This window comes from Lotus japonicus, chromosome 2, assembly GCF_012489685.1.
Source record: "Lotus japonicus ecotype B-129 chromosome 2, LjGifu_v1.2".
Taxonomy (NCBI): domain Eukaryota; kingdom Viridiplantae; phylum Streptophyta; class Magnoliopsida; order Fabales; family Fabaceae; genus Lotus; species Lotus japonicus.
The window spans coordinates 76,512,507-76,584,356 of record NC_080042.1 but is presented as its reverse complement, the minus strand read 5'-3'; the positions used below and the strand labels follow the sequence as shown (position 1 = coordinate 76,584,356).

Below are 71,850 nucleotides of genomic sequence, written 5' to 3'. Positions count from 1 at the left end.
TTCAAAAAAAAATTATTATTATTATTATTTTGAGTTAATTTTGTGCTTATTTTTTATTTTTAGGATTTAACACGATTGTGCTCCGTGGTGGCACGGTCATAGTTGTGTCATTTAGCACAGTTGAGTCACTTGTCAACAGGGCATGTTATGTTTACTAATTAAGCGCAGTTGTACTTTTGGTTGGCACGATCGAGCTTGTGTCACATAGCACGATCTTGCTACTTGTTAGTTAGCATGACCATATTATTTTTATTAATTAAGCATGGCCGTGCTCCTTGTTGCACGATTGTGGTTGTGTTACAAAGCACATTTGTGCTACATGTCAGCACAATCGTGGTGGTTTGTGTTTTAGACAAGTGATCGCTTATTTATATGTTGAATTCAAGCTAACTACAACGGTTATAAAGTGGCCACATGGGCATCTCATGTCCGAATATCTCGCTCATAACCACATTGTGGTTTGTTGTCCCTTTTGCATCCTAGTCAGCTTGAAGACTTGACCTTCTCTTTGCATATCAGCAGGCTCCATTCTGAAAAAAATTCCCATTACTAATGAATAGAACCATTTCCAATTTCCACACTTTAAGACTTTGGGCTTTTATTTTTTGGGTTTACTTTTTTTTTGTTTACGGAAAACTTTTTTGGGCCAACATTTGTTAGCCCATCTACTTTTATGCTAAATTACAAATTTTACGGTATATACATTCAATAGACATGGTTTTCTTACTTGTATACACACTGCATCAAGTACCATTCTAGTTCAAACTACATGGTGAAGAACTGAAGATTACTTTCAGGCTTTCAGCTAATATAATTTCCAGAAAAGTAGGAATTCAAGTAGCATTCCATTAAATATAATGTGCAAGATGATATAAGCAAACAAGAACAAACCACAAAAAATCTCATACATGTACCACACTACCAGATTCATCTATAAATCAACTTAGCAGGGAATCAACTGAAGAAAGAAGGTTGCATATCACTTAGTATATAACCACGAAAAAAAGCAAAAGCAGAGGCTCAGGATCAGTTCCAAAATCAACTTCAAAAACAAATTTAAAGTTTAAAAAGTGATAACAGAAACAGAAAGAGGGAAAAAGAGAGAAATAGACATAGAATCGTAAACTGAATTTTCTATTATGATTTGCTAACCTTTACAATAGAGTGAGATTCTCTTATATAGAGAGTTGGTAAGCTGTAACAGAAAGCTAACCACACTAACAGAATCCTAACAGAATTCTAACTACTAACTATACAGCTGTCAATACAGCTGGATACAGCTGTTAATACAGCTGGCGATATTTCATATCCTAAGCTATCCTTATTACACTTATACACCCCCGCAAACTGGAGGGGGTTGGACAAACTTGTGTTTGTCAAACACACTCAGTTTGTCTCTTAGAAACTGAAACCTAGTAGGAGACAAAGCTTTGGTGAAGATGTCAGCCCTTTGGTGCTCTGAAGAAATATGTTGAACTGCAAGCTGCTTGGCCTGAACCTTTTCTCGAACAAAAAATATATCCAGTTCCATATGTTTAGTTCGAGTGTGGAGAATGGGATTATGAGTAAGCAACACAGTACTCATATTATCACACAAAACCAGAGGTGTTTGAAAAGGGATCTGCAACTCAGTAAGTAAGGATTGAACCCAAAGAAGTTCTGCTGTTGTATTAGCTAGGCTGCGGTATTCAGCTTCAGTGCTCGATCTGGCTACTAGAGTCTGTTTCTTGGCTGTCCATGAGATGAGATTAGGTCCAAGAAAAACACAAGATCCAGATGTAGACCTCCTATCATCTGGATCTGCTCCCCAATCTGCATCACAGAAGGCCAAGAGGGGAAGAGGTTTAGAAAGAGGGCAAGGCTGAAGCTGCACACCATAAGAAAGAGTCCCTTTGAGATATCTTAGTATCCTTTTCACTGCCTTCCAGTGCTCCTCTTGAGGTTGAGCCAGAAACTGGCAAACCTTGTTAACAACAAAAGCAATCTCTGGTCTAGTAATTGTAGCATACTGAAGTGCTCCTACAACACTTCTGTACAAGGTAGGATCATTCATAGTTATACCCCCATGCTTAGAGAGTTTTACTCCATGCTGCATTGGAGTAGAAATTCCTACTGCATCAACCATTCCTGCCTTAACCAGTAAATCAGAGATATACTTGGATTGATTGAGCAGGAGACTTCCATTTGAGAGATGAGAAACTTGAGCCCCAAGAAAATAGTCTAGTTTCCCTAGTTGTTTAAGAGCAAAAGTGGAATGAAGCTTGTCAATCAAAGCCTGAACATGGACCAGAGATGCTCCTGCGATGATAATATCATCCACATAAACAAGCATATAGATGCAGCCCTGAGGAGTGGTGTAGGTGAACAATGATGGATCACATTTACTAGCAACAAATCCAAATAGTAGAAGAGCCTCTTTGAGTCTTTGAAACCAAGCTCTTGGAGCTTGCTTGAGGCCATAAAGAGCCTTATGAAGCTTACACACCAAAGCCTTGTTGCTGTGCTCAAACCCTGGTGGTTGTGACATATAAACTTCCTCTTCTAGAACTCCATGTAAGAAAGCATTGTTCACATCCAGCTGTTGGATAGACCAGCCATGAGAAATAGCTAAAGAGAGAATTAGCCTAATGGTAATAGGTTTAACCACTGGTGAGAAGGTTTCTGAATAGTCAAAACCTTGAACCTGGCTATAACCCTTGGCTACAAGCCTTGCTTTGTACTTATTAATGGTGCCATCCTGATTTTCCTTGATCCTAAATATCCATTTACATCCAACAGCAGTCCTATGAGAAGGAAGAGGGACTAGAGACCATGTCTCATTCCTTATGAGAGCATCATATTCTTCTTTCATGGCCTGAAACCATTTCTCATCCTTTAGAGCTTGCTTCACGGTTGTAGGTTCTACTTGAGTAAGCAGGAGAGTTGGCTGTAGTCTAGGCTTCACAATGCCAGACTTAGCTCTAGTCTGCATGGCATGAGTATTGACTGGTGCAGCTGGAACATGATCCAGAACATCCTCTGAGGCAGGACCTGAGTCAGAAAGAGCAGGAGAAACCAGCTGCTGGGAAGGAACTGATTGGTCAGGACTCACTGGCAAAGGAGAAGGAGCAGAATGCTGTGATCCTGCTGCTGAAGAAGCCTGAGGCTGTGCTTGTTGTTGAACCACTGGTTGCTGCTCCATAGGGGATGATGTAGAAACCAGAGGAATTAGAGAGATAGGACTACTCATATCAGTAGAATCTGAGGGAGCACTTGAGGATTTAAAAATCTCCTCATAAGGGAACCTATGTTCATGAAAGAGCACATCTCTTGAAACATAAATTCTGCCTGTGGAGTCCAAACACTTGTAACCCTTGTGGCTGGAGGAATAACCAATGAAAACACATTCCCTTGAGTGTAGAGACAGCTTGTGGGAGTTGTAGGGCCTTAGATAGGGAAAACATGCTGAGCCAAAAATCTTGAGACTCTTGTAATCTGGAACAGTGCCATATAATTTGAGGAAAGGACTCTGGCCTTGAAGAGCTACAGTGGGCATTCTTTTGATCAAATAGGTTGCAGCCAAGAAGGCATGGTCCCAAAACTCAAGAGGAATTTTAGCATGAGACAATAGGGTTAGTCCAGTTTCTACAATGTGTCTATGCTTCCTCTCTACACTACCATTTTGATGGTGTGTATGAGGACAAGTCAATCTATGTACTATTCCCAAAGACTGAAAATGTGAAAGTAAAGGTTTAAATTCGCCCCCTCCATCAGTTTGCACACTCTTCAGTTTGTGACCAAACTGAAGTTCAATCATGGACTGAAAATTGATAAAAGTGGCACATGTATCTGACTTTCTTTTTAAAGGGAAAATCCAAGTAAAACGAGTGTAAGCATCAACACAGGTTAAAAAATATGAAAACCCACATGTAGATTCTATGGAAGAAGGACCCCATAGATCAGCAAACACTAACTCAAAAGGTTTAGAGTAAATGGTAGAGGAAAGTGTAGAAGGCAATCTATGAGATTTGCCAAGACAACAAGCCTTACAAAAAGAAAAGATGCTTTTATTACTTGGAACAGAAATATTACACAGATTTAAAGCTTGTTTGAGAACATCATGGTGGGGATGACCCAACCTATAATGCCACAAATCATATACAGAAACATGATTACTAATAGGACTAGTACAAGTAGGTCTACTCAGAGAGTGAGACTGAACATTAGAAGAAACAGTAGGTAAACTATTACAAGGAAGAACAGTGCTAGTAGTATAAATTGCTTTATTTGATTGAGGCTGAGAAACAATGGCAGCCTGATGACTCTGAAAGGAAGGAACTGAAGTGGACTGAGACTGAGACAAGGAAGCTTGAGTGAGTGGTCCATCAAAAGAGTAGAGGCCATCTTCACCCACACTCCCTTTGAGTAGAAGTTCAGAGGTGTCCTGGTTTCGAACACAACAGTAAGTAGCATGAAAAGAAAAATAGACATTGTTATCCCTAGCAAACCTACTAACAGATACTAAATTCTTAGTAATTGAAGGAACTAAAAGAAGCTTATTGAGAAGAAGAACTGCTTTAGGATTAAAAGTAGAGGGAATAGTAGCTGAACCTATAGATTGAATTGGCAAGCCCTGTCCATTACCCATGTAAAGCTGATCTGAAGAACTCACTGGTGTGTTGTCCACCATTACAGCTGAATTGTTGGTGACATGATGAGTGGCCCCAGAATCTGGGAACCACTGCACTGAAGGACTTGCAGCAGTAGGTGCAAACTGAGGTGGAACAGTTGCAAGCATAGCCTGAGGATGTGCTTGATTAGAAGCTTGTGCTGCCTGAGGATAGATTGGAGGAAAATTGGTTCTGAAACCTTGTGGTGCAACCTGCTGAGGTCTAGCAGAGAACTGAGAACCCCATGCACCATGCAAAGGTGGGGAAGGAACACACCAAGGAAGAAGAGAACCTGACATCCCAGGCCCAAAACTAGTATAGGGACCAAAACCCCCAATCTGAGCTCCAGAAAATCCCAAATTTGCACCAGGAAACCCTAAATTCGTATAGGGACCAAAACCCCCAAATTGAGTATTTGGAAACCCTAAATTCCCAAATTGAGCTCCAGAAAATCCCAAATTTGTACCTGAAGAAGAATTACCATTATTGGATTGGCCAATTGCTCCATTGGAAGTAGAATTGGGCTTCGACCAACACGAAGCAAGATCATGGCCATATTTGTTGCAGTATGAGCACTGAAGGTTGCTACGACCTCTCCCGCGGCCACGGCCACGACCAGAGCTTCCCCCATAGTTGTTGTTCCCCTGAGTCCCTGAGTCGCGATCTTGATCAGTACTGTGTATCGCTGATGGCGACTCCGACGGTGGCTGCCATGGCACCGACGACGGTGGACTAGGCTGTGGCGGTGGTTGCGACACCGGTGGGGGTGCTGGAGCGGGAATCGAAGGGGCCTGAGGCGAAGCCTGTGCAAGAAACACCGAGGCTGCAGAATCTGTGTGATTTTTCTTCTTGATGCGTTCTAATCGAGCCTCATGAGCAATCACCATTGCTTCGACTTCGGTAATAGTGAAGAATGTGTCACGACTGTAGATCACAGTCATCAACGCACTGAACTCCTCAGGAAGGCCATCAAAGATGGCTTCAAGATGATCGCGAAACTGAACTGGTTCTCCAATCGATGTCAGAGTGTTAACAATGGTCTTGATTCGTTTGAGGTACTCTGAAGCAGTCTTCGATCCTTTGGAGATGTTCTTCAACTCTGAGCGCAATTGCGTGGATTGAGCTTTTGAATGCGCATTGAAGAAAGTATGAATTTCCTCCCAGATTTGCCAAGAATGGCGACACTGCACCACAGTAGGAAGAAGAGATGCAGACAACGTTGAGAGTAACCACGTGAAGAGCGTGGAATCTTGTTGCTCCCACTCAGTGTATGCAGGATTTTCTGATTCAGCTACATGATCTTCTTCAGAAAGAAAACGATCTGGAATCTGAACTGGATCTTGGATGAACTTCTGCAATTTGTGTGCCCTAATTACTCCTTCAACCAATTGTTTCCAGGAGTAGAAATTTGTGTCATCAAGCTTGATGACAGCATGAGTCAAAGCCTTCTCATGCGAAGAAGAAGAGAGAAGTGAAGACGAAGAAGATAGCGAGGAAGAAGATGAAGATTCCGCCATGGATCTTGAACCTAAGCTCTGGATACCATGATAACAGAAACAGAAAGAGGGAAAAAGAGAGAAATAGACATAGAATCGTAAACTGAATTTTCTATTATGATTTGCTAACCTTTACAATAGAGTGAGATTCTCTTATATAGAGAGTTGGTAAGCTGTAACAGAAAGCTAACCACACTAACAGAATCCTAACAGAATTCTAACTACTAACTATACAGCTGTCAATACAGCTGGATACAGCTGTTAATACAGCTGGCGATATTTCATATCCTAAGCTATCCTTATTACACTTATAAAAAGAAAGTAGCACTAAATGCTGCTAGCACCGGATGATCCTCGTGCATCCAAAGGTGTGCCAGGTGCACTTTCAGTATCATTTAGCTGAACTAATCAATGAAAAAACACCTAGTTGATAAATAATTAGAAGCTAAAATAGGATATTGAATAACAATTTAAGCATCTTGCAGACAATAGCAATGCTATATAATAGTCTCATCATAGTAAATACCTTGTTTCAGTTTCTACTTTAACAAAGATGTTAAAAATTAAGATAATTACAAAGGTATCCTATCTTTTATATATATATATATATATATATATATATATATATATATATATATTTTTTGACAGGCTATCTTATATATATATATATAAGACTACACATAAAGGCATTTAGATAATTAAAACAGTATCCTACTTAAGATAATTATAACAGGTTCCTATCTCATACTCCATCCGTCCCCTATTATAAGTCACTTTTAACCAATTATCTAGGATTAAAAAAAAATTGTTAAAATTAGTTAAGAGCAATAAATTTGTAGCTTTTTTAAAAAAACTTTCCAAAATCACCCTCATATGATCTCTCTCTATATTAATATTTCACTACCTTTAAACTATAATGGGTCTTGGAAATCAAGCAAAATTTTGGGAACCATAAAAATTCTTTGAATGTGGAGTATTAAATATGAGGGTAAACATGAAAAAATATAATTAATGCTTCATAAATAATGTAAAGTTACTTATATTATGCGACAAGAAAAACTCAAAAAAAGTGACTTATAATAGGGGACGGAAAGACTACAATCTATATATATATATGCAAAGGAGACTTGAGTTTTTTGCACACCTTACATTAAATGCATTAAATAGTAAAACATTTCTTTTATATTAATACCTTTAATAATAAAATTAAAAATTGAATAAAATTCTTAAGTCATAATCTATTCAACTACATACTAAATTGTAAAAGTTACTTTGAACCTTTATATGAAATATATTAAATTAAAATATAAAAAATTGATAAAATTGTTTAAGTCATTGGCTATTCAACTACCTACTAAATGTAAAACTCACTTGAAAGTTTGTTACAAATACATCAAGAAATAAAAAAAATCATTTTGTATTATATACATTAAAATAAAAACAGATCAACAAAATTTACAACGCAATAAGTTAATCAACTACCAACTAATATTCGTGTTTGTTGTATAAGGTAGAATGGGACATAACACTTTAGTTCTTTAATAAAGTGTGAAACAAAAAGAATGAAACAGACACTAATAATCACACTGATATTTATCGACAAAAAAAGTACATTGATAAAAGTACTCATAATTTACATGTGAACAATTTTAATTAGTTAATAAAAAATAATTTATATAAATAAATATCTTAATATATAAAACATTAATTGATTTAAAAAAATATGTATGGATGCTTGATTTCCCTTAAACAATGTCTCAGATTCGAGTTTTGTGAATGAAAAAACTTCGTTGAAAGAGTTAACTCCACGATATTGTGAAAATTCTCGGCTCGAGCAGGATTGCCTATAAAGAAGGATTCCTCTGGAGGAGGATACATGTAAGCGCAAAAAAGAGTTAAAAAATATTTGTTTGTGGTAAGAAGTTTAATATGAGTTAATATAATGATTTAAATTTTTTTTATTTTAAAAAAATGAAAAAATATATTAGTCATAATATTTTTATTTTTTAATTTAATTGACGTAAAAAAATTCATTAAATACATTAAGAGGTAAAAGCGTCCTACATTTGTATTAAAATACATGAACCAATAGCAAAGATTTTAACTATCTTTTGATAATCTGATTTTAATTTTCTGGGTTTTGAAGAAAAGTGATGAAGATGTGGAAAGAAGAGATAAAGAGAATATTTTTCGGGGTTTTCTTATTTTTTTCCCCATAAACCTATAAGTTTTTGGACGGAATTCGATGGAAGACCAAAGTTGCTAACGGAGAACAACGTTGGGGTAATAAAATGCAATTAAATTTTGTTAGGGATCAAAATTGTGAGAAATGTAAAAGTGGAGGACCAAATATGCAATTAGACCCAATAAAATAAAAAACCGAAAAAAAACTCTATGTCAAAATCTTTCAACTACCTATATTAATTAATAACATTTATAAACTTAGAAATTGACTTAAATTTTGCATTAGTGAAAAAATATCAAGAATTAAACTTGATTTAGAATAAAATAATATCATCAAAAAATAATTTAGATAAAACATGTTAAATTTAAAAATGACACTATGAGGCATTTACTATTAACTATACTGTATGTGTGTCTTATTTGAAAGAACAATCTCCATATAATTTTTTGATTTTATTATATATTAGTAAAGACGATTTTGAGGAAGCTTAATAGAGAAAAAAATTTATCACAAAAGTTGAATAAATTTAAGTTATATCTTATTATAGTTGTAAAAGTTATAATTACTTTATTGTTCTCGATTATGACAAGTGTAAACCAGTTTGAGAAATTTTGGTTAACCCTCCTAAAATATGAGTTTCTCAGTAAAAGGTATAAAAATATGTTCAGACAAGTTATTGCTTAATTTTTTTTTGTTCAAATCGACTGAATTATTTTTCAAATTATTAAATAAAAATCATTATATTTTTAAAACTATTCAATTTTAATTAATAAATATTAATTATTAAAGTAGAGTAATATTAATTATTTATATAACTCTAATACTATTTACTGAAATATCTTTTTTTTTTAAATTATTGAAATGTCTAAACACAATTATTATTTTTGTATTAATTTAAGCGATAATCATTTTATACAATGTTAAAAATGTTGTAAATAAACCCATACAACGTGTTATATCTATTGTATAAAAATATTGTAAGTAAACTCGTGCAACGCACGGGTATTATATCTAGTTAGATAAGTAAAACAGAATGCTACTTAAGATAATTAAAAAGCATTTAGATAGTTGACACAGTATTTTAGTTTAACACTGCTATATAATAATTCAGTTTAGTATATCTACCCTCACCTACTTTCTCTTCAGCCACACCATGACTGGGAATATTAAGTGTCAAATATTTTCAGAATGCACTCTGCATTAAAGACCACAAAAGCTGCTATAAGTTAATAGCTTCCTACACAAGGAAAACAGAGCTAAGAACACCTAAGAAATCCACGTGCTAGAAGTTAAATGGCTTTCGTGATGTCCAAGCTTGTCCTTCCTATGGTATGATTAACTTATTGTGCACACACAAAGAATCAGTTACCAAAATTTTAAGATCTTTTGAAACACAATCAGGAAAGATCAATGACCCTGAAATAGGTGTAAAAGAAACAATAAGTTTTTTCTCCCTCACTATTAAGTCAAGTCAGATTAAAAGCTAGCATAAGTATTGAGGAAATGAAAATCACATACATGAAAGTCGCCTAGAGTTACGTTTCTGAATGTTTTAGAGGGAGCTGCTCCCATACTCATGCATGGCATGGCACTCTCCTAGAGTGCTCTGGCCCGAACACTACCAACGGTTTCAAAGGAGAGACTACAGATTCATCAACAATACCCATTGCTGCATCATCATTTGGAAACATGCTCAAGCTAAACTTAACTTACCACAATACCTATTGCTGCATCATTTACAAATGATCCATCCTTTCTTTTATGTGTTTCAATATATAACTGTGCAGGACTTGCAGCTTCCCAGTTTCCAAGAACTAAGATAGAAAAACTGAAGTTAAATAGTCATCGAAAAATTCGATAAATACTAAAAGTTTAGGTGTTACCATGTTAGTGTCATTACTATCTCATGTCTTCTTCTCGAATTAGCTTTAGAACCAATTGTATGTGGAATCACTTGCTTCCTTCGAATTTCTTTATTTCTTCTACAAAGTTCCTATGGAAAAAGAAATTATATAGACAATTTATCAGTCAAATATATTTCCTTTTACTTGTTTCCATATTTCATCCTTGCATGCACATTCAGGCAGGTCCAGAACTCTACACTGGGCATTGAAAGAAATTCAGCTAGAAAAATGAATATAAAATTTAATTCAAGGAGAAAGAAATCAGCTATAATATTAAGTAAATGTGCTTAATGATAAGACCAGTGACCAAATTAGAATTAATGTGGTTATTGAAATAAGTAGTGTGATTATCATCCTAAGAATTGTGAACCTGGTGAGTCCCTGAGACTGTTAGTCCCTAATCTTATCTTGAGAATTATGCCTGTTCTCCTACCTACTCTTATCCCTTCCCATTCCACACCACGATGCTCTCTTCTCTTTCCACTGAATCATCTTCAACCACCGGATTTTACCTCACCTCTCATCGCAACAGCAACCCGAAGATTTACTGAATTCACAGAAATTGATTCTAGTCAAAATAAACATTTCGTCATTCATAAATCTTAATTCATTACCCTGCTGAGATGACAGGAAGAAATCTACTTACAAAATATCACCAGACAAGATTAAGCTCACGAGAAACATGATCGAATGTGACTATCTAATCTCTGTCAACATGTCACGAATGTTGATCATCTTCTACCTAAAGCGGTAGCTATGAACGTTAGAGGCTGAAACCTTAGAATTATTTTCCATTTAAGGGCATTTTTTTTAAAAAAATATAGAGGGGTCTAAACTAAAGAACCCTGAATTTAATTAGATGGACTAAAGCCACTTTTTTAATAACTTATGTATAAGATAATTTTAACACTAAGCTTAAAACGGCTTATAGGTAGTCATAAGTTGTATATATATTAACTTTTAGGTTGTATATATATTAATTTATAGGTAGTCACTAGCTATTTACATAAGTTTTCTCAAACACTTGCTTGCATTACGGTTTATGTTACAAGATAAACTCTTCAAAGAGAGAATCTTAAGGGTTTTGAGCATGATATACATGAATATGATAAACATTCAATGATATGATTAGCATCTCTGTTTTTTTTTATTTAAATTTATGATTAGCTTAACTTTTACTGTATTAAAAAAAAAGAAGAAAAAGAAAAAAAAAGAAGGAAGATTTGATTGTCCATAAGAAAAGATGGACATGTCTCTCTTTCTTTCTCACCATCACACTCTCTGTCCCTATCTCTTCCCTCAGCCTCAGGCCTCTCTAGTCTTGTACTGCACAGCATCAGTGCTACTGCTGAGAATATACACATAGTGAACTTTGCAATCACAATTCAATTTGAATGATAACAAAGCTTGGGCCCTCCACCCAACAGTGATACTTACACTGACCCTTTTGGTTCCCCATGCATCATTTGTCTGCATCATTCTTTCAAAAGGCTACCTAGTTACTACATCATTTAACTCCTTGCTAGACTCCAACTGTAACCCATAAAGAGAATGCTAGATCATCAATAATTATTTATTCACACCTCAAAATGAGGTGGAATGAGGTGGAGGAAGAGAGAGATAGGAAGAAAAGAAAAAGTAAGAGTGAAAAAGTATAAGATGTGATAGATGATAAGAGGAGAGAGATAGAAATAAAAATAGGTGAAAATGAAGTGTATAAAAAAAGAGGTGTGTATATATCATTACCCCTAGATCATTTCCCCACCCAATTTTTCCAGAAATTGCATCCCCACTTTCTCAGTCTGCTAATAGGTAACTAACTCATTACCTATCCAAATCTATTTAATTTCACCTGGTAAAATAAAAAATCCAATTTTTTATTTTGACTTTTACATAGCTGTTCTGTAATTTAGGTGAATCAAAGGTGAGGATTGCTCTATTTTATGTTAGGACTTATTTAGTCATATCTAGTCAATGTGAGACCTTACGGGCAAGAAATTAGAGCTCAAGTATAAATGAGACTCTCTGCAGCTCCTGATGAAGGTACAAAACTAGTAAATATTTTTCTGCATGAACAAACAAGTTAGGAGATTGAGCAAGTGCATGAACTAAATTTTGTTTCTCACTAGTAAGATTTCTAGCTCTAGCATTTTCATTTTTTGTTTAGCTTAAAAAGCTGTGCCTGATATTTTGCACGCTTAATTTTGATGTTTGTCTGGATTCTGTCTCCAACACGTAGGAAATATAGTAGATTATTCAGGTTTCTATGACTTTCTATGTTTGATCACTTGATTGGACAGATATTTCATTACGCATATAAGCTCCTAATTATTGAGTTAGCTAGCTAAGATTGAAAACCATGAACTGTAGGAAGTCGTTACTTGTTCCTGCATTGCTTCTCTTGTCACTAGATCTTTCAATTGATCCACCATTAACGGAACACTGCTTAACATGTGATATTGATTATGTCACATCAGAATCAATTTAGGGGTGGGGTGTGGTGGGGGAGGATTATTATACTCCCATTAACTTACTTTTAAAAATCCCAACCCCCTAATTAACCACCTTCCATTACATAAGCATGTCAATGGGACACAATAATAATTAATTATTGGTGCTATACTACAATCTTGGCTTAAGTTGCTCTGATTTCATCGGTGAAAACAGTAATGATACTTAAACATCTAAATAGTATAAACATTTTTTATACACCTCATTTTTCTCGCGATCTCTCTCTTCTTATCACATTCATCATATATCACACTATTACTTATTTTTATTTTTTTCTTTTCTCACTCTGGATGTATGTTGGCTGTTCCGGTATAATTGTTCCATCTCCAAGGTCAATAATGTTGACAATGGAAGCCCTCATGAATTGGAGTCTTGGTGATATGTTAAACACCTAAAATCAGGTGTCCTAAAATCATGGCAAACATCTGATAAAGTTGGTAATGGTGGATACTTTTGTTATATTTTTGCACTCTTAAAACAAAAGTCCAAAAACAAAAAAAGAAGATAAAATTAGATACGAATAAGACAAGCCAACATTCCAAACTGTACACACAGAAAAGTATTGAAAGAAGTTCATAGTTTCTAACTTGCTAGTTCCACATGAACCAATCAAGAAGATAAATTATTCAGTATCACAGAAGACCACTGGAAATTGGTGCTCCTCTCTTGATGTTATCCATATTGGTAGTTTCATAGACAGGTAGACCACTTGAGCAGTAACCCAAGTCATAGTTTTGCAATTCAAACAGATCAGAGCTTGAATCACTTTCTGCACCATCATCAACCTCGTTGAATTTTCTGATATCCTTCTCCTCTAATGAGTATTTCTCCAGCCATGTCCTATCTTTTTCAAGCAACTCATTCCCCCAGTTCTTTTGTTTCTCTGATAACCCATTATTGCTATGTTTATACTTATCATCCAGAAAAGTTGAGTCTTTCTTCAACTCATTTTGCAAAGTGTTTTGTTTTGCATGTCCATTCAACTTTGTTGGCAAGGGAACTGTATGCTTGTGGTCTGAGGAGGTTCTGAATTCCTTGCAGCTCTTTGTTGGAGTTTGTAGTACATAAGGAGGAGTTCTGAATCCTGAGCTTAAAGAAGAGAGTGTAGACTTTGAATCTGCAGTGCTGGAGCTTCTGAAATGGCTAATGCTGCTCCTTCTCCTTCTCCTTCCACCAGGGCTCTCATCTTCATCCTTCATGGACTGTGAGCTGGACTTTGATTTCTTCTTCTTAGATGCTGATTGGTTGAAGAGAGAATTCAAGAAGCTTGCAAGCCTACCACCTGGGGAGCTAGGCTGCTTGTGTTTCTTCTCCTTCATCTGCTTCTCCATGCCATGAAATTGCTGAGGAAGCAAGCTTCTCATTGGCATATCTAAGCTGATTCTGGCTCTGTGTCCATGCCTTTCTTCTCTCATGATCTTCTGGGCAAGAGTAGAGCCAGTGTAGCCAACAACTTCATTGTATCCTGAGAAGTATCTTGCAGCTTCAAACACATCAAGCTCACCAGAATCATTCCTGAGGTGGAAGGACTTCTTGTGATTCATTTCTGGGTCTATTAGCCCTGTTATGGACATGGTGCAAGTTTAGGAGCTTGTCTTAAGTTATGAAAGGTTGAAGTATGGATAGCAGTGCTATTTCAAGGATGCAAAGAGATAAAATGGTTTGAAATGATTGAGAGTAGTGGGAGGGTCAGTGTAGAATAATCAAGGACTCTAGCCATGATTTTATATGATGAGGGGGGTTTTGGAGGTTTTTGTGTGAGACCCACATAACGTGAATAGTTGCATTAGCAATAGAGAAGGAGGAAGGAAGTGGGGTATGAGTGGGAACAGTGCTTTTATCCTTCTCATGCTGTTAAAACCACAGGTTTGTGTTAGGGACTGTGGGGAGCAAAGAGCTGTGTTTCCTTGGATTCTATATGCTCCTATTGGTTTTGAGTGGGAATATGGTGTTTAATGGTTGTTGGCTATGTATATACCATGTCCATGAGCATGTACATGATACAATCTAACCTTAATGTATTTATATCATCATACAGATGGGCAATGATTATTATAGAGATCCCACCATCATTTTAAGAGCTTGAAAGTTACTCTATAACAAATTAAAAGTGATTGCTTGGGAGGTAATTTCTTTTGACTAGGATAGATTTACTATGGCCCATTAATATCTCACTGCCTCCTCTTTAGGTTGATCTCATAACAAGCACTTTATTTCATCACAGTAAGTCCATTAGTGGGTAATATTTCAATTTCCAACTACTGGCAGGTCCAAATAGAGAGTGCATGATAATTTAAATTAGCAGATCAATTACAAATTTTGATCAAGTATCATCATCAGGAAGGTAATTACTGATTAGTCACAAAGTCCCACCACAGGAGCAAAGAGTAATGGTGGAGGGGCCTTTTCTAGTGCAAAGAACCTTAAGAACTACACATGCATTCTTAGTATAATTAACTTTAATCTTCTTTTCAGACACTGATGTTAGTCAATAAATTGTCTGGCCCATCATTCCCAATCTCCATATCTAGGTGTCCGAGTAGTGTGGTCACAACAATCCTCATGTGTGGGCAAGTGCACACGAGTGCATGTTGCCTATGAACCAAAAGAGACACACCAAAGGATGTGCACCAAAGCCATATATGGCACGGATTCAGATTGGATGCAGTCACATTTTCACGCAGTCACCATAGTCATCTAATAATTGTCATTCGATTTAAATCCTATGGTTCATATTGAATCTTGCGAAATCAGATACAAATATGTTTGAAATGTGAACCATTCAATATGAATGGCTTGGACGTGTGACTGCAATGCAGTTGATTGTATCAAATCTGAAATCCTAAATGGTACGTATAAACATTCAGTTAGCCAAGGCCATATGAGGAGGAGATGACCATGACAGTTCCATTAAAATCATCAAGAGACTAGTCAATTTTGTCTGCACAATAGTAAATATGGGAAGTTATTATTGGTCCCTATTCTTAGTGTAGCTACCACTAGTGTGGTTCACCTACATAAGTCATTTTTATGCATTTGACGACAAGAGCAGCAAGATTTGGAAAACTGATGCTGCTACTTGATATGTGGATATAGTCCTTCCTCACCAGTCACCACTAGTTTTGTAGTTGAAGGAACATATTTTTGTTAGGCACTTTTCTCTTAAGGGAAATCATGCTAAGGCTTATTAGAAATTAATGGTTCTGAATCATGGAGGCTCTTTAGATCATGACAGATCAGGATAAGCAACTATCATCATCCATGGCAAGTTAACTTCATTTTTGACCATTTGAGCCACACTCAGAGAACAAGATTCATAGTAAGGAGTAAGGACATTCAATTAAAGCAAAAAATTGTGCGCATTGGATGTTCCTTGTTGCTTAGCATTTTGGAATGTGTCAGGTTATTTTCTTTGCTGTAATTTTCAAGAACATAAGAGACCAGGGTTATTCCACTACACAGATTTTGATACTCTATTATTGGTACAGCTCTATTCAAGGCCACAAACACATGGGGTGAAATCATACATGTTTAGTTAACTATCCTGGTTCATGTCCTGTGCCTCATATCTGAGTTCCATAAATGGCCTACACCAAATAGAAACATGAAACTGTTGAACTATGGCCACAAATGTATGGCCTAATCAGGGCAGAAGGATCCAATCCAAGGCCAGTAGCAGCATTGGATGTATGGTGATGTTGACAGAATATAGCTATAGTTTCATCTTCATCCTCATCTTGAATAACATAAAAATCTATGATATTGGAAGGTACACATGTTTGGTTACTTTCTTTTAATATAGACCATGCATTGTAAAAGTAGTCTTTAATGGACATAGTTGCCCCAAAAGTCTCATCCTTTAGAGCTATGTCTTGTTTGATTTCTTGTGTTCTTTTTACCAAAATGACACTGGATCATAATTTAATCATTGAAACTTGTTAATGTGGAGTGGAGTTTTGGTGGGTTTTAGATTTATTGTAGACCCAGAGAAACTCTGGCTTCAAATGTTATCAAGGCTGGTTTTAGATAGACCCAAAACAATGATCCAACAAGATTATCTGAATTTCGCTTGTTTTAGGCCCATCAAGGGAACACAAAGGTCCCTACAAGAAAAACCTTGCTATTGGATGCAGGGACAGTGTGGGACTGCAGATATCTGAAATGCTCTTCAGCATTAGCCCAAAGTGTGATTCCATCTTGATTCTTAGCAAGTACTCTCCAATTAGATACCCTCATTATGAGCAGGCCCTTTAATAATCAGAGAATAGAAAAGATAAGATAAGAAAATCCAAGAGGTTTGCAGATTTGGGTACAAGATAATGTGCAATGAAGCTGAAACTTAACAATCTGAAATCAATCTAAGCCTGAAAGCCTCATATAAATGGGTCTCACACATTTGGATTTTACATAAACAATGCTCATAGACATAGTTTATCATTTTCAACTTTAAGACATTCAATAGACGTGGCCATACTAGCTTCATGTATAGTGCTGTTTCACACTTGATAAAGATGGCCCTTTACCTTTACACCAGTTGCTGATAAAATATCTTTTTTCAACCACATGTGTGCTCCTATCCACCAGGTCATAAGTCTCTTCATGCCTCCTTTCTTAGCTTCTATTGCTGGAAATTTCAAATCATAGAGCACCTGTTTTCATACTTTCAGAAATATAACTTTTTGGTGATCTAGAACAGATGAGCATACATGGTTTTGTCTACTCAAATTAGTTTTTTTCTCATAGGAAGTAAAAAAAGAAAGCTAAAAAGCATAATAGTTTAATTTTGATTGATCTAGATTCATCCTGATTGTTAACCAAGTCAATTTTTTAGGGGACAGCTAATGACAAAGCATTGATGCCTATTAGTCTAACTTAACAACTTAAGCTAAACGGTGAAAAATTGGTCTCTAACAAATTTTCAGTGGCCAAGAGTTCATTTTCTAATTCATAAGTAACCTTCAACCTGGGGTTCAAATTTTAAGATTTTCATTTCAGTCTATAGAAGTTTTATTAAAAGAAATCAGAAAAAGAAAAAAAAACTTGAATCCCTATAGTCAAAAATTTCTAAAGTTGTCGCATTCATAGCTTCATAATCATCGGATCAAAGATCGGATATCTGAAATCTAAAACGACAATCATACATATAAAACTGATCTCTTTAAATTTGAACTGTCTGATCTTAGATCGGACAACTACAAAACTATGATTGCAGTGACTTTAAGGGTTTTCAACAACTAACATTTCATATAAAAAAACAAAGACAACAAAATAAGGAGGTGAAAAGAGAAATTACAAGCTGCAATAGTAAATGTTACAAACATTACACTAACATCTTACAAATATCTAATATTTTTCAATGTCTAGCCCGGTCCGCTTTTTTTACAAACATAAACTTTTAGGGTTTTGCATTATGTTTCTCTGCTGGTTTTGTCAGTTTGAGTGTGCATACATATTCTTCATTTATGTATGTATATATGCATTGTTGTAGAACTCTTAAAAATTTATTCTCACATATTAAAAAATATTATAAATGATGTTTCATAATCCTTTGAATTTTATTCGATAGCTTGATCCACTTAATGCATCAATTTAGTGGGAGAGAAAAGTGGGTTTTAAGTGTGTAATTGGATTGAAGATGCCCAACCAACCCACCTAAAAATGCAGGCCAAACATTGGACCAAGCAAATTTTACGTGACCCTCGTGGCTCGTAGCATTGATGGGGCACATTTTCTTGGGCTTAATAAAAAGTTGCCGTTAGGTGGGCTTAATAGGGAGATAAAAAAAGTTGGATGGATTATTACCCATCAAAGTCAAAACAAATTTTTAACCTAAAAAAAGTCTTTTTGACCAAAAAAAAAAAAAACCTAAAAAAAGTCTTTGTCCAAAAAAAAGAAAAAATCTAAAAAAAGTCAAAACAATTAATCACTTTGTTTAGTTCTATGTGTAACTTATTTTTTACTACTATTCACACACCTTTAAGAAAATGAGTCAAAAAGTTAGATGATGGTTCCCATTTTTATATTAAATGTCATTTTCAACGATAGAACGAGGGATTACGCCCAATACGTTAACTTAATGAAGACTATCAATCATGAGAAACATCTTGATATCAGATAACATTAGGAAATTCAAAATTTAATATTGAAAAAATATCCCTCGCACTATTATCAATACAATTAACAAACGACAAAGAGACTTAAAATAAGACGCTAAACAGTTAAAAAAAGACGCTAAACCACAACAATCACATAAAAAACGCTAAAGTAAGACACATCAGAGCTAGACTTCCGCCAAACATTGAAGAAAACTTGGCAATTTATATAAAAAATGACATGTTGGAAACAAAGGTCCATAGCAATACCAAGAGCCCAACGGTAACATAAAGCTTCCGCCATAAGAGGTGAAGATACACATGTGGATTACCTTGGTGATAAAAAAAACAAAAAGAAAACTTTTAGTTAGAATATGGGAAATTGAAAGATCATTAGGTCTAACCGAATTAGGAAGTGGTGGATTTATTGAAAAAGCAAGTGCAGTAGAATTTAATTGAGCTTGGTGAGATCTGAGTCGATCAATCGCTGAGAAGATTGGATTACTTGGAAACAATGTGGAACTTGGTTTATTAACAAAAGTGGAAAACATTTATAGAAGGATTATTATGAAGTGTTTGGACTTTGTGACTATGAAGGAAACAAATTCTTTGGCTTTCGAGGGTTCATTGTGCGGATGCGCAATTGGGTTTAATTTCTGCACTATGTCGAATGTCAAATGGTATATGATAGTGTGAGTAAGAGTAAGTAGATATTTCAATTGGTATATGATGATAGTGTGAGTGGTGGCTTTTAGTTGCCTTTTGATATCACTCCACTAAATGGAGCTAGGAGCTCTTAGGATTGCAGGGACCTTGAATTGCATATATATCCTGCAGAATTAAATAGTAGTACTATAGTAGTAAAAATAAAGCAGGTTGATACAATGGTTCAACATTTTGTCATAAGTAAAATAGTTGGAGGTTCGATTCTTAATTTTTATGAATAAAAATAAATCATTGGTCAGTCTCCTACCGCTTATTACGGTGCTGACTGTGGAGTGATAAAATTAGTCTCATGACTATTGGTGATGAATATAGAAACTCTAATAGTATGTGATAAATCGAACATCCTAATTGATAGCTTAAAGCTAAATTGATAGGCTATCTTTTATATATGCCTTATTCTTTTTACAATTTCCTTGACTGTTTTGGGGTCTTTACAATTCTTGCTGTAAAAGTTATTTGGTGAAGGTGTTGCAAGAATATTGATTAGTTATCAGATTTTTCTGTATGATTTGTGTCCTGTGTAGCAAAGGTCATGAGTATGTGGAAACAACTACTACTGGTTATTTCAGAATATGATTTTCAGGATGACTATTTAATTTCTTCATTAAAGATTGAAGAATAAAAAAGCGGTCTGTCAAATCATTTTGTATTATTGCAGCGCTAACATGCTTGGAGACATGTCTGGACTGAATATGATTTAATTATAGGAGTTTTCGTAGTGGTTTATGTCTTATCACTTTCCAATGTGATTGAATATGATTCATATGATTTAGATATTTTTTCAAATTTTTTTAGAAAGCCAATATTGATAATTAAATAACAAGATATAGCCTTGAGAACTACATACTTGTAATTCTTGGGATTATTCTTCTCTCCTTATCTGTACTCAGTTTTTTAAAGCCAAAGAATGCATTGAATGAGAAATATAAGGGGTATTTTAACCCAATAAACAAGAGAAACAACAAAGAGATAAGCAAAAAAACAACAAGCAAAGAGACATAAAGAAAAAGAGAGAAAGAAAGAGCAGGAGGAGCTGCATTTGGGCCAAAGAACCAAGTTCATGTAGTTTCTAATTTAGAAGTTCCTTGGAAGTGCTATTGATGTACTCCAACTTATGCCCTGCCTTTTGATGTACTAATCCAATCTCTGAGGTTGTACAGATGCCTTATTTGTACTCAGTCTTACTCTTTTTGAATCAATAATTATCCGTTAACACATCAACACAACGACATAAAAAAAAATCATTTTCCTGCAGATTTTATTATGGATATAACGGTGGTTTAAAACCCACACATTTATTTTCTGTGAATTTTTCTTTAAAAATTTGTATATCAAAAATTTGCTGCAAATTTACTTACGACAATTTCCTATAAATATTTTTAAAGCAAAATCCGACGAAAAGACATGTTTTTTTATGTCTGTCATGTTGATGTGTTCATGAATCATTATTGCTTTCGTATTTCGGTTAAGCACCCGTGCTTTCAATAAATTCAGTTGGCTTAAAAAAACTTTATGAACAACCTTCTTAAATAGGTGACAACAACAAATGCGATTAATTAGGATATTGCTACTACATGTTCCTACAAAAGAGTCACTCTACTACAATTCATTTTTGCTAACTAATTAAAGTAGTCCGCAAAAGAATTGGACTCCCTATATATGAACTTCATCTAAGCACTCAACCCCTAGCTTGAGCAAGACAATGAGATTGAAATAATTTAGTAACTTTCATGGCCGGCTAGTTTTGCACCAAACACTACCTACTGCAAGTGATATATATATATATATATATATAAGTTGCTTTCAATGATTATATGCTTGAGGTTAAGCTGCTTGCAAAAGGAGTTTTGGCAATATAGCATTCACTTCAGGTTCAAATGCCCATAACTCTCGTGTAGTCGTGTGTGTGTAAAATACTAGTACTCTTAATTTAAACATATTTTATCCTATGACTTATAAATTGATCACTACAACTACACATATCTCAAACACCAATTTTTTACTCTATCTATCATTTTTAATGACATCACTTCATATATCACATCTATTACTTATATATTTTTTATCATTTTTTTATATTGGATGTCTACCCTCATTGATGATCTACCCAACATTATCCTAAAAAGTATGAACAACGGTTGGAGGTATGAAATTGGAACGAATAATCAGAGCCAATAAAAAACATTTGTGGCGGTTTGCAGCTCCTGCTAAAATGTTTAAAAATGGGAAACCATCCATGATAGATAATTGTGGGGATTTAAAACTGCCGCCAATGTGTCAAAGTGACCCTGCAGCTCTTTCAGAACGCCACAAAAATCAAACTTCAGAGGTTTGAACGGCCGCAAAACATCATTTTAACTGCCACAAATTAATACATGTTTTCTTGTAGTGACAAGCTAGCCTTAGAAATAAGGTGGGGCATCTTCGGTGACTTAACATAATTTTCTTTATTTGACAAGGGAATAAACTTTGACAAACTTGGGCAATATAGTGCACTGTAAAGGGTTTGTGTCACTACATAATAACCACAAAATATGACGCATAAATCTTCCTCGGATCTCATCAAAAGATTCCAATATGCTGAGGATTTTACAGCACTTTGAGCTAATGAAAGTGAAACATTGTCCATGTGAGTACATTAATATCAATTGAGTGTAATATAAAGAGATATAAAGAGACTTTTGTTCGAATTTACAAGAAGCGTCTGATTCGTTTTTTATCCTCAAATAAATGCTAATATACGTTTGCACTAATTAATGTCATTTAATGGGTATTCAAACATAGGTTAAATTGAATATTTGAAGTCATAATCTCAATGATGAAAGAAAATAAAAAGTCTCATGCTCTTGAGCACACTCAATTCTTTGTTTAGCTTAAAAAAGATAAAGTTGACCACGTTCTTATATCTTCATGTATGCTTACATACATTGGCTGCTTGATTGGAATATAGCATTGCATCAAAACATCACCTCACAAATTACAGAAGGAAAAGTTGAGAAAATATTGAGATTGAATGGAAAAGCCAAATGTTATGGAAAAAGCAAATTAACGAAATTAAAGGTGTTGGAACTGTGAAGGTGAATGCACCCGGAGGATCATCCCTCTATATATATATATATATATATATATATATATATATATATATATATATATATATATATCCACAGTTTATACAGTTCACCAAATTGGATAGCTTTCTCAATTGCTGTTAATGTAGAAGCACAAGAAGTACAGAAACATATCAGGGACATTGGCAGGTTTAACTTGTCTGGTTTTTATTGGAAAATTTGTTAAGTTTGTCTTTGACCTTGCATGTTTACCTTAAATCCTACATTGTACATGTGTTCAAGTTTAAGTTTTTCTTTAATTAGTTTGCCATCAATTTTAATGATTAAATCATTTATTTCGCCATCGGAGTATCAGATATCAGATGTAATCGGAATGCCTTAACTTTGGGATTGAATGTGAGTACTTCCCAGAAAGGATAGAAAATGCAATTGGAATTTGCAAATTATACAACTCAATTTTGAACAGAGTCTATATAATAAACATTCCACAAAATTTAATTGTAAACTGCAGTTGAGGTTTACAAATTAATGAAATGAATTATTTCCCTCTAAATGAATTAAGCAGAGTTTTAGAACTTTGTACCTTTTCTGTTTCCTTAGCCGGCCGATGAATGAGGACGGAATTGATGCTCAAGTCACTAGGTACAACTGCTATTGTATGAATGAACTTGATATCTCAAGAAATAAGAAAAAAATTGTTCACATTTTGTTTTAAGTGGAAATAGAACTGAGAGGGGTGAAACACCAACACATGCTCAAATGTTTAGCTCATTCAGTAACGACAAATTATGTTCCCTTATTACTGATGTGAAAACAATATTAACGAATAATCTGTAAGTACATTTTTTATGGAATAATCTGTAAGTACATTTTTTATGAACAATTTATAGTCCTGAAGGCATATCCTATTACGGGTTATCAGAGCCAAAATCACTTACTAGAAATAATGTATATTTAATTAACTTACATAAAGACTTTCTACCGATTTTAATTTTTTAAAAATGCATTCTTAAAATATTGTTGTGATTTGTGAAACATGCACCTATAATCTAGGATGTGTATGGTGTCAGTTCAGGGGTGCAGCAACACTAGAGTCATTTCAGACATGAAATGGTACGATATTTCTTTTGTAAATGCACTGATTTAACTAGATATGATATCTTCATTCATTGTAGTCTGTAGAGGAGCCCAACCCTTGAACAGTTCATTTTTACTGCAACGGCGTGGTCCTCTTGACACCTTGCAACTGTAAGATGCTTAATTTCTACTTTGACTCCACCGTGCTTTATGGAAGTACATTAATTAAACTTCAGAATCAAGATATTCTTAATAACCAATAATGATTCTTTCACACCTTTAAGAGAGGTGGAAAGAGGTGGAATGAGGAAAGATAGGAAGAAAAGAAAAAGTAAGAGAGAAAAAGTATGAGATGTGATAGATAATAAGATGAGAGAGATAGAAATAAAAATAGGTGGAAATGAAGTGTTTAGAAAATGAGGTGTGTACATATCATTACTCTTAGCTTGGAGGAAGAGAGAAGGAGGCTCTTATTTATTTTTGATAATTTATGACTGTTTTTTGATTTTTCAGCTTTATTTGATTATGTTGATCTCTCTTTTATCTGCAGACAACTATCTTATGCCGATTTTATGGGTCGCAAGGCTTCTTCCCTATCAAATGTTGTTTGGATAAGGAGGACTTCTGAGTCTTTTAGGACTTTTGCATATATTGATCTTTTGGCTTCTATGTCCAGCTTGAATTAATAACATTATGACCTATGTTCAAAAAAAAAAACTATGAAATTTGAAAACCTCTGACCTGCCTAAGAAAAATCTTATGCAATCTTACACAATTTTCTTTTAACCACCTATTATAGGTTATCATAAGGTAAAATAATTTTATTTTTATAAATAATTATTAAAGAAATAATACTATAACATATACATTAAAAAAACACCAAATCAACTCAAATTAACCATCGACCACATCATTACCGCCTAATATACATGTTCCAACGGAGATTGTGGATGATGATGGAGTGAAGGATCTTGTAGGTGAAGCAGAGATTGTGCTTTTGGAGCCACGAAATGACGACGACGTAGGTAAGGTTTATGGAGGAGAAGAGGGATTTCAGAAGAGTTTGTCAAATATAGGGAGGGGTGTTGAAGAGGAATTGGAGCAGGGTGAAGTCACAATGGTCGTTCTAGAGGGCGAGAGTGACGTTGTTGGCGGTGATTGGTGCGGCGTGACGTGTGCCCGGATTTGCTAACAGGTCATTCTGCGACACTCATTGTATTGAAAGCCTACCTAGCGGTGTGACCAGGCGGTGTGTCCCGTTAATGTGGTGAAACGAATGGTGGTACAAGTGTTGATAGCTTCAGCAGAGGGGGATCATGATAATGTGATGGTGACTTGCACTTGAGGGAGAGAATGTTGAAAATTCAAGTATGAGTTTGAGTCCATATTGAATGAGATTGGTGAGGTGAAGACTTTATAAGAGATGTGACTCATAAACTAAATGCCTTAAGGTTTTGGGTAAAGATGTGGCGTCAATGTCTCTTGGTGTCTTGTTTCCTCGGCCCATGGACTCTCATGTCTCTCCAATGGTGGTATCAGAGCTGATGGTTGCATGGTAACGACTCCTTGTAACGAAATTCTTTCTAGCAATAGTAGATAGGTGATGTGTTTCGTTGACGCGGTGAAACGAACAACAATGTGAGTGTGGATAGCTTTTCGGAGGGGAGCATGATAATGTTGTGGTGACTCGCACATGAGACAGAGAATTTTGAGATTTCAGTAGAGAGAAGGCTAAGAGAAGATGATTCCTATAACATCATAATCTGACGATTGACTTCACAGTAACAACACGAGTCTTTTCAACATGCTCCACGAGGAAACTTCTTAGGAGGTCACTTATCAAATTATTTTTCAGTTTCTTAAAAAATAAATCGCATGACTTTTCACAATTTTTTTAACATAATCACTTTTGAAGAAATTTTCATATGAGATTTTTGTTTGAAAATTTGTAGAAAATCAAATTCGTGGGGGTTTTAAACTCTAAAAACATATTTTCAAAATGCACAGGAAAGATTTGCTTGACAATTCTCAAGATAACATTTTTAAAATTTTAAGTGTATAGATATATAGAAATAAGTTTTTTCTCTCTTAAGATTCTCAGGATAACATTTTTATATGGTCATGATAACATTGATTAAGGCAATTCATTCAAACTTAATTGGTTCATATTGAATCATAGGAAAAAAGAACATAAAAATGGGGAAAACAAAAAATAAGGACAACATCCATCAATGAGAGGAAAAAGACAGTACAAACATCAATACGACGAAAAATGTGAAAAACACGACTGTCCACCACCAATGAAAACTGATATTTTAATTTCCTTTTCGTTATATCAGCTTTTAGTCTTTTACAATCTTGTATTTCCCTTTCATCTCTCATTTTCTTATCTATCACCATTATAAATCAATTTTTTCATTTTCTTTCTTTCTCAATCCTGCCTATCTTTTCTGTTTCTCATTAGGGTTTATAAAGGTACGAAAGAATCTTTCTCTTTACATTATTAGTTTTTAAATGATTTAATAAAATATTTCAATTTGTTGAGTTGTGTAATTTTATTTGATTATTTAAGAGAAATAGTACAAAAATATAACTACACTAATGTGTTAAAATGTAAAAGTCATGTTTTTTTCAAATTGATGTAAAAATCATGTTCAAAGAAAAAGTAAAAGAAAAAAATTATGGATTCATTTGATACACTATTGTATTAGGTATGATAGTATAAACTTATACAATACATTGGCTATGTTTGGCACGCCTAGCTGATAAGCTAGCTGAAAGCTGAAAAGCTACGTAATTGGAACAAAATTGTTTGGTAAAACTAGCTGTTGAACAAGCTGAAATTATAAAATGACATAAAAGGACATACTTGTATAATTCTTTTTATATTTAACATTACTTTATTTTCACATGAACACCTATATGATATTAATATTAAAATTATTATAAATATTTTAATTTCACTTAAGTTATTTATCATCTTAAAAATATAATATTAATTTTTACTTATTTAATTTTCCATATTTTTATTAAATTAAATATAATAAAACAAATAATTTGTAATTTGTAATATAAAATTATTTATTTTATTCCAAAGTAGTAATTATAGGTGTGCGGGAACAATGTGCATATGAGACAAGTGTGATAACTGATAAGTAAATAGGTTTACATATAAGGCTAAAGATGATTTTTTAATAAAATAATAAAGGATAAAAATAGTAATATATTTAATAAGCTATAAGCTTTAAGCCACCTGAGATAGCTTATAGCTTACAGCTTTAAGCTACTGAAATAAGCTCATTCACCAAACACTTTTATAGAGTTTTTAAGCTAGTCAAATAAGTTTTAAGCTAGTCAAATAAGTTATAAGCTAGCTGAAATGACATGTCAACATTGTATTGTATAAGCTTATACATCAATCTCCTCTTATACATTAAAATGATGGATTATTTGATCCACCCTATAGATGATGGATAAGGAATGATAGGGGTGTAATGTATAAGCCAAACCACAACCCTCCACCATCGCCACCACACCACCCTCCACCATTGCTACCACCACCACCGTCGCCGCCTCCACCACCACCACCGCAACCGCCGCCGCCACCACCGTCGTTGTCGTCATCGCTATCGCCATCGCCACCGCTGCCAGCATCACCCACCACTGCCACAACCATTATCACCATCACCTTCCACCACCACTACCACCATCGTCGTGTCCACCATCTCAACCGTTGTCATTGCTGCTACCACTACATACCGCCATGACCCAACACCACCACTAGCGCCACAACCATCTCCCTCCACCGCCGCCACCACCATCACTTCCAACACCACCACTACCGCTCCATCTTCGCCGCCGCCGCCGTCGTTGTCACCATCGCTAGCCACCGTTGCCACCACCACCCAACACAGCCACCACCACATCATCACCATCACCTTCCACCACCACCACCCACCACATAATCACCATCACCTTCCACCACCGCCACCTCAACCGTCATTGTCATTGCTGCTACCACTACATACCGCCATAACCCAGCACCACCACAACCACATCACACGTCATTTTCTCATTTCTCTCTTGAGTGTGTAAATGAGTTCAAGATGTGAGCAGACTTTTATTGCTAGGTTTTCCTCATAAAATGAAACAATTTTATTTTTTATACTCTTAAAAAATAACAACACGCCACATACATCTCATTTTTCAATTTATCTCATTATTCTTATTATATCATGATATTATCTCTTAAAAGTGAGTGTGCTAAAAAACATTTTGCAAAATGAAATTAAACCATTATTTTTGGAGGATAAAAATAGGATCTGCCTCTTTGCTGAGATTGCTTTCAAATGCTTTATAAAAGGGTTCATCTCCACCACTCCTAGCATATACAAATAGGTTTACCATGCCTAGCTACTAAAACACACAGTCGACAGCTCATACCATGCATAACCTTACATAAAGAAGAGGTAGAAGGAAATTTTGCAGAAAATAGCTGTACAATATTAAGTCTGCAAACTGATGTTTTTGTTCTGAAAAAGCAATTAATGTTTAATGTTTATTTGTGAAAAGATACTATTATAAAAGTAGTGATGGGTAGGGGAAAGGTGGAGCTGAAGAGGATTGAGAACAAGATAAACCGCCAAGTGACATTTGCAAAGAGAAGGAATGGGTTGCTCAAGAAGGCTTATGAGCTCTCTATTCTCTGTGATGCTGAGGTTGCCCTCATTATCTTCTCCAACCGTGGAAAACTCTATGAGTTCTGCAGCAGCTCCAGGTACCTATTTGCTTTGTATTTTGGAATTTCGGTTTCTGGGTCTGGCTTGATTTTCTTTTTTTCTTTCATGGGATGCATAAAGTTTATATCTTGCTGGTAATAACTGGTTGTTTTGTGATCTTGATTTCCTTGGGTGAGTTTGTGAGTCTCATGATTTTTTTTTTTTTTGCTTTTCTTCTTCTCTCTAGTCTTCTATGCCCTGATCCATATGTAGGGCTGCGCTTGACTAGATTTATTTTGACTTTCCTGGTATTTTAGTTTCTTTGTTGTTTTCCTCATCCTGCTTTGTAAAAATTATTAGATGGCAGTCATAGTTATTGTAGATCATTTTACTTCAAAATCTATCTTAATTAATTTGATTAGTTTGTAGTGGATTTGTAATGGTTCAATTTCAGTTGTGGTTTTAACCCTTAATAAAGTTGAGCAATATTTTATACTACTTAATATATCATGCTAATAATCTAACAAATTTATTTTATTTTGTTTAGAAGCTGATCTGAGATGAATGGTTTTGTAAATGTCTCCATTTTCTGAGCTAAAAAATGAGCTTTTGTTTAGTTTTTTATGGGAAAATAAAGAACCCACTTTAGGGTAGAGAGGGTGGGGTGTATATGGTCTCCTTCTGAAATTCAAAATTTTCTTGTAATTAATTGTTCGAAGGTTTCATATCTTCCAATTAGCATTTACTAACTCGATTCAAGGGCTAATATTAACTAATTAATTTAGTGGCTTATATACAAAATTAATACAGTAATTAACAAACTTTTTTTTTGCTTTGTTGAGTACTTAATTTTACTTAGTTTTGACAAAAAACAATTGATAGTTGATTTACTCCTGTGTTATGGCAATAATAATGCAGGATTATAACGCGTAATCTTTATTTTAGGAGCATTTTCTGACCAAAGATTGTATTATGAAGAGAAACACTGACATTCTTTTGATAACTATAATCTTAACCTTAACCCCCAGGTTTTCTTCGTTGATAGCTACTACCTAGATACCTGGTTTTGATTAGATACTCTCCCAGTCTCCCATATATATATGTCAGAACTCATCAAAAGAGAAAAATAGAAAAGGAATTAAGAAATTAAGAAATTACACATGAATACAAAATATCAGATTTCAGTACCACAAATGCTTTTAATACGAAAAGACAAATAATATTACTATATTATTTATGCTTGAAGTGTCATGAAGTAGCTTTTAGGTTACATCAGTTTCAGCTTCTTTACTGTTACAACAGGATTCTCTCTCTGTTGTGAAATTTTGTGATTTTACGAGTCATTATGTTTGATCAACATTCATATATAGTTGCTATATTCTGAGGCATTTGCCTCTATATAAGGTTTGGCTAAATCAAAATCATATACTTCATAAACAGATGTTTTAACTTTTGAGTCCAATGAGAGTTAGAGTTAGAGTAGTGCTTGCAGATTAATCCTACATGTAAGCAACCATGCATTAGAGAAGCTATGAAGTATAGGAGTTAAGGGTAGGTCTAGAAGAAGTGAATCACAATCTGAGAAAAGGGAGAGCAACACCATGGTGCAGGAATCATTTTTCAGGAATAGGATAAGACAGACAACAGACAAGCCCTGTGTGTTCGTTTCCAACATGTCTTGTTCTACTTCTGTACGGCCTATATATCTTGCCTTGCATTAAACTGTAGTTCATAGGTTTTGCTGGCAATGGATGATGCTTGATCTTTCTTAAGAAGTGGTTTTTGAAACTTAGAATAAGAACATTGGTTTCACATTAAAACTGCAAGAGATTGTTATAAGGAAATGAGCTTTTTTTTCTTTCCCAAAAGCTCAATTTGTCATAAAGAAATTAACTTTTTGGAGTAGTGAAAAAAGTACGTTAATTAAGGTATTCTTGGAGCAACAAAAATCTGCATGCCATTTGCCATTACTTGTCTTTTACATTAAGATTTGAGAAAAAGGATGATGCATCGACGGTGTAAAGTTTTTTACACCGTCAACCAATCGGATTTTAAGGATGTGTCACGTCAATTAATGAAATTAAATAAAAAGAGAGATTTTCTCACATCTTTGAAATCTGGTTGGTTGACGGTTTAAAAAAACATTACACCATCGGTGCATAGAAATTAAACTCTTAAGATTTTAGTATACTTTTATCAAATAATTTACAATTTTAATGTTTTGTGTAATATAATGCACTACATATTCAATTATGTAAACCAACACATGTCGACTCATTTGCTAAGGATATACTATTTTCTTTAAGAAAGCAACCTATGATCTTAGAAGCATAGTATGATGATGATTGAAACCGAACTTACCCAAACTTTTTGTAACTAAGAATACAAGATACCTAATAAAAATTTGTTTATGAAATACACTTTTTGATAAGTGAAATATATTATTAATAAAGAGTACAAGGTACCCCAACCAAATAAAAGAAACTGAAATTGTGAATAGGATGTCTAAGCATAGCAAAATAAGTACAATAGAGCAAGAAAAAGAATCTACTCAATCCTAGCTTTAATATGACAATTCAGTAGCCCCAATAGTACCCCCTAAGTCCCTAACACTTCATGTGAATGTAATAGCACCTTATTGATTACAATTTTCATTCACAAACTGGTATGGTTGGATGCTCATGGCTGGGCATTTCATTAATCAAAACTGTAATTATTTTCATGTAAGTCTAGCGCCCCTTAGCTATACTATTAATCCATTTTGGCTTTTTCCAAATAAAATCATTAAGTATGAAGGCAATTGATCACACATAAATCATGTTTTAACTACTAATATTATTATATGTTATTTACAATATATTTTTTATGTATTTAAATTAGTTTGCAATTTTTTAACTAGTGAACCAAATTTTTCTTAATTCATGATAGAAAAAGTCTATATAAGATTTTGGTGCAGGTTCTCCTGCTTCCTTGTCTCCCCAACAACATAATAATTCTGAATTGTATGAAACTATCCACTTAAATATTTAGGAAGTAGACACCTATGAATAAGTCTTGCGAGATATATTTTTTAAGAAAATTCAATCTAAAGATGAATTTATTGAAAAAATAAGGAAAATACATAAATTGAACTTTAATACTGGCATTCAAATTATGTATTTTCCTTAATATAAGATTCAGTTGTAACCTTGATCATAAGGCATTGAATTCTCTAAATACAACAGCTAGGTAAGACTCAGTTGTAACCTCATCAATTTCTTTTTGTGCCTCGTTTATCCATTTGTTTTCAAACATCTCTCCCCAACCAGAACTAAATAATAATGCACACAAGAACATTTTTAAAAACCGAGACGAGAAACTTTACTAGGATTTATTTGTTTGCTTTATTTACTGATTTGATTTGTATGAACTTAATTGCTTTATCCTTGCATTTCCTTTTTCTTGAAGTAAAATATACAGCTATGTACACTCATTATACATTTGTTACGTTTAGCATGCCCAAGACACTTGAACGGTACCAAAAATGCAGTTATGGAGCCTTGGAAGTAAACCACCAATCTGAAATGGAGACACAGGTATTCATTTTTCTTGTTTATCCATATCCTTGAATGTGTTTTTAAGAGGATAAAGAAGCAAAAACATGTGAGACTCATCCAAAAATTATGCTGGAGCCTGGAACAGTTAACATATATAATTAATGCCCTTGTGTAGAGGCGCTACCAAGAGTATCTGAAGCTGAAATCAAAAGTTGAGGGACTACAGAGAACACAGAGGTAGAATACTGGAGCACACTTTAGAATCCTTGACAAAATGAGCTAGCAGTGACCCAAGATAAAAGTGTGAGCAATTGTTGGTTGTATATTAATAAATTATGTCTGCATCCTGTAGAAACCTCCTTGGGGAAGAATTGGAGCACTTGGATATTAAGGACCTTGAGCAGCTTGAACGTCAGCTGGACTCTTCTCTGAAGCAAATCAGGTCTAACAAGGTATGCATATTTGGTATCTGACTGTGATGAACTAACTGGTTATATGTCATGTTGTATGAATATTCTTCTTCTTATTGTTGATGGGGAAGCTGACAAGTTTTGCTCAACATTTTTTTTCTTATATAAGGAAGCCACGGTGGCCGCCTATATGAATTTGATATCCGTTTGGGTTCATGAATTTTATTTTTCTAGCTGGAAAGGAGAACTCTAGAAATAGGGTTCCCAAAGAAAGTTAATACAAGCAAGTTACAAACTGCAAGTCACAAACTTTTTTCACTAAACATTATTCGGTGTAAAGTGGGTTTGTGAGTTGAGTTTTGAAACTTGAAAGGGAGAGAATAAAAAGGAAGACTTATGGTTGTTTGGGTTTTCTTTAGCGGGTTTTGGCCGAGGTTTTTAGTTGGTCGGGTGGTCTTTTTGCCAGGGGTCTTTGAATGTTGGGGTTTTCTTTTGTTGCTTTGTGGCGTGCAGCGGTATTTTTCCGCTTGAGAGGTGCTACTCTCATTTTGATCTATATATATTATCCTTTATCTTTCAAAATAAAAGGAAGACTTATGGAAAGACCTCTCATTGTTTGAGAGATTTTAAGAAAGGATGAAGAGTTTAGGGTATTTCTAAAAACACTCCATAACACTTTCGAAACCCTCTTTTAATTATATGTAATAGTTCTCTTAAATTGGATGGTTTTGAGAATTCAGAACTCTCAAACAAAGGAATGACGTACATCTTCCCCTTCTCTGGCCTTCCTCTTCCCTTACCCTTAAAGTCTTTCTCTCACCTCTCCTAAAAACTCCCAAACAAGCCTAAGTTATAATAACACTACATATTTTTCGAAGTTTGATTTTGGAGGGGATCGAGGGAAGGGAATTAAAAGGCTTATGAGAAGCTCTCCCATTGTTTAGTTTTTTTATAAGGGGGCTAAGGTATGGAGAGTTTTTGAAAATACCCCAAATCTCCTTTGAGACCCTCCTCTACTTATTTTTTTGAAAAGAGAATTATTATTACAATAAAGGAAAGCAATAAGGGAACAACTCTCCCAAATGAGATAAAAAGAAGGAAACCCAAACAGGGGGAACAAAACATTCTCCTTCCCTCCCTCAAAAACTCATAAAAGATATGATTGAAAGAGAATTTCAGAGGGGTCTTGAAGGGTTATTAGAACTACCTCAAACTCTTCCCTCCTTTTTAAATCTTTTAAGCTAGGGAAAGATTTCTCATAAGCCTCTCATTTCCCTTCCCCCTCCAAAACTAAACTCAAACACACTCTTAGTTGGTTGGGAGTTTATGTCCTTAAATCTCATAACTAAGAGGAATGCTCTCTAGTACTCTGTTTTAATAAATGATCTGATTTTGTTTGAGAAAGACATGTTGTTGCTTCAGTTGCTTTGAGTCTTGTACATCATAAGATTTTGCACTAGATTACTATATGATTTGAAGTTTGAACCATAGTTTCTTATTTATCTGTTCCTTGTCTACAGACACAACAAATGCTTGATCAACTCTCCGATTTGCAGAGAAAGGTAAAACCTTGTCTAGACTTACTACATCATCTTCAATTAATACAATATCATTTTCTTATAGACTGCCAAACTCTGTTTTTGATCCAACACAGGAGGAGATGCTACTCGAAACTAATAATATCCTGAGGAACAAGGTATCAAACTAAACTATTTCCAAGCAATTTTAATATGATACATATATTATAGAAGCTTAGACTGTTAGAGGCTGTTGAGACTTGAGATTTCATCTATTACACAAAGAATTTCAAGTTTTCAAGTTTCAACAAATACTTAGTTTTTTTCTCTGTAATTTGCTCTGAGCTTCACCTTACATTTTGGGATTGCTTGGTTTACTATTGAAATTTTCTGCTACCCCATTTAATGAAGTCCAAATTGTCCTTGTGAATTTCACAGTTGGAGGAAATTGATGTAGCTATTCAAACAGCATGGGAAGGTAGAGAGCAAAATGCTCCCTACAGCTACCCTCCTCAATCAGAGGGATACTATGAGACACCACATTGCAATAGTACATTGAGAATTGGGTAATTTCCTTTTCCTGAAATGCAGAAAATTTGAAGTTAAGGTTTTAAATTGTGTTTGTAGTTGTGATCACATTTTGTATAGTTCTTAGTGCTAATGCGGTCGCAATTGCAGTCACAATGCTAATCGCAAAGATATCTAAAACCTTGCCGACTACAATTTGAAACCTTATGTTAAGCACATTAATTGCATGTGTATTTTGTAAGAAACTGATTCCTCATTCTTCTGTGCAGCTATGATCCTTCAGTGGTAAATAATGAAGCAGGAGGAGGTGAAGGAACCTCAGCCCAGACTACCAATCAATTCATGCATGGATGGGTTACCTGAATTTCTAACTTAATTAATTCATAATTCTCATAAAATGATGCATTTGTAGAGATCTTGTGGCCATGAAGAACAGGGCTATATAATAAATGTGTCATGCCACTAAAAAAAGAAAACAAAAGCTTTGCTTTAAATTTCCAAATAAAACATCCCATCCAACTTAACCATCTGGATCAAATTCAGATGAGGTTCTATGGTACTTACTATTTAATTTGCTTATTGTCTTTTATTTGGTTTACTTTTCCTTTGCTTGTGTGTAGAATATTCATTTCAAAGGTGAGTGTTGCAGCAAATGAATGCCCATTTACTATTTTGTTTATAATTGTAAAGTGTATCTTTAAGCTTGACATGGTACTTAAATTGTAATTAAAGTGCATCTTTGATTTGTAGTTTCCATTTAAATTAATTAAGTAATTGACGATAAAATTAGTGTTTTTAAACTTTTGGCTTCGTTATGGACTCAGTTGAGATATTAATTTCACGACTAACATTTTTTTTAAACAATTTCACGACTAACGTTGACCGCATGTGTATAAACTTTGTAAAAAATGTGAAAGCATATTATATTAAGAGAAATGATAAAAACTCTCTCTTTTAAACGTTTACTTTTTTATTAATTAAAATCTACAAAGAGTTCACCAATTTATACAGGTCTCATCCCCGATTTAATGAGTCTTATAAATTTTAACCAATTAAATGAAGAATGTCAAAAGAGTCTTACTACCTATTAATCCATCATTGAGGTTCCATTCTCATTATTTTTTTTTCTTATATTTGTGTTTCTCTGTTAAATTTACTCTTAGAATTGTGACAACAGAGGCAAAACTTTTTTCCAACACATTTTACACATGCAGGATCTTTTGATCATATTTCATTCTTCTATGAATTAATTTGTCGGTATCATATTTTTTTCAAGAACTAATTATTTAATTTGAACATTTTCTTTTTGTAATTAATTACGTACATTCTCACATTTTACTTTTATTTTCACACAGTTTATTAATTTTGTCATCTTTATTTCACAAAATAAATCTCATGTTTATGATAGTGGAGCTTTCCCGTTATCCTGCGCCCTGTTTGCTTTACGCACCCACATCAACATCCCATCAAGTCAAATACGTTGTCTCTTTCAAAATTATTACGTTGTCATCAGCATTAATTCTATTCTATTCTATTATCATGATTCGATGTCCAAACGCCATTAGTTTTGTCAGTGTTGCTACCACTCTTTCTCTGAGTGAGAATCCGGAAGCAAACCTGCAGCAGAGTAAACTCCTAGTATATTTTGGCAATGTTTAAAGGGGAAAGTGTGACAACATGTTGCAACGGGACAATGAGGGAGAGGGTGTGATTGTTACATTCTTGTATTGTTGTTTAGAGTTCTACTTATTTTATTTCTTCAATTATGTTATTGATGAGATATCGCATCCAACCTACAAGAATTGTTGAAACCAATACTAGATTTAATCGACTAGTCTACAACTTTATTGCACTCTCTGAAAATCCACTTAATGGAGACCAACTAATCCCATTCGAGAAGGCGCTGGAGGTGTTTTTTTTTGTTTTGAGTTGAATGAATAACCAAACATACAATTAGTCATTATTGAAATAATAATTGAAAGCAATCATAGACAATTTGGATTTAAGGATGTCTTTTTTTTATGTCATTATTGAAAGCAATCATAAAGAGTTTGAATTATTGAAAGACTCGAAGCTAACACTTCATTAAATTCTCATAATTTAAATGCTCCTACTTTATAATTGCATCCTTAAATCTAAACTCTACGATTACTTTCTATTGCATGAAATTGGCAATTATTGAAAGCAATCACGGAGTGTTTGGATTTAAGGATGCCATTATTGAAAGCCATCTCTCTCTTGTGGTGGGTTCCCTTAATAACAATGTTAATTACTTGCCCATGGAATTAGCAACATAATCTATGATAAATTGTTCTTATTTATGAGGAAATACAATAATTAATTTGTTTTGATATCTTTCATGTGTTTAGGGACTTGTCTGGTTTAGCAAATTTTATGGTTAAACAGGGTCGTATACTTGTATTAGAGCAGTGTTTATGGACTGTTTTGGATACTACTTAGTACTTATTATGCTTCTTTAATTTCCCCACTTGAGGGGTTGTTCTCAAATAGGTGATTTGGTTTGAATTTTATAATTTTTTCTGTCAAAAAATATAATAATTAAATCATGAATTAATCATTTCAAAATCTTAAGCCGTTGAGTGAAAACAAATTGAATAATTTTATATCGTTTTAACATGTATAAGCATTAATAATTTTTGTCACCTTTTATGCTCTCAATTGACAGATTCTCCATGTGCATAAAGAGATCAGAAAGTGAGGGGGCTATTCTATTCTTGTCAATGTCATCTTCAAGATGACTAATTAACCTGTAGTGTTGAGCAAGTTATTGGTGATGAATGTGAGTCGTTAATCTTCTAAAAGTCACATGAACCTAAAAATCAATAACTAATACTAATAAGGGGTTCAAGTGTTCCCTGGTAAAAAACGTCCATGGTCAATGTCCTAAAGAGAAGCACCAGTTTGGTTAGGGTGGTTCCGTTGAGTATCAATTGTTCATAACAATAATTATTAATTGAAGGTTTAAATATGATTTTGTCCTTAACTCTTAAATAAAAAATTAAATTGGGTTTCCAAAAAAAAATCATTTCCAAACAACCCCTGAATTTTTTTTAATTAGAATAGATCCAAAAGCTAAATCTATGTATACATGTCATTAATTTGGCATAATGAACTCTTTCACATAACCCAACTGATTCAACTTATATTTTTTTCCCCAAAATGTAAACCCTTGAAACAAGTCTTCTCAAGTAAGCCAATACAATATTTACATAGATTCAATAATCACGCATAGGACATCTTTCCTAATGCACCAATTTTTAGCTAGAGAATCTGAAAAGAGTTTGGTTCTCCATTGTCTACCTTTAAGTAGTTAATGAAGTTAAACACATTTAACAATTTCAAAAGATGAATCCCTCCTTCTACTCCACTTAGAAGACCGAGAAAACGTCCTGTCAAAAAAAATAAAGACCGAGAAAACGTCCTCAGCTTCAATCCGCACCAAATCTCTCTTCAAGAGTAAGACTACACCATTCACACATGAACCAACAACAAAAAGTCATGGTTCTAAGCGATTTTTGACTCAGAGAAATAGGAGATTTATGAGCGATTTCTTCTCCAAGCTCGAACCAACAAAATTCATGTCACTTTCCTCCGCAAAGATTCCTGCAGTTCTACTTTTGGAGAAATTAACCTTCAGATCAAAGAAAAGTTCAAAATAGTGAAGGACACACTTCAAAAGGAGTACGTTCCATGAAAAAGTCCCCCTATGAACAAGGTATCATCCGCAAACTAAAGAATCGAAGCACCAATAGGATCTTCCCGCCCCACCATAAAATCTGAAAATTTATTAAGTCTAATTGCTTGCCTAAGCAAGCCATTTAGTCCCTCTGCCACAACCAGATGAGAAACATAGCAAGCAAATCTCCTTGCCTACTTAAGCCCCCCTTGAAATTTTAAATTCCTCAGTATGACTATCATTAACGAGCATCAGAACTGTGGGAGATTCAAAGCACCCTCATATTCAAGAAATTCATTTTATCACGTTCATCCTCCTAAGCATATACAATAAGATCTCCTACTTCACTGAGTCGTAAGATTTCTCATAGTCTACTTTGAAGATCAAAGCTGCTGATTTCTGGCGTTTCACATCATGAATTACTTCATTTGCAATCTTAACGCTATCCAACATGTTCTTACCTCTAATCAATATATATTAGAAAAGAAGAACTCCCATCAGGCTGATTTAGTGACGTGTCGTTCTCACGTTAATTCTTAGTGACGTGTCATTCTCACGTTAATTCTCATAAAAAAAATTCACGTGTCATTCTCAGGTTAATTCTCATAAAAAAAATACATTTTTAAATTTTAGATTTGATTATGATTTAAGTTGTTTATTTCTTGATTTTATCTTAATTTATTTTTGATTTATTTTTAGAGTATTAATTAATTTTTATGGTATTTTTATTGAATTTTCGGAATTTTAATTAATTCAGAATTTTATGAGTTTCACATGTCATTCTCAGGTTAATTCTCATAAAAAAAATACATTTTTAAATTTTAGATTTGATTATGATTTAAGTTGTTTATTTCTTGATTTTATCTTAATTTATTTTTGATTTATTTTTAGAGTATTAATTAATTTTTATGGTATTTTTATTGAATTTTCGGAATTTTAATTAATTCAGAATTTTATGAGTTTTTATTGTGATTTGCTAGATTTTGATTGTTTTTATCTATATTTATTTAGTACCTTTTTAAATTTTAGATTTGATTAGGATTTTTTAAAGGTAATTTTATATCTGAATTTTTTTTTTCATATTAAAAATTTAAAAGATTTGCCCTAATTATCTAAGATTTACCTAGATTAAATAAAAAACTAAAAATTCAATAAAAATGCCTTAAAAATTAATTAATAAAACTACCAAATCACAATAAAAACGCATAAAATCCTTAATTAAATAAAAATTCGAAAATGCAAAAAAAATAACATAAAATATTCGAAAATTCAATAAAATTAACATAAAATTTAATTAAATACTCTAAAAATAAACTTTTTCTTCACCTAAAATTTATTTCCATAACAAATCTTGAAACCAATTTTTTAAAGTTAATTTTAAATCTGATAAACATTTTCATAAAATATTAAAATCTTAAAAGATTTGTCTTAATTATCTAAGGTTTACCTAAATTACTCCTTACTAATACTGCATCAGTCATCTCCTCCCCTACATGCCTCTACTGTGAACCGGTTGGCATGGAGGAAAAATGAGGAAGATCACTCGAATATGCAACTTGCTTTATGTAGTGCTGATAATTGTGTAAGTTGATAATTATGTAAGTGTTTGACATAAATGTTTATTCTTCGCTTCCTAAAGGTTATTTTTTGTTGCTGAATTTGATTGACTTAATTAGTGAGCATTATATTTGGTAGTATTGATTCAGTTCCTAAAAGCCATGGCCTTTAATTTTCTCTTAATTTGTTCATTGTTCCCTATTTTGTGATTGTTTTGTTTAATTTCATATATGCTTTAGTATTTGTTGGTGATTTCTGTGATGCTTCCATATCTCTTAAATAAACTAATATTGTGATGTTTCCTCTTATGCAACCCTTATTCTGAATGTACTTAATCGGCCAATTGATAGCAGACTTACATGCTTTTATCCTTCTCATTGCAAGTTTATTTAATTGCATCATTGTCTTCCAGTTTTGGCTGCCAAAACTTCATCTACAATGTCAGCATCATGAAGGCAGAGAAACTCTTTCAGAAGAAGGGACGTCTAACAAATTTGACCCAGGATCCCAGTTAAGGAAATGAGATTTCGGTAAGATACTTATTCATATGATTGCTTTCAATTCTAGATTTTGCTATTTTTCTTATTAATTAATAGCTTTTTTTTGTTGTCAATTGTAAATCGCTTTTAGACATAGCTATAGACTCTTTTATTTTGCTTTACTATCTCAATAGTGGAAGCTTTTTTTCAATTAGTACATGGGTTAAAATTCTAAATTTGCTTAATTAAAGGTCTGATTCTATTTGATTTTCAGGCAGTTTCCTATTTGGCTCAAGAATGTTTGGGGTTATGGTCCGGGAACTGCATCCTTATACCTGTCACATGCATGGGTATTAGTTGTACTCATAGCCACATCTTTATGTGGAATGGGGTTAGTATATAAGATTGGTGGCAGAATGAACAGTTATGGATTCATATAATGAGGATATAGACTTTGTTGAGCTCTATGGACATCACTTCTCATCTCAATCTTAGGTAAGGGAAGAAATTTATTATATCCTTCACACATTCTGATTGCTTAGTATAAAAAAATTATTAACTCTTATCCGGGTTTTATGGACTTGCATGTCTGTTGCTGACCTTTTTTTTCGGTAATTCAATTGTTTTCCACTACCTAAACATTATTTCATTGTTTCTCTCAATCTGTTTTGTCCATCTCACATGTGCAATCTAAGCTCTTGCTTGGTTTTCAATTTGATTTGTATATTTTTTCTATAACACATGCATCATCTTGCACAATTTAAGATCATTCCCAATAATGTAGAGTAAAAGAAAGACATTGATGCTCCCAACTACCAAAGAAGCATGACGATGATTGATGATCTGTGATGGATTTGCAAGAAAAGGAGCCTTAGTTATACACCAAGGATAATATAAAATGTGTTATTCTAAATACAGTTGGTGGCTACTATACAACTCTAAGGGACCACACTTCTTGATAAATGGTGGCAAAAAAGAGCATGCAAAGATCAATGTTTGTTGTAATGATGTTTCAAGGTGTTGCCACCTATGTATATGTAAATCCTTCTCCTATTTTGACACGTGTTACACTGAAAATTTTAAAATCTTCTTTTTAACTTTAGAGATTTCTTTGTGCATATGTAACGTGAGATATTGTTTTATATAAAAAGTATCATTATAATTTTTTTAACAATCATTATATTTTAAACTAATTGATTGATATTGTGTTAAATTACAAATAAAATCAAATGAGATACCGACCGAATGCATTCAGTTATAAATGGAGAGGAGAAATTTCTGCACCAAAAATTTATTACCAAAACAAATCTATGTTGGCTAATTTAAAAATTTTAAATATGAGAAACTTTTTCATAAAATATTAAAATCTTCTTTTTAACTTTAGAGATTTCTTTATGTATATGTAACGTGAGATTTTGTTTTATATAAAAAGTATCATTATATTTTTTTAAACAATCATTACATTCTAAACTAATTGATTGATATTATGTTAAATTTCAAATAAAATCAAATGGGATACCAACCGAATGCATTCAGTTATAAATGAAGAGGAGAAATTTATGCACCTAAAATTTATTACCAAAATAAATCTATGTTGGCTAATTTCAAATCTATGCAAAATTATTTTTGTCGGTTTAAGGTTCGTAAATTTTGTACAAAGTCTGATATATTTCATAAATTTTGTAGGTACCCTGCAATATTGTCTCAAACTTGGATGACATCAAATAAACAAAATGATGTCATATTTTATGATTTATCTTTCACAAGCCTAATTTGTGCTATTATCACATTCTTTTTTTTTCCATGATTAATACGTGTTTATCATCTGCTTTATTATAATTGTTCTTACATTCTTTGTATGTTAAATTTTTTATAATTTAAAGTATTGATCGATGTATCAAATACAATAGACACATTCTTTTTTTTCCATGATTAATATGTGTTTATCATCTGCTTCCTTATGATTGTTCTTACATTCTTGGTATCTTAAATTTTTTTATAATTTATAATATGATCAATGTATCAAATATAATAGACATATTCCCCGTGCTTTTGCACGGGTTAAAAAACACTAGTGAATACAAATTGAGTCTTATCAATCAATTTGGGAAACACCAATTTAATCCTCTGTACATATACAACCAACCAAAGAAGTCGAAACTCGTTCAAGCTTTGAGGACAATCCACCTTCGGAATCAAAGCTACAAATGAAGAATTGGTCCCCATTGGTCGTACTCCATTTGTGAGGAAATCATCTAGAACCCTCTTAATATCATTTTTCAATAACTTCCAAAAGAGGCGTTATTAAATTTGAGGTTAAATTAATCTGGGAATCGAACTTTTGTCCGGTTGTCCCCTCTCACAACTCCACACAACCTCCTTAATCTCCTCCATCTCAAAGCTACCCGTCAAAATCAGATTATCGATCAGCTGCAGAAAGATGATTGAAAGGTACCCCGTCCAGCTTCGTAGATGCCCACCTTTCCGATCCTTTTTAAATTTATGTTGAAAGAAACATTCTTCTTAACGACAACCAGATCTTCTTGCCATCCATCCTACAAATGAAGCCCGATCAATGAATTAGTCTTCTTTCTCCAATTAAATGGAAATATTTAGTGTTTGCATCTCTCTCTCCTTAATCCACCGAATTCGGATTTATGGCTCAACAATGACTCATTCATGATAGAAAGTATCAAAACTCATCATTTAGATCCCTCCTCAACCCAACATCGTCGTGGTTCAAGTTTTCCTCTTTTGCTTTCTTGACAATCTCATTTCGCTTTTTTATGAGGATGAAGTGAGTGGCAAATGAAAATTAAAAAAATATGTAGAACGACACATGACTATTGTTTAAGTTAAAATTGATAACACCTAAGCATAAATTTAATTTTTAGACCTATTGTAATTAAAAAAATCATGAATTTGTTGCATATAATTTTTTTTTTACATAGACCCAATTTTCCTCTTTAAAAGTTAGAACAACAAGATATTTTAGTCTTAATTAAAAAACAGAAATTTCATTTCATTTGAGTGATGTTTCTTCCTTTCTAACTGTCGTTTTCCTTCATCCTACCCTAGGCCTACACGTAGAACTATGGTCCCAGTAGAGTACTGTGTGGCTGGCTTGTAATAGTTACGAGACAATGTCCACAAACAGTACACTGACCCACCAATCCCATATCGACAGCACAAGGTTTAACTAAACTACTTCACCTGCTTTTTCCCCAAACCAGAAACCAAAAACCACTTAGTCAATCACCACTCTCATCTTTCCTTACCCTGCTACTACTAGTGCTTACTAACATAGTAACATTTTAACCCTTCTATCTATAGATAGAATATAAAGTTATGATAAATAGAGGAATATTATACACGGTTGAAGAAATATATATATACATGTATACTTGTCCAGAAGAAGAAATAGAAATACACATGACCTGAACACTCTCTTTTCCTGTTTGGGTGAAAAAGAGAAGAAGGTAGGTAGGTTCAATAATAGAAATAGAAACAAAACAAGAAGTAGAAGAAATTAGGAAAGAAAGATGGGAAGGGGTAGGGTTGAACTGAAGAGGATAGAGAACGTGATCAATCGGCAGGTGACTTTCTCCAAAAGGAGAGGTGGGTTGCTTAAGAAAGCTCATGAGATCTCTGTGCTATGTGATGCTGAGGTTGCTTTGATTGTCTTCTCCCACAAAGGAAAGCTCTTTGAGTATGCTACTGATTCATGGTAATATTTTATTCTATATATCTTCTAATACAAAAAAAATCACAAACCCTATGTCATTCCATTTTATTATTAACAATATGCATATATATACTAATTTTTTATGAGATCTCTATCACACTGATTTATTGTGTGTGTAGATATAGAGTTTAGGTGATATAAAATCATCTTTTTTCCATTCTTTCTTGCTTTCTTCTGTTTTATGTTTTGGCTCATGGAAAGGGTTTTAGTTTTGGGTATTGAAAAACACAAAAAAAACTCTTCTTTCTCTTAAGTATTATTTGTTTGTTGTTAAGATCAACCCTGCGCGCAGGCTTATTGATGATATATTTTTGGAATATAGACAAGCCGATCATTTTTTTAGATTAAAAAAAGAGGGCTGCAGAAATTCTCAAGCTCAAAGAATGATTAACAACATATGCACACTTCCTTTAGAAAATTATAGAATACCAAGCGATCCTGTAAAAGCCCTTTTTTTTTCTTTTCTGTTGAAAATCTTAGATGAGGTGCATTGTGAATGTCTTGCAAACTTGAAGTGAAGCTTAATAGTCTTAGTTTGGTGTGTTCATTTTCTCTTTCAAATCCAGAACCTCGTGAAGAAAGAATATTTGCTAAGTTTTCTTTTGTTTTAAAATTTGGATAGTTCGGGACCATATTAAAAACGATCTACCCATGAATCATGTTTTTACAACTAACATTCAGTACACGTTATTTACAATATATTCCTGATGTTCCAAACGTTATTTCCACAAAAACTCGATTAACTTGTAAACCATATTTTTCTTGCTAACAAACCTTAAAAAATTTCACTTGTTTTTGTAAGTCAGGATCTTCTTTTTGTTTACACTGGCGGCTGCTTTTACATGTTTGATCAACACGTAGCTGCATAAATGTCATGTTCAGTTTCAAGCTTAAGTCCTGCTGTCTCAGCCGTTGGGTACACAACAGTCATTTGTCAGCAGTTAATTTCACAAATGAACTTATAATTTGTATTTCAAATCTTCTTTTTGAGTTCAAGAGTTTTCTATTTATTTTGATATATGTAATTGAATGGTAGTGGGACTAGTAGTTTTTCTCTTATATGCTCCATTTTAGTTAGATATATATACGATGCCTCTATCTGTGAAGTTTAATATTTTAAATTCAACAATAAATTAACTTGAGAATATTCTTTGGAAACTATAATAGTACTTCACATATTATTTTTGTTACATTTTGACATTGAACAGCATGGAGAAGATTCTGGAACGCCATGAAAGGTACAACTATGCAGAGAGACAGCTAGCAGGAAATGCAGATAATTCTGATGAACAGGTTTGACATCAGATCAGATACACAAAAAAATAATACAAGCATTTAATTTCTTATTTGCATCAATGCATGGCAATGGAGATTCTTATACAAACAGTCATGAATGTTGTCACAGATGTGATAACTGAACTATAAAACATGCATATAGACTAGGATGACATATAAGTGATATAATCAAAACCTTATTGGAAACATGTACTGGACTTTATTATATATGTGGAGCTAAGTAGCTAGCTGTGTATATGTATACATTGTGCAGGTAAATTGGACTATAGAATATACTAGACTCAAGTCAAAGATTGACCTCTTGCAGAGAAACCACAGGTATATTAATATATATAGATGATGACCCAAGCATATACATACATTCTTTAATTTCCTAGTATTGTTTTACTCACATGTGTCACTGAGTTAATTGGTGTAATCTGGAATCCTTTGTTCAGGCACTATGTTGGAGAGGATTTGGATACAATGAGTCTCAAAGAGCTTCAATGCCTGGAGCAGCAGTTAGATACTGCTCTCAAGAACATCCGTACACGCAGAGTACATACATATACTATTATATTAATTATTTTTGTCTTAGCCTACAATCCAATGAAACGGTTCATAAGTTAAAAATGTATATCTGCACATAGGTTTTAGCACATAAATAACATATTGTCAAGACTAAAATTCATGTGTGAAACAGTTTTTAACATGATCCATTGTAAAACGTGTTGTGTATGAAGTATGAGTAATTCCTACATTGGAAGATAAAGATAAGTTTGAGCACTTTATAAGTGAGAAGACTCATACACCTAATACCTTAAGGTTTTTGGTGAAAGATGTGGTGTCCAACTTACTTGTGGATTACTCTTGAGCCCAATGTGGAGTTTTATCCCCTAATTTTAAATCATCTCCTTTAATCTAGTCCCAAAACTTCTCTGTAAATTAATTTTACCACATAAGTAGTATATTGGAAATAACGTTTACTAATTATTAGTTGTGAAAACATGGTTTATGGGTGCGTCACCCTAGAGAATTGTCCTATATGGATAATTAAAACTATTAAAGAGTTAAATTTAGTTCTTATCTTAGTCATATATATTAATCATATGGTTATTGTTCTGATGATAATGTGTTCTCACATGATAACAGAATCAAGTGATGTACGATTCTATTTCTGACCTTCAGAAAAAGGTATGTCTTAAAACTCCAGTTTATCTGTTCTTTATTCAGTTTTCTATCAGTCTGAGTGTGAACCTAGAATGATAGTAGTATGTTTCTCAAGATAATGAAATTGACATGGAGATTTGTCTCATTGCTCTCTGTGACAGGAGAAAGTGATTAAAGAGCAGAACAACATGCTTGCAAAGAAGGTGACATTGTCTGTCTTTACAACTGTTTTTTGTTTTGTTACTTCATTTTAGCAGAGTTAATGCTTCTTAATCCAGTTCAGAACTTGTGGTTGGTACTTTTATAAGAGAAATTTGTGACATAATTAATAGACTTATATAAGATAATAAGAGCATGGTTGTTGAGTAGTGAAATTATTTGTATCTTTTTCTCTGATATTATGTGAACATAAACAATTATTCAAACACCTAGTGTTCTTGATAAGACCCATGAATTTATAGGAGTAAAATATATAGATATCCTAGACATTATATTTACAAATGACATACACCTTAATTGCCAAAAAAGTATAAGCTTATATTTGAGTGGCTTCTATTGACATTTTTAATAGCAATTTTAAACCCAGTGACTTGACTCGAGATATGAAAAGAGTGCTATTACTGCAACAATTTAGCCATATTTTATAAAAGGATAATGCATTCCCTTGACAGCCATTTACATTGTCACCTAACATATTTAATTTGTGATTTGAAATCAGATCAAGGAGAAAGAGAAAGAGAAAGCTGTAGCACAGGAGGCTCCTCAATTGGAGCAGCCAAATTACAGGGTTGATACATCCTTCTTACTGCACCAAGAACCCCTTCCCACTTTGAACATGGGGTAGGGCAACCTTTCCTTTTTTGATGTTATTGCAATTACGCACTTTCGTTTAGTGCTTGTTTGAATATCCTTCTACAATTGATTCTATAGCCTAAATCAATTTTGAATAGATGTTTCTGTTAATATTTTCTAGGTACCAAAATTGATTCTGAGGGAAAAAGAAGTTGTTCTAAAGTCTAAACATGCTATTAGTTCATCTTCTAGCTAGAAAATATCTTCTGCTTTTCCTACTTCTATTTTTTCTTGAATAACTGCTAGTCTAACCAAGGCAACTAGATCTCTCACCATGTATAATTTTGATTTTACAGTGGCAATTACCATCAGCAAGAAGCACCAGAACTGGGGAGGAACGATCTTGACCTCACTCTGGAACCATTCTATTCTTGCCATCACCTTGGGTGCTTCTGAAATAGCTGGATGATGTTATAGAATTACAAGCATACATGAAGTTATGAACAAGTTTATACTGTCATGTTTGAATGCTTTATACATGCATGTTTCTATGCCTTTGCCTAATGTGAAGACATTAATATTGAAGTATTTTGGTTGTAAGCTAACTCATCTTGAATTTGTAATCAAATTATGATGGACCTTTAGATTATCTGTAATGGGACTATTTTTAAGCAGGAGACCAGGAGTCTTTTCACTTAATCAGGATATGGATATTATTAAAATTAGACTTATTATCTTGGTTTTCTTCTAATGAGTAGTTTCTAGTTAGTGTATAGTTTTTTTGGATGAACAGTGTTAAACTGTTAAATGTTAATCTTTCTCTCATTGTGTTAAACAAACTTAAGATTTCGATTATGCTTGATTTTAGGTTTTATTTCATGCACCAAAGATATCTTCTCTTAAAGTGTGTTTGTGAGTTGAATTTTGGAGGAGAGTGAAGAAAATTAGAGGCTTCCATGAAGCCCTCCCCTTGTTTTGTGAGTTTATAAGGAGGGCTAAGAGTTTAATATGTAGAACTTTTGAAAACCAACAAAGACCCTCCCCTTTTCGGAAAAAAAAAAAGACCCTCCTAATACCCTCATTTAGTTGATTTGTGGATTTCTCCCAAATTGGACGGTTTAGAGGAATTTGGGATTCCTAAACAAGGAAAGAGTTTACATTCCTCCCCCCTACTTGCCTTTCTATTTCCTTTCCCTCAAAGTCTTTCCTTTCCCTCCCATAAAAACTCAAACACACCCTTAGACTTTGTTTGTAAGTTGTTAGCAGAGGGGCAATGAAGACTTTGAGGGGAAGGGGAGAGTAAGAGAGGGGGAAGGAAGACAAGCTAGCTATTCCCTTGTTTGGGAGTTCCAAAATCCCAAATTTGTTGGAGGAAATCAGATATATAACTAAACTAGGGGTTTTGAGGGGTATTGGAGGGTTTTAAATGATACCTCAAACCCTCCCCCTCGTAAAATCTCTCAAATAAGGTCAGAGATTCTCATAAGCATCTCTCTTTCCTCCCATCAAAACTTAACTCAAAAACACTCCCTTAGGTTTTATTTGAGATGTTTTATTTAGGGAATGAGAAATTAGAGGGGAAGAGAGGGTGAAGGAAAGCTAAGCCCTCCCCTTATTAATTTGGAAGTTTAAAATTCCTCAAAAGTTTAAATTTGAGGGAACATCACAAAATAACTAAGAGAGGATGTTGAAGATGTTTTGGAGTATTTTCAAAAATGTCTCAAAGTCTTTCATCCTTCTTTAAAAAACTCTTCTCCCCTCCTTATAAACTCACAAATAAGGATGGCTTCTTGCAAATCTTTCCATTCCCTTCCCTCTCTCAAATTCATTTCGAAAACACACCTTTAATTTAGGGGAGTCTTGGAGGATTTTCAAAAATTCCCCAGTCTTTTCCTTTTTTAAATAGCTCTAACAAAGGGAGAACATTTCATAAACTTCTCATTTTCTTCTCTCTTCTCCAAAATTTAATTTGCAAACAAAATTGATGAAGAAATAATTTATTGCTTCTAACAAAATTGAGCTTTGGAAAATGTTCATAGCCAACTGAATAGTTACTCAATCATGTATTTTAAGTAGTCAAGTATGATAGGTTGGAATATCTTTAACACTCTTACCTCTTAATTTATTTTTCTAATAAATTGTTTTTCTGGTGGTGAATTCCGCTAACTTTCTTACTAGCTGAATATGAAAATTCAATAGCAAAATAACATTGAGTCTAATTTTTTTTTTTGGTTTGTTTTGGAGTCTTTAGCTGGAAATAGCGCTCAAAGGCTTCTAAGTTGGAAATGAAGAAAAATAAATAAACGAGTATTGCTGATGCAATCAATATTGAGTTCAAGTACGTACCCGTATACTTCTAATCAATATATTTATTGGCTTCTAAAAATAAATATTGCTGATGCAATCAGAATAGATTCATAGATTTTCTTTCAGAAGCTATTTGTAGTGTGTACGTGCCATCTCTTGTTAACCTCTATATTTATTTTATTTGTTATATGATTTTTATTATTCACGTATTCGTCAACTTGTACAAACTTTAATTACCGAGATATGTTCTTCATGGGAATATAGAGCCAGAGATGAATCTAAACCTAGTCTGAGGTAACAGAAGTATAGCTTAGAAGAGTCGACGTAAAAAATATATATAGTCAGTTGTGTGTCATTTTAGCCAAGAAAAATGTTCTTATATTCAAAATGTAAGGAATAATAATGGGCACAAGTAGCGGTAGAAATAGATCGTGCATACAAGTTTGGTTTTGCGTGGTTATTATGACCTACATTCTAATTTTGTGGCTTAAACTTAAGGTTTGACTTGGCCTTTTAAATAATTTGACCTACTAGCTTATTTACAAACCTAAATTAACAAATTCCCTTGTAAAAATGTCAATAGCGAGCATGCTAATATGTCTTTCTGCATACCAGCATACCAGCGTCTTCAAAAAAACAATATTATGAGTTTTAAAATAATATATTAAATTTATTTAAATTAATAATAATTTTTTGAAAGCAAATTATTATACATGTAAATAGGTCAGTTAATCAAGCTAAATAATTTTTTTTATCAAATCCCAATTTTTTAGTTAATTAAACTTTTTAAAAAGCCTAGATGTGAGAAATTTAATTAAAGGGTCAAGCCGCGGGTCCTTTGTCTTTGTCTGACCAATTTCCACCATAAGCACAAGAAACAAGGGCTGAATAAGAATTCTTGGATGAGGGGAAGTGATGGGGAAGAAAAATTGATCCAGTGGATCTCACCAAAAAAAGGTTTAGAGTGATTATAGGTGTACATATGGTTTGTGGCAATCATCCAATCAACATACATCTTAGTGGCCGCCCTTAACTTTAACAACGGTTAAAAATTGCCACTAAATAGTATATCGATTGTATGTTTGTGAAAATTGTATGTACGCATAACATTTTCAAAAAAATTTACCTCTCGCTCATGTAAGGAAAACTTAAAATGAAAGGAAAAATGTTTATAACTATTCCATTAGTTGGCAATTGGATCCATGAATATCTGTATGAATGAAAAAAATGGGTTGTCTAAATGACTCATGGTGAAATTTGGGTTAAATAACTCATTGTCTAGGTGGACCAATCACATTTAAGATAAATTAGTTGAATTTTTTATATTTTATTTATAATATATTTAGAGTTAAATATGTTTTTAGTCCCTCACTCATACACATAAATATAAGATGGTACCTGAAAAAAACCACAAAAGTTTTAGTCCTTGAAAAATTACATTTAATCTAAATGGTCCTTATGATATCATAAAACATACGTGACAATTTTGGTTCCTTTAAAATTTCTCCCATCAAATTTAGCTCTCTTTCGTTCATAATTATTTCATATTGTACAAGAATAACTCCACGTTTCCATTTTTGCATATGGTATAGGAAGCCATTTTTTGGTCCTACGCGGGTTATATGAATTCATTTTTGTTGAAAGACAAATATTATTCAAATAAAGAACAGAAAACATCAAACGGTGGCCCAAGGCTCACCTACAGTAACGAAGAAATACATAGCAAGATAACGCAAAACAAAACGAATAGATTTGTCAAATTCATTATTCTATATATTTAAATTTGAAGAACACAACAACATGAAACCAAGTGATCTGAGAATCCCATGGCTGCGTTCTTTGAGTTTTGGGATATATAAAATTCTAGGTTTTGAAATAATTATGAGGGGAGAGGACTAAATTTAGTGGAAGAAATTTTGGAGGGACTGAAATAGATGTGAAAAATAATTTTAAGGACTAAAACCTGTGTTTTATTTTTCAGGTAGCATTATAGATTCATTTGCATAAATTAGGGACCAAAAACATATTTATTCCTAAATAAATTAATAAATAAAATATAAAAACTCAATCAATTATCTTAAATGTGATTGATACACCTAAACAATGGGTTATTTAACCCAAATTTCAACATGGGTCATTTAGAAAACCCCATGAAAAAATAATAATTATTTATCACACACATTTTTAACTCTCAAATCTCCATTCTTTTTTCTTTCTTTTGGAATTAAAAAAACTTATGAATCACACATGAGCATATGTTTGAACATGGTTCTATGGGCTAGTATAGTGTGATGGGCTAGTATGAGTGTGGTGTGTGATTCCAAAAATCTCAAGATTTTGGCCCAAGAACACCAAATCTTATAAACACTCATTGTCTCTTCCAACTATCTAATGTAGGAGTTTCAGCACCACCAGCCAATTAATTAATTTTCAATTTACTTGTTGTTGTTTAGCATAACCAAATATTTGAAAATTTTATATGAATAAACATGAAAATTTGGTGGATGTGACACTGTAACTACAATGATAATTAGAAATCAATTGAAGTGTTACCTGGTTTTACTGTACCCAATTACCTCAAGACTTTATCATTTCTGTTAAGATGGGACATCTTGTTTACTATGAGAGAATCTTCTTTTTCCTTCCAATCAATTGAAGATTCCCCTCTTTCTGGTTGAGAGTCAAGGTAGAAGTTAGCATGTAGCTATCATCTTCTTCCTTTTTTCTTTATTAATGTTGGTTCTTAAGGGAGCAGGCCCAGCATAATTTCAAATTAAGTGGCATTTCAATGAACTAATTACACTCAATCTCTTAATTAGTCCACTATACATGTCCATCATGTGTCACTAACTCATTTGTGAAACATTTTTTTTATCTTAGATACCAAAACTGAGCTCTAGAAGCATACAAGGAGGATACCTTCGGTAATGCATGAGTTACTGAACAAGAAGGTTCCAAAAATGCCTAGTTTGTCATTTTGGTCATTTATGCAATATATGAAGTGTCATTCTCATGTTCATAATGTATTGGATAAGGCCAGCTAGAGTTAAGGGATGATTTTGTTTCTTAGAAACCACAGGACCTTTAAAGTTCTCTTTTTCAAAGAAGCCTTTGACATTATTTCAACTTTAGAAATTCACATTATGAAGCCAAACCTTCATCATTTTCATCATTTTTTATCCTTTTCTTTATGGGGGGTATCATTGTACTATTAAGTTTTATTCAATCTGTATCATTAAAATAATGAGCCTGTAGCGTAGGAAGAAAGTTATTGAATATATACTATGCAGTGCAAAAGGAACTGGTAACTTGTTAGTCATGATAGTTCATCACACAATTTACAATGTTTTTCAGCAGAAGAAATTCTCCAAGAACAATTCATCATAATTTCCCTAAATGTTCCATCTGAAGACCTCTTTGCCTTTGTAGACCTTGTTTTACTTTTAGTTACTGCCTGATTTAGATGATGAGGGCATCATGAATGAAACATGCATCATTAGAATACTATACCTAGAGTGAAAGATACAGCTAGATTAGCACAACCTTGATATGCTAAAGCTGGAAAGCATATCCTTTTTTTCTTCTGTTTGATGCTAGTATAACTGCAAACAACTTTATTTATACATTTAATTTTTTGGTTCACATGCTATATTGTTGTTAACCTAACAGCTCTTCACCCTTAACAAAATTAAAGGGAGAAAAGCAAAAAGCAAAAATAAACATCCTGCAATGATGCCAAAATGGGACATTGCAAATTACAATCAGTCCCAGAATAAGTCTCTGATGAGTTGTTAGAAGGAGAAAGTAGAAACAAAGTGCTCTAATAATGAGGTTGATTATTTAACCATGTCTAAGGGCCAGGGCTGAGGGAGAATGGACCTACAGCTTGATGACAAGCACGTTCATGTGGAACAACACAAGGACCCTCCACAAAGGGAAAAATCAAAAGAAACCAAGAACTACACAAATGATTAGAAAAGTAAAAGAGAAAGCAAAGCAGAAATGAACTATGGCCCAGACCAACATTTTAGAAATTTTCTCATTGTTGCTCTTTCTCTGTTATAATAATTGGCGCCTTCTCCAACAACATTCCAAGACATGGGTAAGAGAGGAACAAGGTTACCAGGCTTCTGCCTTAACAGAATTAGGCCTCATGCCCGAGTGCGTTCGCCGCCTATACAAGCCAAGCTAGACACAAATGCCAGTGAAACTGATAAAAAAACTGAGAATTCCTGCAGTGCTTGTGAGGAAAAATCAGATGATGGGGTGAAACCAGGGTCTATGATTGGTAGGAAGATCATGATTGTGGTTGATTCTAGCCTTGAAGCCAAAGGTGCTGTGCAATGGGCACTCACTCACACAGTTCAGAACCAGGACATTATAATTCTTCTTCATGTGATGAAGCCTTCTAAACAAGGTGCAAAGCTAATCATACCATTGTTCATTCTTCAAATTTGAGTTAGTTTGATTATGACAGAAAGTGATCAGGTATGGTTCACTCAATGTAGCAGCCACTGAGGAAGGGTCCAGCAAGGAGATAGATCCAAGGGCTTATGAACTTGCTTCCTCCTTCAAGAACATGTGCAATGTGAAGATGCCAGAGGTGAGTTTAAATACCTTATGTAAATAGGCTCTATGGTATATACCATTATTGATAGTACTCAACGTTCTCTTAATACCATGTTTGGATGAGCTTCTTGTAACTGAGTTAATTCTGAAACCAAAAAGTTATTCAAAGAAGCTTCTACTCAAAATTGATTCTAGCTTATTAACGCCGGTTTCTGATGTGCCTCAAAATGTGAAATTAATAAAAAAGTATTAGGAAGGGCATGTGAATTTGTTGCATTTTTATGAATCAAGAGTTCATCCCATGTTGGAAAGTTATTAATGTAAATCAGGGAGATATCCCGCGTGTGCATATATATTAAGGCTCATGTTAATGGAAATATTTTACTTTATATAAATAAGATAGTTAAAGGACGAGATTAAATGATTCTGTTAGGTACAAATTGAGATTGCTGTTACAGAAGGAAAGGAAAAGGGTCCAACAATAGTGGAGGAAGCAAAGAAACATGGCGCGGGGCTTCTGGTTTTGGGGCAGAAGAAGAGGTCCACAACGTGGCGTCTTCTAATGATGTGGGCAGGCAACAGAGTTACTGGTGGGGTGGTGGAGTATTGCATCCAGAATGCTCATTGCATGGCAATTGCTGTGAGAAGAAAAAGCAAGAAAATTGGAGGCTACATGATTACTACGAAGCGTCACAAAGATTTCTGGCTCTTAGCTTAATCTATAGTCACAACACACAACTATGGATCAATGTTGTCACCTTCAAGATTTTACAAGTAACTATATACCGTGTTGTTGTATCTGGAGTCCACAATGTTTATACATAATAAGGTGTCCGGCAATTGAGAAAATGTATGAAATTATGATTGGGAAGTAGCAAAGTGTCATTAAAACTATGGTTTCTGGTTATTGATTTCTGCTACATAATGGGTACAAGACCATAATACATTCTGGTCTGTGTCTAACCTGCACAACTTTTCACTAAATAGGAATGAGTCATTGCTTTTGACTCCTTATAACTGACAAAACAAACAAACTATTTGAAGAAATTAAGTCTTGATATCTAATAGCAATGCATTGATACAATTTGGTTTCAGAATATCACATTCACCTGCCAACAGGCATCATGATATCAGAGAACTCAACACCAGGTGTCAAATCTGAATACCCCAGCAAACCAGTGTTATCATTCCTATGTACACCAGTACCTGAATTTTTCTGAAGTTGCAATGCCTGAACAAGTTTCTCTAGCACCTCACCAATGGATGGCCTCTCCACCCCTCTTTCTGCCAAACATTTCATTGCAACTTCTATATACAGCTCAAAGCACTCCTTCACTATGTTTCCTTCTAAGTTGGAGTCCACTATTTGCTCTAAATTCCCATTCTCAAAGCAGAACACAACCCATTCAGCCAAGTTTGCACACTCATCATCATCTTCACCAGGAACTATAGCAGGCCTGGCAGTCAGCACCTCCAATAACACCACCCCAAGTGAGTATAAATCAGATTTCTCAGTCAACTTGTTGCACTGATAGTACTCTGGATCTAGGTAACCAATGGTACCCTTGATATTGGTGGTGCTTAAGGAATTGTAGCTTGACTTTGACACCCCAAAATCTGATATTTTGGCCACCCAATTTTGATCTAAGAGTATGTTTGTTGTCTTGATGTCGCGGTGAATGATCCTTTGCTGTGTGCCAGTGTGCAGGTAATGCAAACCTCTTGCAACTCCAATGCATATCTCCAGACGTTGAATCCATGACAAAGGGGGTTGATCTTGATCCCTCTGCCTCAAATGAAGATGATCATAGAGACTTCCATGAGCCATGAAGTCATAGACCAGTATCATCTCCCCATCTTCATTGCAGTAACCCAAAAGTGAGACTAGGTTGCTATGCCGGAGCTGCGAGAGCAATTTAATCTCTGTCTCAAACTCCATATCACCTTGTTCTGACATTGGATTGGCACGTTTTATGGCTACAGAAGTTACCCCACCATCAAAGCTACCCTTGTAGACACTGCCAAATCCACCTGTGCCTATAAGTAGAGCCTCATCAAAGTTCTTTGTTGCCACTTTTATCGCTCTCAATGAAAATGATGACTTGTTTTCAATTTGATTAGGTGGAAGTGCAACAAGACCAAACCATGATATGATCCTTCTAGGTCTAATCACCTTCAACCTGCATAGAACTAAGCACAGGAGAATTGGTAGTGAAACTCCAAAAAGGATAAATATGAGTTTCTTTGAGTTTCTTAATTTTGCAGCATGAGGAGCATTTTTTTCAGCTGATCCAAACTTCCTTTGGGGAGGGTTAAGCCCTGCAAGATTCTTCTTATCAAACCTGCTCAGTTTAAAAATCTCCACACCATTCAAGAAAGCATTGTAGTACATAGGTTTAGAATACTTATAAGGGTGCAGATCTAGCCACAGATCCTGATTTGCCTCATTATCTTGAGGAACCGTCACAACATAGTCTTGGTACAATGCAACTCCAGGCCCTCCACTCAGGGCAATTGGATCAAACTCCTTTTCAGCTGTTTGATTATTCAAAAACACAGAGAAAACTACCTCATTTTCCTTTATTATATCTTGAAAAGTTTCACAGAAGTGAAGCCTAACTAGATAATTGAAGCCAGAATCAACAGGGAAAAGCCATGTTTGATTGTAATTTAAATTAACAAGGCCATTCTCAAAGGTAGCCATTGAACGTGATGTGCGGTAGACGTTTTCCGGGGCAGTATATGCTGGAATATCATCTGTATACACAATTGGCACGGTCATGTTATAGGGTTGAATCCCAAAAGCCCCAAATGTGTAACCAGAATCAGTATCCCAAGTGCGAAACATCCCGGTATCATATTTAGGTAGAATTTGCTCACCTCCTACATTCAATCTGTATAAATTTTCCATGGCAGAATCATTATAAAGGTACAACAATTTGGGATAGTGGCCAACTAAAGGAAGATTGGCATCATCACCACGAATGTACAAACCAAGGGGCATAGAAACAACTTCAATCCCATTCACAAATGCATAGGCATCAGAAGCATTAGATGATGCTGTGAAAGTAAGTTCCAAACTGCTCCCACTTACATGGACAATGAATTCTTTCATGAAATATGCTAAGTTGAGGTAATCAGCATTGAGGGAAACACTGAAGTTATGGAGAAGAGTGAAGTTACCAGCAGTGACTGATAAAAAAGCATTGGAGACATTGAAATCTAAGTAGGAAGCTGGGTAGAAGTGAAGGCGAATGAATTTAGGACCTGGAGTTACATTGAATGTGTAGGCGAATTGAGACTGAAAGATCCTAGCAGTCATGTAGGGAACTTCAGGAATAGATTGAGTTGAAGGAGCTCTAGCTGTTAAGGACTTGGTGTGTTCTGCATTAGAATGAACATGTGGTGAAGCAATGTCACCGGTCCAGTTTCTTCCATCATATTCTAGAAGTCCAGATGTGCTGGAGCCACAGTTTAGAACTATGTTCTCTGAGGGAACATAACTGCCCTTGTCAGCAACAGCAATTAGTTGTAGGTGTGAGGGATACAAGTAAAAGAAAAAAATGTACATGAAACATGAGACAGTGTTCATATTCTCTTCATCAGCTAAACACAGATTTCAGAAAAAAATACTAGTAATCTACTTTTTCAGAGAGAACAAATGTAATTGGAACCCTGTGGCCTTGTGTCACTCATTTTAATAGGAAATATACTGATAATTTACTCTTTAAAAGACACTATCCACAATTTCATGTGTACCCTATCTACTAAAAATAAAGTCACATGTATGGAGCCATGCTGTGTTTGCTTGAACTTTAACAAACCAAATGAGATTTTAAAATTAATTTGAAGAAGTTGCAGAGAAATGCATTGACAACGAAACATATATTCAACAATAGAGACCATGTGGAAAACCACATGTTGAAAGCACTACTCTCAATAACGTGGTTTGAATTTTCAACAAAATCTTTCCTGATTAATCAATCTAACTGTAACTCCTCAGAAACATATGAAGCAAGAGCAGGAATAGGATAAGGAAAGGGACTTGGTGACATAATATAAATTTTTATGTGTCGGTATTTGTTTTCTATGAATTGATGAAGCATAAAGGAGACTTGTTCATATTGCCAGCTGTGGATTCTAGTTGACGCGAGAATGATTTAACACGGTGCTGACTGCTGACATTGTGAAAATCATCTTAAAACGAAAGTAAAGACTATTATACATTTATACATATATTTATAAATATTGTAATCATTTTTTAATATAACTTTGTGAGACTGGAAGACCATCGATTTTTACTTGGTGAAAAACCAAAATAAAGACAAAATCATAGAGGACAGTAGAATCAATTGAGAAGAACTACTACTTCTTGTCAATTGTGATCAGTGCTTGTGATTTGGAAAATTTTGGAAGTAGAGAGCATAGACCATGAAAGGCCATCAGAGATACTGAGAAGAAAATTAAGGACATGCTGCTTAATCTTACAAGATGCAATCATACTGTATCATTATATTGCACACTAACATATTTACAATTAGATCAAACACTGAATCTAAGCCCTGCTAGCATTTACGAATGGACTTGCATTGATTTCTTGTTCCTCAAGGCTCTCTTGCCAGGAAAGGATCTTCTCCAAATTACCAAGCACCTCTCCCATAGTTGGCCTTTCTGCCCCCTTGTTACTCAAGCACTTGATGCCAATGTCCACAAACTCCATTAGCCATTCTGACCTGATCTTTCCTTCTAAATCCTTGTCAACCAATCGATCAACGGTTCCAGATTGGTAACAATGCAAGGCCCACTCAGCCAACCCAACTTTCTCATCTTCCTCTTCCACTGCCTCGGCATTCACAGCCGGCCTTCCACACAGCACTTCAAACATAACCACTCCAAATGAATAGACATCAGATTTTTGAGTCAGTTTTTTCCTCTTGTAGTACTCAGGGTCTAAATATCCAAAAGTGCCTTTAACCTCTGTGCTAACATGAGTGTGGTAAATTGAGGGAACTATTCTAGATAACCCAAAATCTGCAATCTTAGGCACCCAATTCTGATCCAATAATATGTTTGCTGACTTAATGTCACGGTGAATCACTGGTTCCTCTGTGCCTGTGTGGAGGTAATGTAAACCTCGAGCTGCACCAACACAAATCTTGAGTCTTTGCATCCAATTCAGTGATTGGTTTTGTTTCTTCTTGTAAAGATGTTCACAGAGAGAACCATGAGCCATGTATTCATACACAAGTATAAGTTCATTCCCCTCTTGGCAGTACCCCAGCAATGCCACTAGGTTCATGTGAGAAAATGAGAAAAAATTGATCTCATTTTGAAACTCCTTAAACCCTTGGCGAGAACTAGGCTTAGAGCGCTTTATTGCTAAATCAGTAACCCCATTTGGCATGGTGCCTTTGTAAACCTTTCCAAACCCTCCCTCCCCAATGACAAGAGCATCACTGAAGTTGTTAGTGACTGTGCTTATCTCTGCCAATGTGAATTGATAGCAAGAACATGAAGTCACTGTTACATGATGCTGAATATTTCTGAGACTTCTTTCAGGAGAATCAAATGGAAGTAGCCGAAAATTTCCACTATACTTTAGTTTGAAAAGAATGAAAAATACGATCAACAGACCCAAAATAGCACCTAAAGCACCAGCTACAAAAATGAAACGAGAAACTTTCTTCTCCTTTTGTTCCTTCTTCAGTTGGAAACTTGCTGCAAGACTATAATTGCTATCGCTTAGCTTGATGATCTCAACCCCATTCAACAAGGCATCAGCATATTTTGGTTTATACTTCAAGTTGGGGTGAATTGCAATCCACATATCTTGCTTTCTTCTCCCACTTTCCATAGGAACCATAACAACATAGTCTCTGTGCAAAGGCGTAAATTTCCCTCCAGCCATAGCAACTATGTCCATCTTTTCCTCTGCTGTTTGGTTGTTTATGTACACCTTGAACACCCTCTGATTAGCCTCTGTTACCTCTAGGTAAATCTCACAGAAATGAAGCCTGACAAGGTATTTGAATCCAGAATCAACAGGGAATGACCATGTCAAGTTGTATCCCGGGTTGGTGTCTCCATTGCTACCCATTGTCCTTGCAGTCCTATATAGCTGTTCTGGTGCTGAAAATTTATAATTTGAAGTGGAATAAGTGGTGTAGTTCATCTGAACTGGACGGGTACTTATACTGATGACACTTCCATGTTGTAAGCTAGATATGTAGCTTCCATCATCCAACCATAACCCAAAAGCATTTTCCACATCAACGCCGGAATGATCAACACCTATGTTAACACGGTGAAGCATCTCAAGAGCATATTCATCATCACTAATAAACAATGGTTCATGGTGTCCAAGGTAAGGAACAGGAACCTTGGATTTGGAGCCTTGAAAGTATATACTGGATGGCACTGAGAAGATCTCAATACCATTTATAAAGGCAAATGCATTGGAAATTAGAGGAGATGGAGTGAAGGTAATGTTGAGTTTCTCTTCCCTGACATAGACAAAGAAATCCTTGGTGAAGTAAACTGAGTTGACCTCTTTTGCTGCAAGAGATGGATTGAAATTACTAACAAGGGTGTAAGGACCAGCTTTGACAGAGAAATAAGCCTTGGAAGGGTCTTTCATAGTCAAATATGAAGATGAAAGGAAGTAGATACGAATGAATTTAAGGCCAGGAGAGAAGGGGAATGAGTAGGTGAATGGAGAGTGGATGATTCTAGCTGTTGAGTATGGAACTTTTGGTACTTTGGAGGCTGTGTTTGAGACCAAGAGTGTAGATGAATTTGTGTCATGTGGTGGAGGCAAGAAACTTGAGTCAACATCTCCTATCCAGTTTTCGCCATTGAATGGGGATGCTCCAGAAGAACCACAGTTTAGGAGGATTTTATCTGAAGGGACATTGATTGAATCACAAGTGGCTAGATGAAAAAAGAAGGAGAAGAAGAACAAGAGATGCAGGACAAAGGTAATGAAAATCCCACATGACTCTAATATTATGTGAGTTTCCTTCATGTTAAGCTTGACTTGCAAAACTGGTTGATGTTGAACAGAGGAAAGTGGGGTTTATACTTTAGATAAGGAATTCCCTTGATATACTATGTAATTTTACAGCTAATGACAATAATACCCATGGTTATTTTTCATATTTGCAAAACATCCTTTCATGAGTCCCTGAATTGGACATAGATCCTGTTTGAATGAGGATCAAAGGGTACTTATTAGAGCGATTATCTACCGGAAGAAAAAAAAACAGTATATAATCTTCAATAAAGCTCTTTGTTCTGCATCCAAACGGGCTCATACACCATCTCCCCCAAATAATTTGAAATCATGAAAAACAGATCGAGCACATAAGTGGGAATTGAGGTTGGTGGCTTTCAGTTCAGTTCGATGGTGGTGAGAGAGGGAAAAGTTATATCCAATTTTAAAAGGATTGTCTAAATAACCCATAAGAAATTTTGGGTTAAATAACTCATCGTTCAATCAAATTGAAGATAAGTGATTTGAAATTTCTATATTTTATTATTTATAAAATATCTTATTGGTCCATTGAGTTGAGGGTTAGTAGCTCACATGGGTCATTTATACAACATCATTTTAAAATATTATAAGAACAGTTAAAGAGGGAGACTAGACAACTAGACATTTACCTGAGGAATCATGGTGGTGACTGGTGATCGCCCATGGTCAAAGGGAGACTAGTACTCCCTCCGGTCCTTATTATAAGAAACATTTGACTTTTTAGGTTCATTATGTAATTGATGTATCTAGTCTATATTTAGTAAAAGATACATTAATTATTCTATGAACCAAAAAAGTCAATTGTTTCTTGTAATAAGGACCGGAGGGAGTATTTTTTTTTGGTTATAACAGGAAAAGTAGACTAGTATTTGTTTAATTTTTTGTTAGGTTTTTATAATTTGAAACTAATTTTCAGAAACAATTTTAAAATAAGGTTGTCTAAATCACTAATGCGGACTATTCAAGTCTAGTGGACCATTGTATTAATGTCGAGAACTAAATACTAATTTAAAAAATAAAAAATAAAAATAAAACGTTTTAAAAATCAGAAACAGAAACCAAGTATATTAACAATTTTATGAGAATAAAGCTTTTGACAATACAAAAAATAATAAAATTCCACGATTAATTTTTATAACACCTTGAAGAAGCCGTAAGTACACAACTTAGGTGGACCAGATGCATAACTTGAATCTTAAACTGATCTTTCTTCATCAACAACATTGAGATATTGCACATCAAACAAGTTAGGTTCTAACTCTGCCATCTTGCTATATCAATACTCAAATGGCATATATCATCACTCTTCCTTTGTTCACACCATGCAATGTTGCACACTAAGGCGTCCAATATGGGTGCTTAGTGCATGTTTGGTTACGCAATTTGTATGGAATCCAATGCCCTTACTAAATAGCTAAGACTAGTAGCGTCTAACTATAAAGAGTTTTAGAACATTTCAAGACAAAAGCAAACTAAAAATGTTAATCACAGAATACCGACCAGAGGAACGTGACTGCAAGACTCAAATAGCAGCAAACCAGAAAGCTAAGGCCCTCGCTGGTCAATATAGCCTGTCAAATAGAAAAGCAGATGCCACTGTGATTTAATATTCTTTTGTCGCCCAACTTGAGGGTACAAAAACACTACAAGCCAAAGGGTTGAACGGAAGCTGATGACACATTTGGTAGCTGAAAAACCAAGTTATTAACGGTTTTCCCCCACCTCAAGATATTAACATAGGAAAAACAACACAAGTTGACTTTGTTTTACTCTCTATTGCAACCCACTAAGTTCTTCAAAGTGACCATAATAAATGCCCAATATCAATATGAACTAAGAAGATGATCAATTCTAGTGTCCATCCTAAAAAAAATTGGCATTTCTAGAAGCTAACATCTTACCTATTCCATTAACCTATTATTTATTTATTTATTTATACCTAAATACAATTGAACAAAAAAACAAATTTGATATGAAGAAAAGGCATTTCAATGATCGCACCATTACACCGACCATATCCATTCAGGTGTTAGCATTTAATTTAGCGACATGGAGTCAACAAATACTTGTCCTTCAAGCGAGAGATGAGCTTGAATTTCTCCTCAGCCTCAACCTGCTCACGAATGTCCGTTTTTGATGCACGGTCAGGATGAAACTTAAACAAGGCCCGCTTATAGGCTGCATGCAGCTGAAATGACAATCAGCCATTGGTGGATAAGTAAATATTAGCATGAAACATAACAAAGTGCTCTATATAAAGAGATAGTAATGCACAATATCTTCAACACACACACACTATTGATTCGTTTTATAAAATACATTTGTCATTCAAGAATGTGCTGAAAAGTGTGTCAAGGAGTCTACCTACTGGTAGCACTCCTCTGATATAAATCAAAAATTCAACTAGCTCATCAGTGGCAGTGCAAATTAAAAATTAATCTTGAACAGGGAAAGTCATCTGATGCTTAAGATGAGGCACTTGGGACCCCAACTAAAATTTAAAAGAAGTGTTGTCAATCTTAGATATAGGGGCACATAGCTACCGGCCCAAAAATCCAATAGCGGGACGGCCATTGTGCCGACTTTTTATACAGTTTATATAGTACTCCCTCCGTTTCAATATAAGTGTCTACTTAGAAGAGATGCACACATATTAAGGAATGCAATCAATTTTGTTAACTTTTTAAAACATAATATTTGTTTTTCTATTTTACCCTTTAAAGTGCATTATTATCTCTCATCATTTATTCTTCATATAGGGGCATTATATGGAAAAACATCAATTAATACTTCATTGGAATTCTAAGTGAACAGTTATTATGAAACAAATATTTTCTCTCTAGGTGGACAGTTATTTTGAAACGGAGGGAGTAACTTATATGACATTTAAATAATAAAAAAATGCTCAAAATCATGACATTCATAATTAAAAAGTTCAAGCCTCCGATGCTTAAAATTTTCTAGGCAGCCTAAATACACGAAAAATTCAAATAAAAGTATCATATATAGGAATCACATTTTATCCCCTTCTAGACCCAAGCCTTTCTCTTTATCACTTACACCACTATCACAATAGTAAATCTCTTCCTCCCCATCCTACCAGACCCTTTTCAGTAAGTTTCCCAAGCAACAACACTTGCGTAATGCCCTAGTATTGACTTCCAAAAGGCAATTTTGGGTTTTCATCAGTCCCATCAAATAGCAGCTATAAGGAGCACCAACAAGGCCTGTATTTATATCCCTTTAGCGGCTGCAACTGCAAATTTATGCAATCTGGAGGCTGGAGCAGCCATTGGCTGCAATCGCATGCTATTGACAACCTCGCTTAGATTTTTTCACTAGGTTGGGTAGGCTACATGGATCAATCAATGCAATAATGCACTGGCCACTGGCGTTGATTCATGAATAAAATTTTAAAAGTCAAAATGGAATATAATACAATTATTTCCAAGTTGCTGAGACTTTACTCCCATCACTTTCTTTCGAATTATTTCTTCTTTTAAGAAAGGTATTCTGGGTTACCAATTACAGTACTTCCATCACTCATCAACTCACTCCCCTCATTCAATTTGCCCTTGTATCTTCAAAATAATTTTAAGAGGCCTAAAAATGTTTCTCTGAGCGATAAAGATTGAGATATCAACAACAGGCCCTTAATTCAAAATATGAAAGGTTAGGCAATGTAAGGGTTGCAATAATGAAATTTATCAAAATATTAGGAATTTAGCACAACAGTTATCAATGGATGGAGATTTACTATTTAATTTTAAACTTCTAATAGAATCCAAAGTATCAGTGAAGGAAGGGATGCCATAATGGAACTTTACAAAAGGTTAGAATAATAACATGACTTTTGTGTCAAAGGTGCATTAGCTGTTAGTTTTTTTTTGGAAATATTTAATAATTAATAGATACCAGGATATCAATAATCTACCAATAGGTTTAAATAACAGCATCTTGAATTGTGCATTAATACACCAAGTCCAAAAAAGATGGTAGCATAGCATGCAAAATCTAAAATGTAAAGTGAGGTAGACTTGTATAGTAGTATATAAATCAAAATATAAACACAACTTACCTCCTTGGGAAAGCTTCCTCCAACATGTATTCCTAAGCCACGGAGGAGTGAGGTCATATCAGAACAACGCATCTCCAATTGATTAAGCCTCTTCCGTATTTCAACCCGCAGTTGCTCTTTCATGTTCAAAAACTCTTCATCCTGAATATGGCATTATTTACCAAATTAACATAGAAAGATCAGTTACTACAGACTTTCTATGACTAAATCATGTCCACTCCAGGTATGGAAAGAAAAGAAAAAACTCGAAGGTAAACAAATAACACTGAACACACGAAGTATAATTAGCACAAGAAACACATTTGGCATAAGTTAAAAGACATAATATTCAACCTTCTTTTGTGTCTCTCTCACTTCTTCAATGCGTTCTTTTTGCCTTCTCTGCATGTCCAGTATGCGTTGACTTTCTGCCTTTTTCCTTTTGCGTAATCTTTGTGCCTCCTCTGCCTGTAAAGGAACAAGTATTGCATAATCTCAATTAGACAAATTAATTCAACTCCCCCCCCCCCTCTCTTCTTTGTCCCACCAAAAACACAAGCAGCATATATAAACCAAGCATCATAAAGCACCAGTAAACTAAACTCCATAGGTGCTGGCAGACATGTCAAATATATAGGGGTTGACATCATGAAGCATTGACACGACAAGGATACGACTAATGTCCAAAATATAGGACATTGCGACAGAAGTATACATTGGTACTCCGTACTATACCTGAATTTGCAGTTGTCGTTGTCTGGATGCCCATTCCTCTTCTACGGCTTGTTTATATTCATCAGTCTCCTTGAGCTTTTCTTTTTCATTAATTATATTTCTCTCATTTGAAGCAGTAAGACCACCATCTTGACCATGTAACACAAGCCCATTACCATTAACATGTCTTTCATCAATAGAGGCACAGATAGAATACACTTCAGCTAAACTGGCCTCTTTACTTTCCAATGCAGATTCATTGTTGTCGACTTGCATTTCACAAGCATTTGGGCTGAAGCCCATAGATTTAGACTCTTCAACACCCAAATCTTTCTTGAAACTTAAATCACCCATATCTTTCTGGAAACCGGCATCTTTACTCCCCAATGCAGATTCATTGTTGTCAACTTGCATTTCACATGCATTTGGGCTGAAGCCCATAGATTTAGACTCTTCAACACTCAAATCTTTCTTGAAACTTGAAGCACCAGAAGCACCACTAAAGTAATCACTGTTTTTACCCTTGGGGCTGGGAGACACTTTTTCTTCTCTTGTCCTTTCTCCATTTTTGATATCAGAACATTGATTCTTGACATCAAAACTTTGACGAAAAGAATGCATTTCCTTTACGGATTCAGACCTAGGAGATTTAGAACTCTGCTCAGCTTTCTGATCAGAGTCCTTGAAAGAAGTTTTAGTTTCAACATTAAAATAAATCCCATTCACTTGACTACCATCCTTATAAGAGAAGGAAGGTTGATTCTCCTTGAACTTTGAAGGACCAGCAACACTGTTACAGAAATTACAATTTTTTTCCTTGGGGCAGCGAGGCACTTGACTATCGTCTCTAGCAGAGAAGGAAGGTTGACTCTCCTTGACATATTTACCATTGCTGGGACCAGGATATACAGGGACTTCAGCATGCTGTTCATAAGTATTTTCCTCATCAATATCAATGTAAACATTATTGTGACATCTGGAAGGCCCGGCATGCTCTTCCTGACACGTTTGATTATTGGATACCCCGCGCTTTCTCTTGGCTGAAACCTTTTCCCACTTTTCCCACTCGTCACGGTCCATGAACTCGCAATCAGAACAATCACTATCAGATGACTCAGATTCAGACCCATATAAACCATAACGACTTCCACCAGCATCCTCACCGAAGAACGATTTCTTCCTTCTATCCATGTTAGATACAGACTCTTTTTTATAGGCATTCCGACTATCATCAACATCGTTGTGTAACGAATTTTGCTCAGAGCTCGAGGAAGACGAATGCCTTTTGCTTGAAGTGGCATCACTATCCAACTCCCCACCTCCTTCAGCATCACCATTTCCACGACGGTCCGCACCATCACTTCCACCATCATCATCATCATCGTCGTCATCATCAGTATCAATGCTGATAACACTCTGGGGCGTAAAAGTCCTTTCTCTACTCGGCCCACACGAACCACGCACCTTTCGTGACACGAACTCAGGAGATTCTAATATCACCACATCATCAACCTGATCATTGTCCACATCAATGTAAATAACATTCTTCAAACCCTCTTTTTTCACCTGGCTAGTTTCGGGTGCGCTCTTCTTCCCAGAACATGTCCTGGGTCGAAAATGCTCTCTCGAGACACCCTTCTCCATCATCTATACCTGCATCAGCGAAATACCTACACCAAAAAAAGAGAAGCAAGCATATAACTATCAACCCAATATCTAAATTCCACTCATCTCAAAACTGCGTTTTCAATCTCCGGCGTGTAATTCACATATACAACAACGATAATTCAGAATCCTAATTACAAAAACGATGAAGAACAAGAAGCTAGCAGCTAAACACACATGCATCGAATGATCGAATCGAATGAATTCAACACAAAAATCGAGGGTTACGGCGGCGAATTGAGCGGGAACTGAAACGGAATCGGAATCGGAATCGTACCTTCCGGCGTGAGAAGAAGAGGGAGAAGCTCGTTGACGAGCACAGCACGCGGCGATGGTGAAGGATTCAGCGAGGGAAGATGAACGGGAAAACCTAGAAATTTCGCAGGGAATGAAGAGAATTGAAGGAAGAGTCAACACTGCACCAAACGGGAAGTCGTTTTAATACACAAGCCCACACGATCTCTTGCACTCTCACACGTTAGCGTTTTTACTTTTTTAATGATGCCTCAATTCTAGGATTTTATACTTTGTGCTATACTAGTATATAAACCCGTGCTTTGCACGGTGAGTATATGACCAGAATTTTTTTAATACAATAGATTTCCTACATATATAGTATATAATATGACACAAAAGGAATTTTCCAACACATACCATTTCATTTTAATTGAAACCTTGCAACACAGATTTAAACTCATATACTAAAATAACTATAAAAAAGATTGCGATTGAGTACCAATGAACAACCCAAATAAGTCATATTCCAATTTAACCAATATAAAAGTTTGGAAAAAAAAAGAATTAAATGTCCAAATTCATCAATTATGCACATGTGAGGTAATAATGATTTTTGCTTCTCAAGATGTAAATACATATATTTTGATCTATTGGGTTGCGTACCTGCGAAATGACATGAAACTATTAGCAAATGATTATATTTGATTTGATGATTAAATTTTTATCTCATAGAAGTGAAACAAAACTTACCTTGTGCAATGAGAAAATATTTCACAGGACCTTATCAATAATTCTGTTGACCTAACAATCATACCGATCTCTTTGCTTTATTATCATTATGTTAACGACACATCATTACATCATATACACAAATCATATTGTTCATAATTCAATTTAAGCTAATGATTTTCATCACGCTATTGTCATCCAGAATCTTCAATCTTTTCTTACCCGTGCGTTGCACGATAGATTGTGCTATAATATACTTTTCATTATAAATCTAAACCTCTCCTCCATTAACAAATTGAAAAACAAAAGTGGAATAAATAAATCACAGAAGATTAAAGCTAAATCATAAATATTTAAATTCAAATAGATATATTGTGCAGTGACTAAATCATGTGCGATTTGGTCCATAAACAGTTTGCATTCATGATCTGTCTTAAACATAGGAGGCAACACCTTGAAACATCATTACAACAAATATAGATCTTTGCATGTTCTTTAATGTCACCATTTATCGAGAAGTGTGGTCTCTTAGAGATGTATAGTAGCTACCAAGTGTATGTAGAATAACACATTTTATACTATCATTGGTGTAGAACTCATACTTCTTTTCTTGCAAATCCATCACAGATCATCAATCATCGTCATGCTTCTTTGGTAGTTGGGAGCATCAGTGTCTTTCTTTTACTCTACACCATCTAGAAGGATCTTAAATTGTGCAAGAGGATGCATCTGTTATAAAAAAATACAAAACCAAATTGCAAACCAAGCAAGAGCTTACAATGCACATGTGAGATGGACAAAACAGATTGAGAGGAAAAATGAAATAGAGATTAGGTAGTGGAAAACAATTGAATTACCAAAAAGAGTGTGCAGCAGACAGGCAAGTCCATAAAACCTGGATAAGAGTTAATAATCTTTTTATACTAAGCAATCAGAATGCGTGAAGGCTATAATAAATTTCTTCCCTTACCTAAGATTTGAGATGAGAAGTGATGTCCATTGAGCTCAGCAAAGTCCCTATCCTCATTATATGAACCCAGAACGGTTCATTCAGCCACCAATCTAATATACTAACCCCTGTTTACTATACTAACCTCATTCCACATCAGATCAAGAAAAACATGAAAATGAAGTAAAACTTTAAAACTTTCTTATCAGAGATTCTCGAACAGAAGCATGAATTTGAAATCCTTGATATAAAAAGAAAATAGTCAGATTGGGCAGTGAGATAATGAAAAATAAAACAGAAATAGAGAGAGAAAGTTGGACAAAAATAGTTTTGGGAAGACATTTGGAATGTAACCATGCAATCCTTCAGATAGATCGAAACCTGGAAAGTCCATAGCATAATCCCTGCACCAAGAAGCAGCAATTCGTTTAGCAATACTACAAAAAATTCAAACCCTGCCTCATCATATTTGATAAACTAAATCTCTACCTTTGCTGAAATTAACAGCATATCATACTACTCAAAGCTCCTAAAATTCAAGATTTTGGAATCCAGCTTTTGTAGGAATTTTCCAATCCCCAAATTCGTTTCATACCACCAAAAAAATTGCTAAGTTGATCACATCATTTGCAAAACTAATAAAATAAAACACTTTAAAATAGGCTCAGAGATTTTGGCAATCATGAAGAAGTAAAAGATGGATAATTGAGATAATGAATATTGAAGGCAATCTGAATCGAAAAACTTGGAGCAATACATGAAGAGTAGTTCCTATGGAAGCCACATCTGAAAAAAAAAAAAAAAAAAAAAGAGATAAACCATACCTCATAAAATATGGAAATCCTGTGGTAGCCATCTGTTATCTCCCGCAGCGACAACAAAAGTGCTAATACGACCAATAGCCTTGAATCTGTTAGACAATTAGGGAAGAACACAAAATTATCAAAAGAATAAAATGTCATTTCAAGTTTTATTTTGATTTTGAAGCTGTAACAGCAATAGTAAAGGAGAAATTTGAATGGAAAAAATTATCTAATATGGAAACTAAGGACCACTGCAAATACAAAGCAAAAGAGAGCAAGCAAGGACCAAATAAACGTACCCATATTTGAACAACCATATACTCATAGAATGAGGCAACAAACTGCAGTGTTTAGAACTCAACATGTCAGTAAAATGCTTCTCAAATATAAATTAGAAGTTTAGAACTACACATATCACATATTAGGCAAGAAAAACAATTGAAATCACTCAATTGAGTTGAAGTTTAAATTTTACCATTTATGTCAACCTTGCAGCTTTTTTTTTATTCCATTGAAGTAAATAAATATTCATTCTTGCTGGATTCCTTGAGAAGACCTACAACCAAACATTCAAAAGCAAGAAATCAGTAGACACAAAATGAAGAAAGTTAGCCAAAATTCTGAGACTTGACTACGACCATGAGCATGAGGCTGAGCATCTAATTGATATTTGAATACACTACTAATCCAAACTTGACAAATTTTCTGCTTCATCTTCTGTTCTTCAACAGGGTTATATGAAACAGACCTTATATTGAACCTATATGCATCTTTTCCTACAGTACCATAAATGTAATATAGTCTCTATTTACCCTTTTGGATGTAAATCAAAGAACACTTAATGGAGCTTATTTTGTTCTTTGCATAATAGATAAGCTCTAATCAGCTCCAATAAGTCCTTATCTGAACGGGCTCATATTCTGTTCATCAGAAGCAAATGCAATTTTGGTACTTTTCTACAAACATAATATGAAACTTAGTGGAAACCTACCAGCCAGGAAGAAACACCAGGGCACTCAATGGCAGGAAGTGACTGGCTTCCACCTAAAAGCGCTTCTCCATCTGGAGTTGGTGTAAGAAGAAGCTGCAAAAATGATTATGAATGATGATTAATTTAAAGTACAAAACCAGTAATGGACTGGCCTGAGAACCAATGACAGTAAATCTAATGGAGACGGTACTTCATGAAATTGCACGATTCTTATAGATAGTTTTAAGCAACACTTAGACCATTGAAGATAATCAAAATATGGAGGCTCCAGTAATCAAACATAAACTCACCTCAAACAGAGCCTGAACTTTTCCTCTATTCAGGTTTTTTCACCTCCTTTAGACATACCATCTTTGATCTCTCAGTCTTGAGATATAAAGATCTTCAGGCTGCCCAAACAAAGGCAAGATGATTAGCATTAGAAAAAGATAACTATAGTTTAGAGTTGCAGTAAGTGAATTTAGCTGGTATGAATATGAGCAGACTAAATAAAACTATGCTTAAGACCAGAAATCCAAACAACTTGTGTCAGGGAAGTAAATAATAATACGAATCCCTCATTTCAACAAAACCCAGGTTAAACAAAGAAACAAAACCCAGATTCAGGAAGCATGAACCGGCCATACCTGATGGAGCTTATAGTTCCATGATCATGATCCATAAA

General features: G+C 34.5%; 7 protein-coding genes across 9 annotated transcripts; 3 read left to right on the top strand and 4 right to left on the bottom strand.

The window, feature by feature from the left end:
- Positions 1–13,229: 13,229 nt before the first annotated feature.
- Positions 13,230–14,765, bottom strand: LOC130739711 (protein BIG GRAIN 1-like E). Its single transcript, XM_057592092.1, has one exon. The coding sequence runs from the start codon at positions 14,317–14,319 to the stop codon at positions 13,378–13,380; it is 942 nt and encodes a 313-aa protein (XP_057448075.1). The 5' UTR covers positions 14,320–14,765; the 3' UTR covers positions 13,230–13,377.
- Positions 14,766–28,039: 13,274 nt separating this feature from the next.
- LOC130739710 (agamous-like MADS-box protein MADS2) lies at positions 28,040–35,179 on the top strand. Of its 2 annotated transcripts, XM_057592091.1 has the most exons (9): positions 28,040–28,177; positions 28,281–28,485; positions 31,920–32,001; positions 32,138–32,199; positions 32,315–32,414; positions 33,893–33,934; positions 34,027–34,068; positions 34,328–34,455; positions 34,687–35,179. In XM_057592091.1, the coding sequence occupies exons 2-9, from the start codon at positions 28,301–28,303 to the stop codon at positions 34,778–34,780; spliced, it is 735 nt and encodes a 244-aa protein (XP_057448074.1). In that variant the 5' UTR covers positions 28,040–28,177; positions 28,281–28,300; the 3' UTR covers positions 34,781–35,179. The 2 variants fall into 2 exon arrangements, with proteins under 2 accessions (XP_057448074.1, XP_057448073.1); XM_057592090.1 differs by having other exon boundaries at positions 28,080–28,485.
- An 8,292-nt stretch (positions 35,180–43,471) lies between these two features.
- Positions 43,472–47,869, top strand: LOC130739709 (truncated transcription factor CAULIFLOWER A). The gene is made up of 8 exons (XM_057592088.1): positions 43,472–43,877; positions 45,104–45,188; positions 45,445–45,509; positions 45,629–45,728; positions 46,323–46,364; positions 46,502–46,543; positions 47,059–47,180; positions 47,489–47,869. Exons 1-8 carry the CDS (start codon positions 43,693–43,695, stop codon positions 47,586–47,588), a joined length of 741 nt encoding a protein of 246 aa, XP_057448071.1. The 5' UTR covers positions 43,472–43,692; the 3' UTR covers positions 47,589–47,869.
- Positions 47,870–53,514: 5,645 nt separating this feature from the next.
- Positions 53,515–54,915, top strand: LOC130739708 (universal stress protein PHOS32). Of its 2 annotated transcripts, none has more exons than XM_057592086.1 (3): positions 53,515–53,856; positions 53,948–54,042; positions 54,442–54,915. In XM_057592086.1, exons 1-3 carry the CDS (start codon positions 53,538–53,540, stop codon positions 54,724–54,726), a joined length of 699 nt encoding a protein of 232 aa, XP_057448069.1. In that variant the 5' UTR covers positions 53,515–53,537; the 3' UTR covers positions 54,727–54,915. The 2 variants fall into 2 exon arrangements, with proteins under 2 accessions (XP_057448069.1, XP_057448070.1); XM_057592087.1 differs by having other exon boundaries at positions 53,516–53,856; positions 53,951–54,042.
- Positions 54,916–54,969: 54 nt separating this feature from the next.
- LOC130739704 (receptor-like protein kinase FERONIA) lies at positions 54,970–58,248 on the bottom strand. Its single transcript, XM_057592082.1, has one exon. It carries the CDS (start codon positions 57,598–57,600, stop codon positions 55,114–55,116), a length of 2,487 nt encoding a protein of 828 aa, XP_057448065.1. The 5' UTR covers positions 57,601–58,248; the 3' UTR covers positions 54,970–55,113.
- A 209-nt stretch (positions 58,249–58,457) lies between these two features.
- LOC130739705 (receptor-like protein kinase FERONIA) lies at positions 58,458–61,800 on the bottom strand. The gene has a single exon (XM_057592083.1). It carries the CDS (start codon positions 61,030–61,032, stop codon positions 58,564–58,566), a length of 2,469 nt encoding a protein of 822 aa, XP_057448066.1. The 5' UTR covers positions 61,033–61,800; the 3' UTR covers positions 58,458–58,563.
- Positions 61,801–62,225: 425 nt separating this feature from the next.
- LOC130739706 (uncharacterized) lies at positions 62,226–67,974 on the bottom strand. Its single transcript, XM_057592084.1, has 6 exons — positions 67,755–67,974; positions 65,834–67,482; positions 65,453–65,566; positions 65,120–65,260; positions 63,043–63,229; positions 62,226–62,612 (listed from the first exon to the last, which is right to left on the bottom strand). Exons 2-5 carry the CDS (start codon positions 67,457–67,459, stop codon positions 63,083–63,085), a joined length of 2,028 nt encoding a protein of 675 aa, XP_057448067.1. The 5' UTR covers positions 67,460–67,482; positions 67,755–67,974; the 3' UTR covers positions 62,226–62,612; positions 63,043–63,082.
- Positions 67,975–71,850: the final 3,876 nt, after the last annotated feature.

Bases quoted from the DNA above. Each gene is read 5' to 3' on its own strand.
- LOC130739704 (XM_057592082.1), bottom strand. From the start codon at position 57,600: ATGAACACTGTCTCATGTTTCATGTACATTTTTTTCTTTTACTTGTAT.
- LOC130739709 (XM_057592088.1), top strand. From the start codon at position 43,693: ATGGGAAGGGGTAGGGTTGAACTGAAGAGGATAGAGAACGTGATCAAT. The intron at 43,878-45,103 runs GTAATATTTTAT...GACATTGAACAG, and splicing joins GAGTATGCTACTGATTCATG to CATGGAGAAGATTCTGGAAC. The intron at 46,544-47,058 runs GTGACATTGTCT...ATTTGAAATCAG, and splicing joins ACAACATGCTTGCAAAGAAG to ATCAAGGAGAAAGAGAAAGA.
- LOC130739706 (XM_057592084.1), bottom strand. From the start codon at position 67,459: ATGATGGAGAAGGGTGTCTCGAGAGAGCATTTTCGACCCAGGACATGT. The intron at 65,261-65,452 runs GTTGAATATTAT...TGCCATATTCAG, and splicing joins TGAGAGAGACACAAAAGAAG to GATGAAGAGTTTTTGAACAT. The intron at 63,230-65,119 runs GTAAGTTGTGTT...TTGTCATTTCAG, and splicing joins GAGGAAGCTTTCCCAAGGAG to CTGCATGCAGCCTATAAGCG.
- LOC130739711 (XM_057592092.1), bottom strand. From the start codon at position 14,319: ATGTCCATAACAGGGCTAATAGACCCAGAAATGAATCACAAGAAGTCC.
- LOC130739705 (XM_057592083.1), bottom strand. From the start codon at position 61,032: ATGAAGGAAACTCACATAATATTAGAGTCATGTGGGATTTTCATTACC.
- LOC130739708 (XM_057592086.1), top strand. From the start codon at position 53,538: ATGGGTAAGAGAGGAACAAGGTTACCAGGCTTCTGCCTTAACAGAATT. The intron at 53,857-53,947 runs GTGCAAAGCTAA...CACTCAATGTAG, and splicing joins GATGAAGCCTTCTAAACAAG to CAGCCACTGAGGAAGGGTCC. The intron at 54,043-54,441 runs GTGAGTTTAAAT...TGATTCTGTTAG, and splicing joins GCAATGTGAAGATGCCAGAG to GTACAAATTGAGATTGCTGT.
- LOC130739710 (XM_057592091.1), top strand. From the start codon at position 28,301: ATGGGTAGGGGAAAGGTGGAGCTGAAGAGGATTGAGAACAAGATAAAC. The intron at 34,069-34,327 runs GTATCAAACTAA...TGAATTTCACAG, and splicing joins ATAATATCCTGAGGAACAAG to TTGGAGGAAATTGATGTAGC. The intron at 34,456-34,686 runs GTAATTTCCTTT...TCTTCTGTGCAG, and splicing joins AATAGTACATTGAGAATTGG to CTATGATCCTTCAGTGGTAA.